Raw genomic sequence first — 72,089 nt, forward strand, 5'->3', positions numbered from 1 at the left:
TTGGGACCCCCCTTTTTTCTCGGCCCCCACTGGACGAACCCCCCCCAAATTTTCAAGGGCTGCTCAGAAACAAAATGTGCCATTTTCCTGAAAATTTCAGCCGATTCCGTCCACAAACGCCAAAGTTATTAGACATAGAATTTTCAAAAAACCCATAGAGAAAAAATCCTAACTATATATACCTACTGGCGACCGCCAGTAGGTAATATATATATATATATATATATATATATATTCCTATATATATATATATATATTCCCCCGTTATAGTTAGTTTAGCTAACTATAACTCGTGCGGCCGCAATCCACTGCTGATGACGTCACATATTACATCACTCATGACATGGTCAGTGACATCACTCATGACATCACTGATGACATCTCAAATGACATCACTGATGAAATCATCCTTGTGAAAGAGTGCCAGACCTCCTTTCACCCTAATATATACTTTGATACAAACATTCAAAAATAGAAAAATACAATTTTCAAAAAAATGGAGAGATACCAATACCAGTTACAACAATCAGTAATTCAAACATCTACATACACATCATTCACCAACATTTCTATACAGTCACTCATACATGTACTCACTCATCATATGTACTCATACACCTATACATCCTGTTGCACACCTACACTCACACATAGAGTTACTCACACACATACTCACATATGCAAATAAACTATCAAACATCCATTTACTTGCATATACAGCTATACACACACCACTACAATTACTTCTACAGAAAAGTACACATACTTACTCTCTTAAACAATCACTTACAGAAACACATACCTATTTATACAGGAACTCTTCCAATCTCTCACTCTTATATATACTCACTTATATACATCAAGACTCACATATACTAGTTTAAAACATATGTACTTACTCATAAAGACACTATTGAGACAGTCATTCACTCACTAACACACCCATACACACACTCATCCACCTATACAATCCTGCACACATGCTGTCTTCAAAACACATACAAACAGTGAGTCACTCATTCATGCATATATGCGCTCAGTAATATCCCCATCAAACGATGCAAACACTCATACTGATACACAAAAAAACAACTAATAACCCATATACACACGCATGTAGCTACTCAGCAACCCATGCAGCCACTTATACACAAAGTGAGACACTGATACAGATACTTACATATTTAAACATTACTCGCTAATACATGTATTCACTAACATACATTTAATAAGTCAGTTATACAAACAATTTTTCAAAAAAACATCAATTTAGACACTTATTTACCCATGTATTCTTCCATCGACCTTTAGATATACATATATAAAAAATATTTATTTTTCAGAAAGACACACATTCACAAGGATGATGTCATCAGTGATGTCATTTGAGATGTCATCAGTGATGTCATGAGTGATGTCACTGACCATGTCATGAGTGATGTAATATGTGACATCATCAGCAGTGGATTGTGGGTGCACAAGTTATAGTTAGCTGAACTAACTATAACGGAGGAATTTCAATGGTTTTGTATGAGTGAAATGTCCAGCTAACTATAACATGTGTGAAACCCATGGTTTTTTCAGCAAATTTCTAAGGTTTTTTAAATGCTAATTCCTAACTATAACATGGCTGAAACCTATGTTTTTTTCACTGAATTTCTAAGGTTTTTTAAATGCTAATTCCTAACTATAACATGGCTGAAACCTATGGTTTTTTCAGTGAATTCAAAGGTTTTGTAAATGAAGATTTTTAAATGTATTAATTGTTATATATTTTTTTATACTGATTTACTACATTGTTTTAAATTATTTATTTTTAGATATTTTATTTTTTAAATTACATTACATATTTTCAATATAAATTGGAAAAAAATGTGTTTAAAAATATTGAAATTGTAATATTTTTATTTTTATTTTACATTTTTTCCAATGTATATATATGTATATATATATAAATTATATCGCAGGCAATGACATCCTATAGAAAGAAAATCAAGTTAGTGGCAAGTACGGCTAAAATTACTTTTCTGGATCAGTACTGGGCTGAAAGATGCAGCACTGAGGTCTCTCCTGATAACAGGTAAGTAAATCGTAATTCGTAATTCGGCTGATTTCAGAGGAATTTTTTAAAGGTCCAAAACTCCACACTTAGAAGAATTTCCAAGTGAAACCAGTCAATGTTAGGCTATGGAAGGAAATTCAAGTTACTGTAAGTATGGTTACAATTTCTTTTCAGGATGAGTAGTGGTCTGAAAGATGCAGCACTGAGGTCTCTCCTGATAACAGGTGAGTAAATCGGAATTCGTAGTTCGGCTGATTTTAGAGGGATTTTTTAAAATTCCAGAACTCCACACTTAGAAGAATTTCGAAGTGAAACCAGTCAATGTTAGCCTATGGAAGGACATTCAAATGACTGTAAGTACAGTTAGAATTACTTTTCAGGATCAGTACTGGGCTCAAAGATGCAGCACTGAGGTCTCTCCTGATAACAGGTGAGTAAATAGGAATTTGTACTACATCCAGTAAACGCCACAGAGCTGCGTAGCAGAGAGATGTAAAAAGGGGCACGGCATGCACCACCTCTCTTGAACGCAGCGCAGTGGCGCTTCCTGGAAGCCCCTGGTGGACTACTTGGCCCCCATGGTCCCTCAGGTTTGAAGTTGAATTTTTTTCCCAACTTAAAACGTGCCACAGGGCGTGTTTGCACACATCACGTCAGGCCCCGTCCCCTCCCTTAACCACTGTGTAAACGCGCCCTGTCACCGTTCTAAGTTGAGAGATTAAGTCCCCTTCAATCCTAAGGATCCCTAGGGTCAAACTAGCCCACTAGGTACCTCCAGTAAGCACCACAGAGCTGCGTTGCAGAGAGGTGTAAAAAGGGGAGTGGCCTCTGAACAACTGTCTGCAACGCAGCTCCCTGGCACATACTGGAGATACCTGTTGGGCTATTTGTCCCTTGGGGACCCTCAGTATTGAAAGATAATTAATTCCCCAACTTAAAACGCACCACGGGGCACGTTTGCACACTGATGAAGGAAGGGGGCGTGGCCTGAGGTGACATGTCTGCAAACAGGCCCAGTGACGTGTTTTAAGTTAGAGAATTAATTTCCTATTCATTCCTGAGGTTCCCTGTGGACCAACTAGCCCACAAGGTACCTCCAGTATGCGCCAGGGAGCTGTGTTGCAGAGAGGTGTTCAGAGGCCATGCCCCTTTTTACAACACTCTGCCCTGGTGGGCTAGTAGACCCCTAGGGGACCTCTGGATTGAAGAGGAATTAATTCCCCAACTTAAAACGTGCTACAGGGCATGTTTGCACACACATCACCTCAAGCCCTGCCCCCTACCTTCACCACTATGCAAACGCACCCTGTGGCGGGTTCTAAGTTGGGGGATTAAGTCCCCTTGAATACTGGGGGTCCCTGGGGGCCAACTAGCCCACCATAGACCTCCACTATGTCCCAGGTGTAAAAAGGGACGTGGCCTCATTACACCTCTCTGCAAGGCAGCCCCATAGCGCATACTGGAAGTTCCTGGTGGGCTAGTTGGCCCCCAGGGACCCCCAGTATTCAAAGGGAATTAGTTGCCCCTCTGCAAATGCACCAGCGGCTGCGTTTGCAGAGTGGTGCAATCCGTCACCTCAAGCCCCGCCCCCTCCCTGCACCACGCTGGAAACATGCCCCCTGGCACGTTTGCAGATAGTGGAAGTAATTCCTGTTGAATACTGGGGGTCCCTGGGGGCCAACTAGCGCACCAGGAACCTCCAGTATGTGCCAGGGGGCAGCGTTGCAGAGAGGTGTAAAAAGGGGTGTGGCCTCTTTACATGTCTCTGCAACGCAGCCCCCTGGCGCGTTTGCGAAGGGGGAACTAATTCTCCTTGAATACTGGGGTCCCTGGGAGCGAACTAGCCCACCAGGAACCTCCAGTATGCGCCAGGGGGCTGCGTTGCAGAGAGGTGTAAAAAGGGGCGTGGCCTCTTTACACGTCTCTGCAAGGCAGCCCCCTGGCGCATACTGGAGGTCCCTGGTGGGCTAGTTGGCCCCCAGGGACCCCAGTATTCAAGGGGAATTAGTTCCCCCTTTGCAAACGCGCCAGGGGGCTGCGTTGCAGAGACATGTTAAGAGGCCACGCCCCTTTTTACACCTCTCTGCAACGCTGCCCCCTGGCACATACTGGAGGTGTTTCTACCCTACCCCCTTTTCGCGTATTTTGCGTTTCTTTTTCTGTTTTCTTGTGCCTCGGTTCTACAGCAATTAGCATGCAGCTCGTGCTCGGGAAGGTACTTGTATAATCCTCGGATGGTACGCGTAAGGTACTTCGTCTATAGATATATCTATGATTTTACCTTTGATTTTCTCAGGAACTACTGAACGGATTTACACCATTTAACAAAAAGCGTAATCTGCGAACCGAACTCTACCTTTTTGCCAATTTTGGTGTAATTATGTTCTGCAGTTTGGGCTGTAGCCTCACTTAAAGGTCCCTATGGAAAATTGCATGGGGAAAAAATGTATTGGAACCCCCCTTTTTTCTCAGCCCCCGCTTCATGAATCACCCCGAAACTTTCAGGGAAGGATCGGAGCTGAGCAGGCCATTTTCTTGGAGAGTTTCGCGTGTTTTCGTCGACCGGCGCAAAAGTTATTCCAAATAGAATGTTGCGGATTTCCTATAGAAACTAGGTCCTAACTATAACTACCTACTGGCGACCGCCAGTACGTAATATATATATGTATATATATATTATAATGAATCTAAATATTCTTTTTTTGTATTATTTACTGATCTGAATTGTATTTCTTAGTCAGAGTTCCATGCAAGCCACATCTCTTTTTTGGCGAATTCCAAGTATTAGTAGGATGTCTTAGGTGCTGGTAGTGGTAATAGTGCAGCCACTCTCATAGTAAGTGTGATGAATATTTGTCATCACTGTTGGACATGTTCAGCTGTGTCACCAGCTTTGCAGAAATGCTCAGGATTGGTGATGCTTTTTGGGAGTGGTTTAACCCTGGGTCCATATGCATCAGCCATCCTGATGAAAATTCTGAGGAAATTGTGTTTTTATTACTATGGTTTAACATCTGGAGGACATTGCGGAAGAAAGAAAAGTGGTGTGATCCTTTAAATCTTCACAGCTATACATTTCCTTGGGCCTTAAGCTTTCAGAAATGTAATGTTTATACGGTTCCACTTAAAATGCAGCAGTCACCATGGATATTATTTTTGGGATTTTTTTGTTGCAATAGTTTGAATTTTGCTGGCCATTATGGGTAGGAGGGAGTGGTGATAGTCATGAATGCAAGACACACCTCCCTTGAATATCTGGATGTTTTATTTTCAGAAATATCAACAGTTAGTAGGGTTTCTTGTGTGCCAATAGTGTCTGTGCCTAAATACTTCTTCTTTGCCCCATGGGAATTCTGTGTATATTTTGTTTTTGTAGCCATTGTCTGATCTTTTCAGGATATTCTCAGTAGTGAGATGCAGTGGAATCCATTCAAGTCACACTTCCCTAGATTACTTTGGCCTCTAGAGTTCAATATTAACACCAAAACAGGGGCAATAGGTCAGATTTAGTAAGGCTGAAATAAATCCTTCCTGTTGCGTTACAAGAGAATACATTAATTAGAGCCTTTTTACTCTTGTTGATAAAGTGAACTAAGCATGCCTAGCATGAATGATGGTATGGCTGCTGCTATGTTACTGCCTATGTATCAGTAAATATCCATCAAAGCCTCAAGCTGAATGCTTTTTGCAGGTGTGGGTCACAATTAATATTCTACCTTTCTGTGCGAATCGCCTTTGAACTAGCCTGACCACCTCTCTACATTAAACTTGTCTGCTTGATTCTGCACATCTATACGCAATACTAAGTTGCTTCCCCAGATCAAACTAAAATTGTGTTAAGTTAGGTAACATATATTGTATTCTCATCTCTCCTTGAAAGATTAAAAGTGACAAGAGTGCTTAATCAGAACCCATCCTTTCTTAATCACCAGCATGCTTTAGGCTGTTCGTGTGCACATATATGACCTGAGGCATTCTTCATGTCATAGGTCATATTAAAATCTGTTAATCTTTAACGGTTAGTGGATTACTGTAACTTTCCTAATACATCTGCGCTAGATGGCCTGATCTATGAATGCATAGCAGAGTTTGTTAAAATTGATACCTCCTGCACACACTGTGTAGCAGATAGATGAAGAACAATTTGTCATTTACATTAACATTCCTTCCTCTAAAAACATTAGCATTTGCATTTTTCTAAATTCTCATATGCTTACAAGATCTCTTATTAAGTGCTTTAAAGAGAACTTTTTAATAGGTCCATAGAAGAGATCTTCCCCTTCTAACACCTCATAATTCAAGCTCATTCAGTTCTAACAAGGATTGGCAAAACCAAATGCCTGGCAATGCCTGTCAAACTTTTGGCTTTGCCAATTACTATTTCACTTGTGAATGATTGTGACAAAAATTGCGTTGTTAGTTGACTAGGGTAGGAGCCCATGTCAAGCAGAAACATCAATCTTAGTCAGGGTAGGGAGAAGGCAAATCCTAAATTAACCTGTTCTCACCTTTTGGTTACTCAGCACGGGAAACAACCTTTACATCGTGGATTTTATACCGCAATACAATCACAACGTGGTTGTTACAAGGACCGTGTTGTTACCACGCAGTGCGATTACTACTCAAGTTATTACATCGACTTGCAGTAGATTGCGCTCTAACATAAGGAATAGTATAATTTACTATTCCAACTCCTTCACTACTGTTACGTAGGCTAGAGTTGGAATAGTAAATTATACATTTCTAATGTTACGGCGTCATCTACTGCAAGCCAAAGTAATGACTTTCATAGTAATGGCATTGCGTGGTAACGACCACGTAGTGAAATACCGCGTCGAAAAAGCACGCATTGTAAAGTGCTATATTCACTCAGCACAGAGCAGTCCAGTTTAGAGGTAATGAGTAAAGTATTTTTGCAACACTTCAAACAGTGAAACTGTGAAAACACCACATTAAAAGGTTCCACACCAGGTTAGAAAAATAGAACTTAATGTATAAATAAATATAATAAAATAATACCAAAATGATAAAAATCTGCGCCTATTTGGGAAATCTGGTTGCGCAGGTCCAGGACAAAATCAAAAGTTCAGGCTGACCACAGGGGAGCACAGGCCAGACGCAGGGACCCATTGAGGCCCATTGAATAAAAATACCTTGATCCGGGTTGCATCGATGTCGAAGAAGATGTGGGCAGCAGTCATTGTTGATCCTCGCAATGGCACTGATGCTCTGTCCTGATGAGCGACACTGCATTGATACGTCATCTCCAATTGGTGCAGGTACTGCGTTGCAGAGTTCTCGGCATTGTCATCAAAGCCACCATCAACACAGTTGTGAAGACAACAGCATTGCGCAGTGCTGGTTCCCAAGGCAGAGAGGAGTCTCTGAGCCACAATGCTTTGGTTCTGATCCCAGCAACAGAGCTCAAAACGCTGGTTCAGGTCACACAATCAGGGATGATGCGCAGGTTCTGATTCCGGCAATGGCACTGATGTGGCAGTTCGAGACCTGATGTGTGGATTTGACTGGAGCAAGCTCCTTAGGCCTCACTTCCAAAGGTCTAGGAATGGGGTTGACATCACTTGACATGGAAGACGCACAGATAGCAGAGTCCAGGTGCAGCAGCAGAAGCTTTGGTAGTCTTTTATGTCTCTTAGACTTCAGATCAAGGGGCAAGCCAGCAAGCCCTTAGCGTCGCTCTCGGTTTGAGTGATGCAGGTCCAGTCCTTATCACCCACGGCAGGGACACAGATGGCAGAAGGGCAGCACATCAAAGCAGAAGTTCAACAAAGCAGAAGCCCAGCAGAGTGGCAGTCCTTCAGCAGCAAAGCAGTGCTTCTTCCTGGCAGAATATTTATAGGTCTAGAAGTATACTGCAGTGGTGGTGTTAGAGGTCCAGTACTTAGACTCAGTTGTGCCTTTGAATTGGGTAGAAATGCACCGAGGGCCTTCCTTCCTACCCTGGCTCCAGACTCACTACAAGTGGGTATGTAGCCTTTTGTGTGTGGACAGGATACAGCCAATTCAGTGTGAGGCTGTGCCAGGCTACTCCCTCCCATCCTCCCAGGATAGACCATCAATCCAGACCTGAGCACCCATTGTGTGTGGCTGTCTAGGGGGAATACACAAATCCCATGCAGCAGGCAGCAGGCAACAAATGTCTAAAGTAAGAAAATGCCAACTTTCTAATAGTATTTACAAAAAATGGGCCAGCAAGGGAATTTGTTTCAAAATTGTCAATTTCGGTCACCATGGGAAATAAATGAATCAGTTACCCACATTAATGTCAATAGGTGACTAGATTTGAATTGTTGTTGCACTAATGTTATTACCACACTAATAACAAAAAGAAATACACAAACCAGGGTTTTTGTCAAAGAGTTATTATTTTCTTTATAGTGAATTAAAAAGGGGTACTAAAGAAATGCATTTGAGATAAATGAAGAGCAGATTATATACTCCTACTATCCATCTCAGACAAAAGTCAAAACTGCTAAACAATGTTGCTATAGTGATTTCAAACCAACAGAGTAAATGAAAATCAATATAATAGATAAAAAACAAGCAGAATTTAGACTTTATAGTCGACGTTTCGGTCTTTTATGTTCGATTTCATAAGACCATCATCAGGACTTCTTTGTTGTGCATTTAGGGCGATGACCCTCGGGAAAGCTGTGAAAGACAATCCATCATTATAACCTGGTTATGTACAGCAAAGAATAAATCAACACAAGTTTACTCAAAACACCTATGGCTGCAGAATGTCATACGTGCATTCATTGCTGATAGTCTATTTACAGTTTTTCGTGCTATTTACAGTTTTTAATGTATCTAGCGCACCAGGAACCTCCAGTATGTGCCAGGGGGCAGCGTTGCAGAGAGGTGTAAAAAGGGGTGTGGCCTCTTTACACGTCTCTGCAACGCAGCCCCCTGGCGCGTTTGCGAAGGGGGAACTAATTCTCCTTGAATACTGGGGTCCCTGGGGGCGAACTAGCCCACCAGGAACCTCCAGTATGCTCAGGGGGCTGCGTTGCAGAGAGGTGTAAAAAGGGGCATGGCCTCTTTACACGTCTCTGCAAGGCAGCCCCCTGGCGCATACTGGAGGTTCCTGGTGGGCTAGTTGGCCCCCAGGGACCCCAGTATTCAAGGGCAATTAGTTCCCCCTTTGCAAACGCGCCAGGGGGCTGCGTTGCAGAGACATGTTAAGAGGCCACGCCCCTTTTTACACCTCTCTGCAACGCTGCCCCCTGGCACATACTGGAGGTGTTTCTACCCTACCCCCTTTTCGCGTATTTTGCGTTTCTTTTTCTGTTTTCTTGTGCCTCGGTTCTACAGCAATTAGCATGCAGCTCGTGCTCGGGAAGGTAGTTGTATAATCCTCGGATGGTACGCGTAAGGTACTTCGTCTATAGATATATTTATGATTTTACCTTTGATTTTCTCAGGAACTACTGAACGGATTTACACCATTTAACAAAAAGCGGAATCTGCGAACCGAACTCTACCTTTTTGCCAATTTTGGTGTAATTATGTTCAGCAGTTTGGGCTGTAGCCTCACTTAAAGGTCCCTATGGAAAATTGCATGGGGAAAATATGTATTGGAACCCCCCTTTTTTCTCAGCCCCCGCTTCATGAATCACCCCGAAACTTTCAGGGAAGGATCGGAGCTGAGCAGGCCATTTTCTTGGAGAGTTTCGCGTGTTTTCGTCGACCGGCGCAAAAGTTATTCCAAATAGAATGTTGCGGATTTCCTATAGAAACTAGGTCCTAACTATAACTACCTACTGGCGACCGCCAGTACGTAATATATATATGTATATATATATTATAATGAATCTAAATATTCTTTTTTTGTATTATTTACTGATCTGAATTGTATTTCTTAGTCAGAGTTCCATGCAAGCCACATCTCTTTTTTGGCGAATTCCAAGTATTAGTAGGATGTCTTAGGTGCTGGTAGTGGTAATAGTGCAGCCACTCTCATAGTAAGTGTGATGAATATTTGTCATCACTGTTGGACATGTTCAGCTGTGTCACCAGCTTTGCAGAAATGCTCAGGATTGGTGATGCTTTTTGGGAGTGGTTTAACCCTGGGTCCATATGCATCAGCCATCCTGATGAAAATTCTGAGGAAATTGTGTTTTTATTACTATGGTTTAACATCTGGAGGACATTGCGGAAGAAAGAAAAGTGGTGTGATCCTTTAAATCTTCACAGCTATACATTTCCTTGGGCCTTAAGCTTTCAGAAATGTAATGTTTATACGGTTCCACTTAAAATGCAGCAGTCACCATGGATATTATTTTTGGGATTTTTTTGTTGCAATAGTTTGAATTTTGCTGGCCATTATGGGTAGGAGGGAGTGGTGATAGTCATGAATGCAAGACACACCTCCCTTGAATATCTGGATGTTTTATTTTCAGAAATATCAACAGTTAGTAGGGTTTCTTGTGTGCCAATAGTGTCTGTGCCTAAATACTTCTTCTTTGCCCCATGGGAATTCTGTGTATATTTTGTTTTTGTAGCCATTGTCTGATCTTTTCAGGATATTCTCAGTAGTGAGATGCAGTGGAATCCATTCAAGTCACACTTCCCTAGATTACTTTGGCCTCTAGAGTTCAATATTAACACCAAAACAGGGGCAATAGGTCAGATTTAGTAAGGCTGAAATAAATCCTTCCTGTTGCGTTAAAAGAGAATACATTAATTAGAGCCTTTTTACTCTTGTTGATAAAGTGAACTAAGCATGCCTAGCATGAATGATGGTATGGCTGCTGCTATGTTACTGCCTATGTATCAGTAAATATCCATCAAAGCCTCAAGCTGAATGCTTTTTGCAGGTGTGGGTCACAATTAATATTCTACCTTTCTGTGCGAATCGCCTTTGAACTAGCCTGACCACCTCTCTACATTAAACTTGTCTGCTTGATTCTGCACATCTATACGCAATACTAAGTTGCTTCCCCAGATCAAACTAAAATTGTGTTAAGTTAGGTAACATATATTGTATTCTCATCTCTCCTTGAAAGATTAAAAGTGACAAGAGTGCTTAATCAGAACCCATCCTTTCTTAATCACCAGCATGCTTTAGGCTGTTCGTGTGCACATATATGACCTGAGGCATTCTTCATGTCATAGGTCATATTAAAATCTGTTAATCTTTAACGGTTAGTGGATTACTGTAACTTTCCTAATACATCTGCGCTAGATGGCCTGATCTATGAATGCATAGCAGAGTTTGTTAAAATTGATACCTCCTGCACACACTGTGTAGCAGATAGATGAAGAACAATTTGTCATTTACATTAACATTCCTTCCTCTAAAAACATTAGCATTTGCATTTTTCTAAATTCTCATATGCTTACAAGATCTCTTATTAAGTGCTTTAAAGAGAACTTTTTAATAGGTACATAGAAGAGATCTTCCCCTTCTAACACCTCATAATTCAAGCTCATTCAGTTCTAACAAGGATTGGCAAAACCAAATGCCTGGCAATGCCTGTCAAACTTTTGGCTTTGCCAATTACTATTTCACTTGTGAATGATTGTGACAAAAATTGCGTTGTTAGTTGACTAGGGTAGGAGCCCATGTCAAGCAGAAACATCAATCTTAGTCAGGGTAGGGAGAAGGCAAATCCTAAATTAACCTGTTCTCACCTTTTGGTTACTCAGCACGGGAAACAACCTTTACATCGTGGATTTTATACCGCAATACAATCACAACGTGGTTGTTACAAGGACCGTGTTGTTACCACGCAGTGCGATTACTACTCAAGTTATTACATCGACTTGCAGTAGATTGCGCTCTAACATAAGGAATAGTATAATTTACTATTCCAACTCCTTCACTACTGTTACGTAGGCTAGAGTTGGAATAGTAAATTATACATTTCTAATGTTACGGCGTCATCTACTGCAAGCCAATGTAATGACTTTCATAGTCATGGCATTGCGTGGTAACGACCACGTAGTGAAATACCGCGTCGAAAAAGCACGCATTGTAAAGTGCTATATTCACTCAGCACAGAGCAGTCCAGTTTAGAGGTAATGAGTAAAGTATTTTTGCAACACTTCAAACAGTGAAACTGTGAAAACACCACATTAAAAGGTTCCACACCAGGTTAGAAAAATAGAACTTAATGTATAAATAAATATAATAAAATAATACCAAAATGATAAAAATCTGCGCCTATTTGGGAAATCTGGTTGCGCAGGTCCAGGACAAAATCAAAAGTTCAGGCTGACCACAGGGGAGCACAGGCCAGACGCAGGGACCCATTGAGGCCCATTGAATAAAAATACCTTGATCCGTGTTGCATCGATGTTGAAGAAGATGTGGGCAGCAGTCATTGTTGATCCTCGCAATGGCACTGATGCTCTGTCCTGATGAGCGACACTGCATTGATACGTCATCTCCAATTGGTGCAGGTACTGCGTTGCAGAGTTCTCGGCATTGTCATCAAAGCCACCATCAACACAGTTGTGAAGACAACAGCATTGCGCAGTGCTGGTTCCCAAGGCAGAGAGGAGTCTCTGAGCCACAATGCTTTGGTTCTGATCCCAGCAACAGAGCTCAAAACGCTGGTTCAGGTCACACAATCAGGGATGATGCGCAGGTTCTGATTCCGGCAATGGCACTGATGTGGCAGTTCGAGACCTGATGTGTGGATTTGACTGGAGCAAGCTCCTTAGGCCTCACTTCCAAAGGTCTAGGAATGGGGTTGACATCACTTGACATGGAAGACGCACAGATAGCAGAGTCCAGGTGCAGCAGCAGAAGCTTTGGTAGTCTTTTATGTCTCTTAGACTTCAGATCAAGGGGCAAGCCAGCAAGCCCTTAGCGTCGCTCTCGGTTTGAGTGATGCAGGTCCAGTCCTTATCACCCACGGCAGGGACACAGCAGGCAGAAGGGCAGCACATCAAAGCAGAAGTTCAACAAAGCAGAAGCCCAGCAGAGTGGCAGTCCTTCAGCAGCAAAGCAGTGCTTCTTCCTGGCAGAATATTTATAGGTCTAGAAGTATACTGCAGTGGTGGTGTTAGAGGTCCAGTACTTAGACTCAGTTGTGCCTTTGAATTGGGTAGAAATGCACCGAGGTCCTTCCTTCCTACTCTGGCTCCAGACTCACTACAAGTGGGTATGTAGCCTTTTGTGTGTGGACAGGATACAGCCAATTCAGTGTGAGGCTGTGCCAGGCTACTCCCTCCCATCCTCCCAGGATAGACCATCAATCCAGACCTGAGCACCCATTGTGTGTGGCTGTCTAGGGGGAATACACAAATCCCATGCAGCAGGCAGCAGGCAACAAATGTCTAAAGTAAGAAAATGCCAACTTTCTAATAGTATTTACAAAAAATGGGCCAGCAAGGGAATTTGTTTCAAAATTGTCAATTTCGGTCACCATGGGAAATAAATGAATCAGTTACCCACATTAATGTCAATAGGTGACTAGATTTGAATTGTTGTTGCACTAATGTTATTACCACACTAATAACAAAAAGAAATACACAAACCAGGGTTTTTGTCAAAGAGTTATTATTTTCTTTATAGTGAATTAAAAAGGGGTACTAAAGAAATGCATTTGAGATAAATGAAGAGCAGATTATATACTCCTACTATCCATCTCAGACAAAAGTCAAAACTGCTAAACAATGTTGCTATAGTGATTTCAAACCAACAGAGTAAATGAAAATCAATATAATAGATAAAAATCAAGCAGAATTTAGACTTTATAGTCGACGTTTCGGTCTTTTATGTTCGATTTCATAAGACCATCATCAGGACTTCTTTGTTGTGCATTTAGGGCGATGACCCTCGGGAAAGCTGTGAAAGACAATCCATCATTATAACCTGGTTATGTACAGCAAAGAATAAATCAACACAAGTTTACTCAAAACACCTATGGCTGCAGAATGTCATACGTGCATTCATTGCTGATAGTCTATTTACAGTTTTTCGTGCTATTTACAGTTTTTAATGTGCAGAATAGAGTTTCAAGGTCGGTGTGGCGACCATATTTTGAGCACAGTTGCGAAAGAATCATGAAAAGCTTACATGCAGAATACACCGCCTAACGGTCAGTGATACTGATCAGGATCTGTCGATGAGAACAGTGGAATCCAGGCCTTCAATATTACGTATAGTCACTGGAAAAGAATTTAGCTACTTTAATTTTTTATAAAAGTCTATTACATTGTGAAAATCACAATTGGGGTAAATGAGACATTTTACCTTGGACGAATGTTATTTAAATTCCAATTGAAAGTTGTGAATTCCAATCCAAACGATGCTTTTAATTTTGACACGATCTATCAAAAGAAAAACATGCATACCATGTTTCACATACGATGAAATCACAACGGATTTATGTGAATAACGTCGTCATACATTTAAGTAGATGAAGCCACATCAAAAGTATTTGGTTAATACACAAGATTTATGTGCCATCTGGTATAGAAGCTGCCATGCGATTGACTGCGCGAAACAGCTTGTTTGTGCCATCTGGTTTACAGGCTGTCATGTGATTGATTGCATGAAATGACTCTAATTTGAAGTCGTGCTAAACAGTCTAGAAGCTGTGAACTGTCGCGGGGTTGTTTGCATAAAATAATTCAACAGTAGTTATACAGGGCACAGATTTCAGAGAGAAACTATTAAAAAGACTATTTAAAACATGCACATGTATTGCAAGCCTTCAAGTGAAATTACTTGAAAACGCTGCAAAAACCAACATGGGAAGATTGGTAGATTAACAAGCTATTACAGAAATTTTTATGAAGTGACTAAATTATTTACACGGGGGTATTCACCAAATATGCTATTTTAAATACGGAGACTATTTAAAAGGCAATCGAGTAAAGTTGCTTCAAAGTGCTGCAAGGAGGGACATTGGTGGATTAAGGTAATGGTGCACCTTTACAAACACATCAAAAAATTTAGTGTAAGTAACCTCACCACGAGGTGTATGCACCGATCAATTGCACAATCACTTACTTGGATGGTTTTTGGAAGCGACACGAGTTACGCCAGCAGCATCAAAGCGACAGCGGTCTGAGAGCAGCTGAGACCTACTCGGTTTGAGATGTCGTCTTTTAAACGAAAGAAGCGCGGGAACTGCCGGCGTTCACCATAGTTGAAACCGAAAAGGGACTGTATTATTTAAAGGAGACCTTTGTTATGGATTTTGGAAACGGCCATATTGTAGTGTTAAATAAAAATCATTGGCACATTTGGGAGAATGAAATGACGTGGGAGCTGTCAGTATTCACCACAGTTGACATAAAGAGGGGACTAGTTATATTTACCAGACCTCGGCTTAGAGTATACACAGCAGCCATAATGGAATGTTTGTTTAATGCAGTAGCGCATTCCGTCTCAGCATTAACCTAATTAAATGGCTTATCTGTTGAAATAAATAAGATAGGCTGAAAATAGTCGAATTTGTAATTATAATCAAATGGGATTTACTTCCAGGATGCCATTGGACCGAATCATTGTATATCTTATGACATGGGAAATTCTATCACCATTATGGTGCTTACACTCTATAGATGGTGTCTTTGTGCAGAGTATATAAACAGCAAATATCAACAGAGATACATTTTTTATGGGTAATAACACAGGGGTACTGTCGTCATAAGTGGACGCGCCCAGTCTTTTGCAATATATACAAATAATTAGTTCAATCATGACATGTATGTGCAAATATTTACAAAATGACAGTACTGTTCCTCGATCTTGGGGAATATCTTTACCTATTTATACAGCAAAAGGTACAGTTAAGGTCTGATTGGGGTCATTTAAGGCAGGCCAGGGTATGCCATTCGGTAAATGAATTCAATCCTTTTTTGAGACTGTCGGCGAATTCAATCCATCGATTTTCTTTGATGGTTAGAATTCTGTCGACATTCTTCTGTCTAATTGTTGGTTTGACCACTTCGATGATCCACCATGCCATTTCCTTATCGGAATGTTTGAATCTGGATTAGTGGTCAACTAAAGGGGCATTTTCAACTTTGCATCGAATACGAGATTGATGCTGTAGAATTCTCTGTTTAGCCATTTGTGTGGTCTTACCAATATATAAGAAGCCACATGGGCAGCTGATGCAATAAATGACATTGGAAGTCCTGCAGTTAGAAAAATGGTTCATGGCGATGTTTTTGCCATTGATCACAAAAGATTTAATATTTTTCTTTGTATTGCAGGCAGTACAATTGTTACATTTGAAATGCCCCTGTACTGGTGTCAACTGTCTCATGTTTTCAACTACATTGAGATCTTCATGATTGTATGCATGTACCAAGCGATCTTGTAGATTAGGGCCACGTTTAAAGGCAAAAAGTGGCCTATCTTTCAATTCTGGTAGATCTTGGAGTAATGGCCAATGTTTGATGACAGTCTTTTTTATTTGTTGGCTGATTGTACCAAACGTGGTTACACAGACAAGTGGTGTTTCTGTTTTGGTGGATTTGGTTTCTAATAAGGACTCACGGTTGTTATACCACGCTCGTTTAAGAGAATTCTTAAGAAGCTTGTTAGGATAGCCTCTGGCAAGTAGTTTCTGTTTGAGAATCTTTGCCTCATGAAAGTAATCCATACGTCTGGTGCAGTTTCTTCGAAGTCGAAGAAACTGCCCGAAAGGGAGCCCATCCCGAAGTGCCTTGGGATGATGGCTGCTGTATTTAAGGAGAGTATTCCTTGCAGTAGGTTTAGTGAAGAGTGTCGTGTAGAGAGTGTTATCTTCATTGACTTTGATTGTGATGTCAAGGAAGTTCATCTCTTCAATGTTGTAATCTAGGCTAAACTGTAAGTTGGGATTTCTGCCATTGAGCCAAACATGGAAGTCTGTTAGGAGGTTTCTCTCACCTTTCCAAATTAGGAAAACATCATCTATATACCTTAGCCAACATGATATGTTGGCTAGGTACGGATTAAGATGGTGATAGATGAATTCATTTTCGAAATTGGAGACATAGATGTTTGCTATATTGGGGGCGTAGACAGCCCCCATCACTACTCCTTTACGTTGTTGGAAGAAGTCTTTTTCAAAAAGAAAAAAGTTTTCACACATTGATAGGCGGATGCATTCAGTTATAAATTCGGTTGGTACAGTATGCGGTCTTGTGCGAGTATCCAAGAGATCTTTGATGATATCTAGTACATCCTGTTGAGGGATGTTTGTATACAGGCTTGAAATGTCCATTGTGACCAACAGTTCCTCTTTTGGGTCAAAAAAGTGATTCTCAACTTTAGTAATCACCGATGTGGTGTCTCTGATGTACCTTTCAGACTCTACAACAAAAGGTCTGATAAAAAAGTCTGAATATTGGGCGAGCGGTTTTAGTATGGAATTACAGCCCGATACAATCGGTCTCCCTGGTGGTACTGTGGCATGTTTATGTATTTTGGGGAGGATATAGATGGCTGGCACAGTGGGTGACTTATTGATTAAGAATTGTGCTTCTTTATCACTCAGCCATCCTCCATCACTCCCCATTTTACTTAGAGCCATTATTTCTGTTTCTAGTCTTTTGGTAGGGTCACATTTCAGAAGTCTATAATTGTCAGTGACTGACAATTGACTAAGCATTTCTTGTCTGTATGCATCACGGTCCCATAAGACTAGGCCACCGCCTTTATCAGCTGGTTTAATCAGTGTGTCAGTTAGGGACTGAAGATTTTTGAGAGCCAAGTGTTCTTCTTTATTGAAGTTGTTTCTACAGAAAGATGTTTGTTGAAAAGGTTTTCTGTTTCAATTAAAACTGCACTCTCAAATGTCAGAATATTTTTGGAAACCATATTGTTTTGAGGGAAGAAGGTAGATGGTGGAACCAATCCTGTGAAATTTCTGTCTCGTGTGTCAGATTTGGATGCAAAAAAATTCTTGAGACGTACTGAACGGAAAAATTTGTACAATTCTAACTTAGTTTGAAATTTACTATTTCTGTAAGTCGGCACAAATGATAGGCCCGATGTTAATACAGAGATTTCGGCTTCAGTTAAGATGTGTTTGGATAGGTTAAAAATTGGGATCGTGGGATGTTTATTCACCATTCGTAATGTTGATTCCGGGTCTGACGTTGACCCGGAGTATATTGATTCCTGTACCATCCGCGTCTTGCTCCCCTCCCTCTCCGAGGTGGACCCGATCCCCTCCTCTCCTGTCCTAAAAAAGGCTGGCGAGAAGTGGACGGTTGTTGATCATATGAGGGTCTATGTTGACCACCAGGTGCCTGTTCACTGTCAGTATCAGACCCAGTGTCAGAAAATGTTGTTCTTTTTTGTTGATGTTGTTGATTATAATTGGAACCTTTTGTGGTATTCTGTGGTTGATAGAAATCTTTGTGTAAATATGGATATGTCCTTTCCTTGTTGTAGCTGCGAATATCTTTTTGCAGCTTATCGGTTTTCTTTTTTGAGTTGAACTCCTCAAAATCCTTGATGGTTTGTGCTACCTTGTCAAGGAGAGTTTTCACATTGGTGATGCTCGAGTCATTGTTAATTTTGGTCTCAAGAGCTTCTATCTCAGTCAGCAGCAGTTTAATTTGTTTAAAAGCTGTTTCTATGCTTAACACCATCCAGGTGCGTGAGCATTTGTTGGCTGCATGGCTGAACCCAATTTTAAAGTCACCGTCGTCAATGAATATGATGGGAATATTGCGTATCTGGAGGCCAGTGGGAATGATGTTGGCGCTAAGACAATCGGTGAGAAATTTGGCATGAAGCTCAGTTCTAACAAGTTTCTTTTTGAGACGTTCTAGTTGATTGAGGTCAGATTCTGCAGGCAGGTTAACCAATGCACTTCTATTGCCTAGAAGGGAGGGACCAGCTGCTATTTTCAGGATGTAGTCATCCGTATATGAAAGAGTCTCAAGCTCAGACATCCAAACTGTGATTGAGTTGTGAATTTCACAGGATTGGTTCCACCATCTACCTTCTTCCCTCAAAACAATATGGTTTCCAAAAATATTCTGACATTTGAGAGTGCAGTTTTAATTGAAACAGAAAACCTTTTCAAACAAACATCTTTCTGTAGAAACAACTTCAATAAAGAAGAACACTTGGCTCTCAAAAATCTTCAGTCCCTAACTGACACACTGATTAAACCAGCTGATAAAGGCGGTGGCCTAGTCTTATGGGACCGTGATGCATACAGACAAGAAATGCTTAGTCAATTGTCAGTCACTGACAATTATAGACTTCTGAAATGTGACCCTACCAAAAGACTAGAAACAGAAATAATGGCTCTAAGTAAAATGGGGAGTGATGGAGGATGGCTGAGTGATAAAGAAGCACAATTCTTAATCAATAAGTCACCCACTGTGCCAGCCATCTATATCCTCCCCAAAATACATAAACATGCCACAGTACCACCAGGGAGACCGATTGTATCGGGCTGTAATTCCATACTAAAACCGCTCGCCCAATATTCAGACTTTTTTATCAGACCTTTTGTTGTAGAGTCTGAAAGGTACATCAGAGACACCACATCGGTGATTACTAAAGTTGAGAATCACTTTTTTGACCCAAAAGAGGAACTGTTGGTCACAATGGACATTTCAAGCCTGTATACAAACATCCCTCAACAGGATGTACTAGATATCATCAAAGATCTCTTGGATACTCGCACAATACCGCATACTGTACCAACCGAATTTATAACTGAATGCATCCGCCTATCAATGTGTGAAAACTTTTTTCTTTTTGAAAAAGACTTCTTCCAACAACGTAAAGGAGTAGCGATGGGGGCTGTCTACGCCCCCAATATAGCAAACATCTATGTCTCCAATTTCGAAAATGAATTCATCTATCACCATCTTAATCCGTACCTAGCCAACATATCATGTTGGCTAAGGTATATAAATGATGTTTTCCTAATTTGGAAAGGTGAGAGAAACCTCCTAACAGACTTCCATGTTTGGCTCAATGGCAGAAATCCCAACTTACAGTTTAGCCTAGATTACAACACTGAAGAGATGAACTTCCTTGACATCACAATCAAAGTCAATGAAGATAACACTCTCTACACGACACTCTTCACTAAACCTACTGCAAGGAATACTCTCCTTAAATACAGCAGCCATCATCCCAAGGCACTTCGGGATGGGCTCCCTTTCGGGCAGTTTCTTCGACTTAGAAGAAACTGCACCAGACGTATGGATTACTTTCATGAGGCAAAGATTCTCAAACAGAAACTACTTGCCAGAGGCTATCCTAACAAGCTTCTTAAGAATTCTCTTAAACGAGCGTGGTATAACAACCGTGAGTCCTTATTAGAAACCAAATCCACTAAAACAGAAACACCACTTGTCTGTGTAACCACGTTTGGTACAATCAGCCAACAAATAAAAAAGACTGTCATCAAACATTGGCCATTACTCCAAGATCTACCAGAATTGAAAGATAGGCCACTTTTTGCCTTTAAACGTGGCCCTAATCTACAAGATCGCTTGGTACATGCATACAATCATGAAGATCTCAATGTAGTTGAAAACATGAGACAGTTGACACCAGTACAGGGGCATTTCAAATGTAACAATTGTACTGCCTGCAATACAACGAAAAATATTAAATCTTTCGTGATCAATGGCAAAAACATCGCCATGAACCATTTTTCTAACTGCAGGACTTCCAATGTCATTTATTGCATCAGCTGCCCATGTGGCTTCTTATATATTGGTAAGACCACACAAATGGCTAAACAGAGAATTCTACAGCATCAATCTTGTATTCGATGCAAAGTTGAAAATGCCCCTTTAGTTGACCACTACTCCAGATTCAAACATTCCGATAAGGAAATGGCATGGTGGATCATCGAAGTGGTCAAACCAACAATTAGACAGAAGAATGTCGACAGAATTCTAACCATCAAAGAAAATCGATGGATTGAATTCGCCGACAGTGTCAAAAAAGGATTGAATTCATTTACCGAATGGCATACCCTGGCCTGCCTTAAATGACCCCAATCAGACCTTAACTGTACCTTTTGCTGTATAAATAGGTAAAGATATTCCCCAAGATCTAGGAACAGTACTGTCATTTTGTAAATATTTGCACATACATGTCATGATTGAACTAATTATTTGTATATATTGCAAAAGACTGGGCGCGTCCACTTATGACGACAGTACCCCTGTGTTATTACCCATAAAAAATGTATCTCTGTTGATATTTGCTGTTTATATACTCTGCACAAAGACACCATCTATAGAGTGTAAGCACCATAATGGTGATAGAATTTCCCATGTCATAAGATATACAATGATTCGGTCCAATGGCATCCTGGAAGTAAATCCCATTTGATTATAATTACAAATTCGACTATTTTCAGCCTATCTTATTTATTTCAACAGATAAGCCATTTAATTAGGTTAATGCTGAGACGGAATGCGCTACTGCATTAAACAAACATTCCATTATGGCTGCTGTGTATACTCTAAGCCGAGGTCTGGTAAATATAACTAGTCCCCTCTTTATGTCAACTGTGGTGAATACTGACAGCTCCCACGTCATTTCATTCTCCCAAATGTGCCAATGATTTTTATTTAACACTACAATATGGCCGTTTCCAAAATCCATAACAAAGGTCTCCTTTAAATAATACAGTCCCTTTTCGGTTTCAACTATGGTGAACGCCGGCAGTTCCCGCGCTTCTTTCGTTTAAAAGACGACATCTCAAACCGAGTAGGTCTCAGCTGCTCTCAGACCGCTGTCGCTTTGATGCTGCTGGCGTAACTCGTGTCGCTTCCAAAAACCATCCAAGTAAGTGATTGTGCAATTGATCGGTGCATACACCTCGTGGTGAGGTTACTTACACTAAATTTTTTGATGTGTTTGTAAAGGTGCACCATTACCTTAATCCACCAATGTCCCTCCTTGCAGCACTTTGAAGCAACTTTACTCGATTGCCTTTTAAATAGTCTCCGTATTTAAAATAGCATATTTGGTGAATACCCCCGTGTAAATAATTTAGTCACTTCATAAAAATTTCTGTAATAGCTTGTTAATCTACCAATCTTCCCATGTTGGTTTTTGCAGCGTTTTCAAGTAATTTCACTTGAAGGCTTGCAATACATGTGCATGTTTTAAATAGTCTTTTTAATAGTTTCTCTCTGAAATCTGTGCCCTGTATAACTACTGTTGAATTATTTTATGCAAACAACCCCGCGACAGTTCACAGCTTCTAGACTGTTTAGCCCGACTTCAAATTAGAGTCATTTCATGCAATCAATCACATGACAGCCTGTAAACCAGATGGCACAAACAAGCTGTTTCGCGCAGTCAATCGCATGGCAGCTTCTATACCAGATGGCACATAAATCTTGTGTATTAACCAAATACTTTTGACGTGGCTTCATCTACTTAAATGTATGACGACGTTATTCACATAAATCCGTTTGGATTTCATCGTATGTGAAACATGGTATGCATGTTTTTCTTTTGATAGATCGTGTCAAAATTAAAAGCATCGTTTGGATTGGAATTCACAACTTTCAATTGGAATTTAAATAACATTCGTCCAAGGTAAAATGTCTCATTTACCCCAATTGTGATATTCACAATGTAATAGACTTTTATAAAAAATTAAAGTAGCTAAATTCTTTTCCAGTGACTATACGTAATATTGAAGGCCTGGATTCCACTGTTCTCATCGACAGATCCTGATCAGTATCACTGACCGTTAGGCGGTGTATTCTGCATGTAAGCTTTTCATGATTCTTTCGCAACTGTGCTCAAAATATGGTCGCCACACCGACCTTGAAACTCTATTCTGCACATTAAAAACTGTAAATAGCACGAAAAACTGTAAATAGACTATCAGCAATGAATGCACGTATGACATTCTGCAGCCATAGGTGTTTTGAGTAAACTTGTGTTGATTTATTCTTTGCTGTACATAACCAGGTTATAATGATGGATTGTCTTTCACAGCTTTCCCGAGGGTCATCGCCCTAAATGCACAACAAAGAAGTCCTGATGATGGTCTTATGAAATCGAACATAAAAGACCGAAACGTCGACTATAAAGTCTAAATTCTGCTTGATTTTTATCTATTATATTGATTTTCATTTACTCTGTTGGTTTGAAATCACTATAGCAACATTGTTTAGCAGTTTTGACTTTTGTCTGAGATGGATAGTAGGAGTATATAATCTGCTCTTCATTTATCTCAAATGCATTTCTTTAGTACCCCTTTTTAATTCACTATAAAGAAAATAAAAACTCTTTGACAAAAACCCTGGTTTGTGTATTTCTTTTTGTTATTAGTGTGGTAATAACATTAGTGCAACAACAATTCAAATCTAGTCACCTATTGACATTAATGTGGGTAACTGATTCATTTATTTCCCATGGTGACTGAAATTGACAATTTTGAAACAAATTCCCTTGCTGGCCCATTTTTTGTAAATATTACTTGCCCAAACCCGCAAGGGTTTATTGGGTTGCTCACCCGCCTTAAACAAACTTTCTAATAGTGGCATTTTCAGAATTGAAAAGAAAAATCCAACTACATTAAAAATTGTGATTCCAGAGACACCAAAATCAAAAAGTCTTCCACTTCTCAATGGGGAAATACGCTTATAAAATGTAATAAGGTAATCCCCATGTCATCCTAAGGGAAAGATAGGCCTTGCCGTAGTGAACAATGAATTAGAGTGTTTTTCACTACCAGGACATTTAAAACTTAAAAGTACATGTCCCTCATTTTAAATACATTGCACCCTGCCTTCTGGGTTGAGCAGGGCCTACCTTAGGAGTGGCTTATATGTACAAAAAGCGAAGGTTTTGCCCTGGCAAGAGGTTTATCTTTCCAGGTCGGGCAGCAGTGTAAACTACACACACAGGCTCTGCAATGGCAGGCCTCAGCCATGGTTTAATTTACAGGCCCTGGGCACAGGTAGTGCATTTACTAGGGATTTATAAGTACATTAAATATGCCAGTTGGGGATTACTCAATATTATCATGTTTAGGGGAAGAGTACAAGCAGTTTAGCACTGGTTAGCCGTGGTAAGGTGCAAAAAATTCCTAAAACCAGCAAATACAAAGTCAGAAAAGAGAGGTGGTAGACAAAAAGTTAGGGGAAACCCAGCAAAAGACTGTCAGGTCTATACAAAATGTTTTCCATGAAGACGCGGAACACACACATGACCAACTCTCAACTGTTTGCAGTGGAGGAGATTTCTGCCAGCCAGGGACTCTGTGTCCCAGAAATTCATGAAGAGGAGGAGGAACCTGCAACCTGCTTCCCTGCGCTGAAAGGCTCTGTTCATCTCCCGCATCACGGGGCACTCTCAGCTGTTTGAAGTGGAGGAGATTTCTGCCAGACAGGGACTCTGTGTCCCAGAAATATGTGAGGAGGAGCTTGCAACCAGCTTCCCTGTGCCGCATGTTGAAAAGCGCTGTTCATCTCCAAAGCCGCAGGACACTCTAAGCTGTTTGTTGTGGATGAGATATCTGCCAGCCAGGGACTCTGTGTACCAGAAATCTGTGAGGAGAAGGAGGAGGCTGCAGCCTGCTTCCCCACGCTGCATGCTGAAAATCGCTGTTCATCTCCCGCATAGCCCGGGCCAAGGACAGGCTTGTCTGCACCCATCAGAGACCAGAGGAGGTTGGCCTGGGCCCCTCTCTTGGTCCCCTGATCTTCAGGAGTTGGGTCAATAGACCCATGGTAGAGGAATCATCCAGAAAACCATAACAGCAAAGACCCCATGGGGGAACTTTTGGACAGTCCAGCAAGGTCAGATAGAAGGCCGCTCTTTTGCCTCCTGTTATTGTTCTTGTTTATCTAACCACTTTGGTGCAAGACTGTTGTCTCCGTAACATCTTCCTCTGACTTGTAAATCCAGTTTACTGGTAGGGTTAGCGGTTCGGTTTACACAGATCATCACTGTAGTTCTTAGCGTCATTGTTGGCCAGCCATGAATAGATGCCAGATGGCTGTGGAAGCTTCCACGGTCCCCGCGGTAACCTCAATGGACTCTTTTTACCAAGAGCAGCGGGGTCTTAGAGAAAAAGATAGAGTTGGTGGCTTGACAGCTCTCTTGCTCCCCTGAATATCACCTATTCCCTAGTTCCCCAAGAGTTCCACCATCTCGGATCCCGAGCATGTTCTTGGATCCTCTGTCTCATCTATTGGGCAAGAAAGGTGGAGAGGGAGGCTAACCTGTTACTTTGGACAGTGCTACCAGCACTCTCTTATGCGGGGAGCAAGGATACCATCAAGACACCGGTCACTCCTCCCCTAACCTCATTTGGGGGCACCTGAGCAGGAGTAGGTAAAGGAACAAAAAGAAAGTGCTCCCTGACTAGGGTAAAGCAAAGCGCTTAAGAGCAGAGGGCACGTTGCACAGTGCACACAGCACACAACATACAAGCCCTGACCGAGGAGGATATGGCGGTCATGATGGAAGCGTTCTTGGGTGCCCTGCTGGCCGGAATGGACTCAAACATGGATCCAATCAAGCAACACCTAGCTTGAACTTCTCAAGCTTATCCAGCATAATCCCTTGGGCAAAATTGTTTCTAATGATGGACTTGTGGCTTCACAAGACTGTATTAGCAAAGAGGGTTGTAGCAGGGTTTGTTCGCGTAGAATGAGTCAGGAGCAGCCATCATCACCAACCTTTATGAAGGAGAATGCAACCAATCCTACCTGGCCCCTATCTAAACTAGTCCATTCAGCAGCAAGGACAAAGGGGGGATCTTCAATGAAGAATTCCAGGTCAAAAGACTGCCCAGGAATTGGCAAGTCCTCCACGTGCAAGCCATTGAAATGAGGGGATGATAGCTCAAGGCATGGGGGAACTTATCACTCTTTATCTTCCACCCGAAGCCACACAGTATGTTGTGGTCTTGGGGAATGTACCTGTGCTCCTGTTGGATGTCTCAGAAGACTTGTGCCAACTGAAGAACAAAGTTCTGTATTGGTCAAACTCCAACACTTTATTGGAAATAAGGGTGGAGAGCTACATCTACATGGTGCATAGAGTTGCTTAGGCAGGTGGGTCTAAGAAGAATTGCGAAGGTGACTGTGTCATTATCAACTTCAATAGACCCCATGTGGCAGAGAGAATCCTTTCCGCTGTCACCTTGAGTACCCCCACAGGCCCCACCATGACCATTGTGGCCCCTCTCCTGGGTTATTTTTATAGACCTTCAAGTAATGTAAAATCTCAAGTCCAGTATGCTTGGCAAATGGCAACTCCCAATATACCCCTTTTCAATGGTTTTGCACCTCTGGTTTCATTGGAAAACTGTGATTGACTCCCGGCGGCAGTACTAGTGGAGTCAATAATTTCCACACACCTGGTTGTCCTTGGATCACCAGGCAGTAGGTCATTGGATGGCAAGGACTGTAAATTCATCTTGTGGAACATAGCTGGGTTGGCCAGCATGTTTTCTGACACAGGATGGACTTCTTTCATTAAAACGTTTGGCGTGATATGCTTACAGGAAATGTGGGCTTTCAAGAACACCTTTTTCATAAATGGGTATAAGTCATTTTTTGTGCCGGCCAACCCCTCAAGAGCAGGTAGACCCAGGGGGGGGTTTGGTTGTTTATGTTTCCTTAGCAGTAAAATGTAGATCAGTTGTGTTGCCCACAGATAATCTATGTTTGCAAGCTTTGTCACTTTCCAGTAGTTCAGGTAAACTGTTGCTCATGAATTTTTACAATGCTGCATCTTCTCTTCCAGAGGTTTGTAACATTTTTCTGTTGGGCTGCTTTCTAAGAAACCTGAATATCTCCACCCCAAACTATAGGAATTTAATGCTGTTCGGACCTTTATAGGGATGGGAAGTGACTCTTTTATCAAGGTAGGTCGCTCCCCCTCCGCACAGCACTGCCTGTGCCCATTCTCTCCTTAGCTGCCCCCATGTCTCTCTGCCCGGTTTCCCTTCTGCTCCCCTCGCTGCCCCGTGTCTCTCTGCACGATTTATCCTTCTGCTCCCCTCGCGGCCCCCGTATCTCTCTGCCCGTTTTTGCCTTATGTTGCTTAACTGCCCCTGCATTTCTGTGACCTTTCTGCCTTCTGTGCCACTCGTTTCCCCCCGTTTTTTGTAATCTTTCTGCCCTTTCTTGTGACCATTTGCCCTCTGTGCCACTCGTTTCCCCCCATTTTCTGTCACCTTTCTGCCCTTGTGACCTTTTTGCCTTCTGTGCCACTCGTTTCCCCCTGTATTCTTGTGACCTTTTTGCCCTTTTTGTGACCTTCTGACCTCTGTGCCACTCGTTTGCCCCTCAATTGTTGTGCCCTTTTGCCTTCTGTTTCCTTTGTCGCCCCTCACGCCCCCGCCGCTGCGTCCCCAGCGGCTCCGCCCCCCTGACTGCCCATTTGCTGCCCCCACCTCCGGCCTCCCAGCTGCTCCTCATTCCCACCTCCCCACACATGCCGGCCGCTGCGCGGTCACGACACTGGAACGCGGGAAGCCGGTGTGCGCCCGCCCATGCCTGGACCGCGCCCAGCCCAGCGCCAGAACCCCTGGCCCCCACACCTGCCACGATGACTGCCCCCACTACGACGCCAGCACTCTGCACGCTCTCAACCCCGAACGGACCCTCAACTGCTTCAAGGCCACCCCGAAACGCACACACAGTCCCTTCACCTGCCGGAACTGCAGCTACACCAGCCACAGAGCTGACGAACCACCCGCCAAGAAAGACCTCAACCACCTCCGATGTATACTACTGAACACCCGCTCTGCACGCAAACACGCCGTCAAGCTCTGGGACCTGCTCAACACAACCTCCCCAGACGTCGCCTTCCTGACAGAGACCTTGTTGAACAACTCCTCCGCACCCAACATCGCCATAGCCATCCCAGACGGCTACAAGATCACCCTCAGAGACCGCACCAACAGAGTCGGAGGAGGAATCGCCATCGTCCACAAGAACAGCATCAGGGTTTTGACTAGCACTGACGACGCGCTCAGCACCGCCGAACACATCCATTTCCAGATCCACACAGACCCCAACTCCACCCTCAGAGGCACCCTCGTCTACCGACCCCCGGACACCGCCTCCAGTTCAGCGACTCCATCGCCGACTTCATCAGCATGCACACCCTGACCTCCACCGACTACATCCTCCTCGGAGACCTGAATTTTCACCTTGAGAACAACACAAAAAACAACTCCACAACCCTGATTGATAACCTCGCCAACCTCAGACTGAGACAACTCGTCACAACGCCCACCACTCCACCGGCCACACGCTCGACCCCATCTTCTCCTCAAGCCCGCACGTCTTCATCAGCCACACCACTAAACTCCTCTGGACCGACCACCGCTGCATCCACTTCACCTTCCAGAAACCCACCACACACCACTGCACCCAACAGATCCCCCGCCGCCGCTGAAGCAAAATCACCGAAGACCAACTACATGCAAACCTTGCTCTCAGCCCACCCACCGAACCTTCCAACACTGACATCGCTGCCCACAACCTCAGATGCTGGATCGAGGACTGCGCCAACACCCTTGCCCCGCTGAAGAAACCCCCCCAAAGAGACACCAGCAAGAGGGCCAGCTGGTTCACATCAGAACTCCTAGATTCCAAGCAAGCCTGCCGGAAACTAGAGAACAAATGGCACAGTGAACAAACTCCGGACAGCCACGCAGCACACAAGGATGCCATCCGCAACCACCACCACCTCATCAGGGCTGCCAAGAAGACCGCCTTCAAAGACCGCCTCGACAACAACGCACACGACAGCAAGGAGCTCTTCAACATCGTGAAGGAACTCTCCAACCCCAGCTCCAACGACATCCCGCCGTCGCAAGCCCTGTGCGACTCCCTCGTCACCTTCTTCCACCGCAAGATAGCACACATCCACAACAGCTTCAACACCCAGACAGCCTCAACAGACAGCAACACAACAGACCCGCTGCACACCATCAACCTCGTCCCCTTGCTAGCCTGGACCAGCGTGAGCGTCGATGACACCATCAAGACCTTGAGCACAATCCACTCCAGCTCTCCGTTAGACCCATTCCCGCAGCACGTCTTCAACAAAGCAAGCAGCTCCATTGCACCCCACCTACGTAACATCATCAATCTCTCCCTTGAGACCGCAACCTTCCCAGAGAGCTGGAAACACGCCGAGATCAACGCCCTACTCAAAAAACCCAAGGCAGACCCAAGAGACCTCAAGAACTTCCGACCAATCTGTCTGCTCCCCTTCCCGGCCAAGGTCATCGAGAAAATCGTTAACAGACAGCTAACCCAATACCTCGAAGAGAACAGAATCCTGGACCCTTCCCAGTCAGGGTTCCGCAGCAACCACAGCACCGAGACCGCCCTCATCGCAGCCACCGACGACATCTGGACCCTGCTAGACAATGGGGAGATTGCAGCACTCATTCTCCTAGACCTCTACGCCACCTTCGACACCGTCTGCCACCGCACACTATGCGCACGCCTCCACGCCGCAGGGATCCGAGACAAGGCTCTGAAAAGGACCACCTCCTTCCTCTCCGGCAGAACCCAGAGCGTCCGCCTCCCCCGTTCCGTTCCGAAGCCTCCGAGATCATCTGCCGCGAACCCCAAGGATCCTCCCTCAGCCCGACACTGTTCAATATTTACATGGCCCCGCTCGCACACGTCGCCCGACAGCATGACCTCAACATAATCTCCTACACCGATGACACTCAACTGATCCTCTCCCTCACCAAGGACCCCATCACTGCCAAAGCCAACCTCCATGAAGGAATGAAGGCCGTTGCCGACTGGATGAAGATCAGCCGTCTGAAGCTGAACTTGGAGAAGATGGAGATCCTCATCCTCGGCTCCAACCCGTCAGCCTGAGACGACTTCTGGTGGTCAACGGCACTGGAGGCAGCCCCGACTGCCACCGACCAAGCACACAACCTGGGAATCATCCTCGACTCAACGCTCTCAATGAACAAGCAAGTCTATTTTAGTTTCAAGCCCTTTCTTTTATCTAACCTCATATTTCTCAATAGAAGCCTGCACCTTCAGTGACCATAACCCTCTGAGTATCGAAACCAGCTGGCCTTTATAAGCTCAAACCAGAGGGGTAGGAGCTGGTGGATCATTTAATGTTATGAATGGGGCAGAAGGCTCAAGTGGGCTCAGATAACTCCTGACTATTTTCAGTAGACCCTATCAGCTAAATGTAACAAGGAGCTAGGGACCTACTCAGCTACACACGCAGAATCAGGTAACACCATCAAGGACTTTACGGGTGTCTCCTGTACATACCAGTCCTACTTGGGGGTCAGGGCCCCAAGATGGTTTAATTCTGATTGCTCTGGTCCATCTAGGAAGCTGAAGGAAGCATTAGGTACCAACCCAAGGGAAACTGGTTTACTAAAAGCTTGAAGAGGTTAAAATAAAGCCATTTTAGTAAGGCGTAAGGCCGCTCCAACACATCCATTTCTAGATCCACACAGACCCCAACTCCACCCTCAGAGGCACCCTCGTCTACCGACCCCCGGACCCCGCCTCCAGTTCAGCGACTCCATCGCCGACTTCATCAGCATGCACGCCCTGACCTCCACCGACTACATCCTCCTCGGAGACCTGAACTTTCACCTTGAGAACAACACCAAAAACAACTCAACAACCCTGATCGATAACCTCGCCAACCTCAGACTGAGACAACTCGTCACAACGCCCACCACTCCACCGGCCACACGCTCGACCCCGTCTTCTCCTCAAGCCCGCACGTCTTCATCAGCCACACCACTGAACTCCTCTGGACCGACCATCGCTGTATCCACTTCACCTTCAAGAAACCCACCACACACCACCGCACCCAACATATCCCCTGCCGCCGCTGGCGCAAAATCACCGAAGACCAACTACATGCAAACCTTGCTCTCAGCCCACCCACCGAACCCTCCAACACCGACATCGCTGCCCACAACCTCAGATGCTGGATCGAGGACTGCGCCAACACCCTTGCCCCGCTGAAGAAACCCCCCCCAAAGAGACACCAGCAAGAGGGCCAGCTGGTTCACATCAGAACTCCTAGATTCCAAGCAAGCCTGCCGGAAACTAGAGAAGAAATGGCACAGTGAACAAACTCCGGACAGCCACGCAGCACACCAGGACGCCATCCGCAACCACCACCACCTCATCACGGCTGCCAAGAAGACCTCCTTCAAAGACCACCTCGACAACAATGCACACGACAGCAAGGAGCTCTTCAACATCGTGAAGGAACTCTCCAACCCCACCTCCAACGACATCCCGCCGTCGCAAGCCCTGTGCGACTCCCTCGTCACCTTCTTCCACCGCAAGATAGCACACATCCACAACAGCTTCAACACCCAGACAGCCTCAACAGACCGCAACACAACAGACCCGCTGCACACCATCGACCTCGTCCCCTTGCTAGCCTGGACCAGCGTGAACGTCGATGACATCATCAAGACCATGAGCACAATCCACTCCAGCTCTCCGTTAGACCCATTCCCGCAGCACGTCTTCAACAAAGCAAGCAGCTCCATCGCACCCCACCTACGCAACATCATCAATCTCTCCCTTGAGACCGCAACCTTCCCAGAGAGCTGGAAACACGACGAGATCAACGCCCTACTCAAAAAACCCAAGGCAGACCCAAGAGACCTCAAGAACTTCCGACCAATCTGTCTGCACCCCTTCCCGGCCAAGGTCATCGAGAAAATCGTTAACAGACAGCTAACCCGATACCTCGAAGAGAACAGAATCCTGGACCCTTCCCAGTCAGGGTTCCGCAGCAACCACAGTACCGAGACCGCCCTCATCGCCGCCACCGACAACATCTGGACCCTGCTAGACAATGGGGAGATTGCAGCACTCATCCTCCTAGACCTCTCCGCCGCCTTTGACACCGTCAGCCACCGCACACTATGCGCACACCTCCACGCCGCAGGGATCCGAGACAAGGCTCTGAAAAGGACCACCTCCTTCCTCTCCGGCAGAACCCAGAGCATCTGCCTCCCCCGTTCCGTTCCGAAGCCTCCGAGATCATGTGCGGCGTACCCCAAGGATCCTCCCTCAGCCCGACACTGTTCAATATTTACATGGCCCCGCTCGCACACGTCGCCCGACTGCATGACCTCAACATAATCTCCTACACCGATGACACTCAACTGATCCTCTCCCTCACCAAGGACCCCATCACCGCCAAAGCTAACCTCCATGAAGGAATGAAGGCCGTTGCTGACTGGATAAAGATCAGCCGTCTGAAGCTGAACTTGGACAAGATGGAGATCCTCATCCTCGGCTCCAACCCGTCAGCCTGAGACAACTCCTGGTGGTCAACTGCACTGGGGGCAGCCCCGACTGCCACCGACCACGCACACAACCTGGGAATCATCCTCGACTCAACGCTCTCAATGAACAAGCAAGTCTATTTTAGTTTCAACCCCTTTCTTTTATCTATCCTCATATTTCTCAATAGAAGCCTGCACCTTCAGTGACCATAACCCTCTGAGTATCAAAACCAGCTGGCCTTTATAAGCTCAAAACAGAGGGATAGGAGCTGGTGGATTATTTAATGTTATGAATGGGGCAGAAGGCTCAAGTGGGCTCAGATAACTCCTGACTATTTTCAGTAGACCCTATCAGCTAAATGTAACAAGGAGCTAGGGACCTCCTCAGCTACACACGCAGAATCAGGTAACACCATCAAGGACTTTACGGGTGTCTCCTGTACATACCAGTCCTACTTGAGGGTCAGGGCCCCAAGTTGGTTTAATTCTGATTGCTCTGGTCCATCTAGAAAGCTGAAGGAAGCATTAGGTACCAACCCAAGGGAAACTGGTTTACTAAAAGCTTGTAGAGGTTAGAATAAAGCCATTTTAGTAAGGCGTAAGTACGCTCTAAAGGAGGAGGCCTGGAGCGAGTTCATTAAGGCCAGCTCTCTAAAGAGTAGCTACAAGTTTTGGAGCATTGTTAATAGCCCTTTCTTAGCAATAGATGCAGTGAATGCCCTTGATGCCCTGATCACTGAGGATGAATGGGTTAGTCACTTGGAGGATATGTTTAATTGTCCACCGGCCGTGAGCGCACCCTGCTGGTGCGTGAAGGGAATTTTGCTCTATTATTCTCACATGAGGAAGTAAGGAAGGGCATCGCGGGGCTCTCCAGAAACAAGGCACCAGGATCCGATGGTATCCCTCCTGACTTCTATATCTCAAACCCAAAGCTGCCGGCTCTCACCTCAAACATCAACACTTCAGTTAGACCCGGCCCCCGTGTACCTGGGCTTAATCCACTATCGTCTCTGTTTTTGAAAAAGGCAAAAACTGTTACAGGCCAATATCCCTACTGGACTCAGTGGTTAAGTTGGTTGGACGTATCGTATTAGACAGGTTAACCAGCTGAGCAGATGATAATAATATTCTAGCAGATGTTCAGTATGGTTTCTGTCCCATTCGGTGAACTGTGGACCAATGTTTGAACCTGTTTATGATTCTTAACAAGTAGGCAGTTGCCCTCCTTGGTACCATCCAACCTCTCCTTTATGGACCTGCCCTCTGCATTCGATCACTTCAACAGAAGTGAGCTCTGGCAGACCTTGTCATCTATCGGGGTGGATAGAGATATCATCCTCTTTTGACAAGATCTCCATTGCGACATGAAGGTGGAGGTTCGATAAACCAAAGATCTCAAGGTCACCCAACTGTTTGCAATACCGAGAGGTGTCCCACAGGGTTGTATATTGGTACTTTTCTGTTTAACCTATACATCAATAACCCGGAGAAGGTATTAGTGGAGTCCAAGGTGGATTACCCCTTGGTGGGACGGCATGGTCTTCCTGTACTACTGTACGCAGACGATGCTGTCCTCATAGTCTGGGCTGTGAGGGGGCTGCAAACGCTGCTTAACTGTTTTAGAGGATAAGGACCTGCTGGTGAACAATTCCAAATCCTGTGTGATGCAGGTGGGATCTTGTTCGAGAAAGTCTTAAACGTTTAAGGTTGGGTCCATTTCAGTTCCCAAGACTGGTGTTTTTTCTTATCTGGGGATTTGGTTGGATGTAAATATAGAATTGGGGGCCCTAAAAAGCCGAAACAAATTGGATTTTATAGGGGCAAATGCTGCTATGTTTAACTTTGATTCCAGATTGGGCAAGAGACCGATTGGTGAGCTCTTGCAAATTTGTGCATTGCTAAGGTGTTGTAGGGCAGTGAAATCTGGGGTTATATCTCTCATGATGATTTACCAATAGCTGAAAACAACTTTCTGAGATGCCTTATAGGTGGACCTCAGGGAACCTCTACCTTTGTCACTCATGAAGGGCTTGGTATGGTGTACCACTCAAATCTGTTGGGCTTTTGCCTCCTTTCACTATAGACAAAATTCTGGCTTGGCAAAAGGACTGCTTTAAACAAATAGATCCTAAAGGATTGCAAGGCTCTTGATCAAGCTTCCCACATCCCTTGGCTCAATTATATTAAGGAGGATCTTACAAGCCTAAGAAGAGTAGACATTTTTTTTAATACAGAATCAGTCAGTATGAAAGACTTGGGTTGGGTAAAGGATGCCTTTTCTAGACAGCAGATATCAGACAGGGAAGTCCTTGTGCTAGGGAAGCCCAGCGAATGCATGTGTATCATACTAAAAACTACGTTATTCTCTTAACCCTAATTACTAGGGCTAACAAGTTCTTATGATAGCTTCCTACTGACCAGGTTCTGGTTAGATCTCTTTCTTCTTCTTCTTGCCCATTCACGGGGCAGAGCCAGAGTCAGAGTTTGTCGCTCTGTGACTGCGACAGAAAGTCCACACAGGACATGCTTAATTTTTTAATGGTCTGTAGTTTATATAAGCTACAGAGGAAGAACTATGTCAACCCTATATTAAAAAAGGCAAACGTTAGTCAGATGCGCCGTGCCTTGATCTTTTTATCAACGCTCTCAGGTAATACTGTATTTATGTTCTTAGTTTTTTAAAGTCCACTGTTAGGCTCAGATCCAGATGTGATTAACAGCAGAGGGTGTATCATGGCTGAATAGCTTGGCATTCCTTTTTTATTCTGTATTTAGTTTCATGTACCTTTGTTATCTTTAAAAACAATTAAATAAGTATAGTGATAATATTTAAATATTTATGCAGCACTAGATGTGGCACATGTTCTATAGACTTGATTTCTTGTATATGTTTGCCAATCTGAGTTTTATGGGTTTTTTACAAAAGCCAAATAAAGTTGTGTTGTTGTTGACACATGGCCCCATAGCAGTATTAGGTGGCCTGCTGCGCCTTCGCCTCAATTAAAAAGTCTTGTATAAAAGCCAAAATATACACATATTTTTAGAATGCATAAGTACTAATTGCATCAGTAGTCCCTGTAACAGAAGGGGAAACCTTATTGTGCAGATGTACACAATGCGCAAGATCAGAATGCCATCACTCACAGTCAGGAAAGACAGTAACTAAAGTGGACTTGTGCCCCATACTTCATACTGTGGTGGGTGGAAACAACATTTTAATGACACTGCAGCAGAACAATGGATGAAGAGGGCTTGCCGTTAAGTATATATATTTTTTACAAAAAAAATATCTTGGCTAACACCAGACATAAAGATGCATCTGTCTAACATGATTTTGCAACTAAATGCTAATGTAAACATAGCCTTTGCCGCTCACCAAATTCTTGGTGATTTTCCTCACTCTGGTGACCATACACTGATTCTTCAGTCATGACTGATCGAGGTAGGAGCACAGTGTCTTCAAAAAGAGATATGAGCTTTAGCTTAGATGTCATGCTGTTTTCACACCAAATGTATTCATCTCATTGTGAGTGACTATAGGCAAAGTGGATATATTACAGAAGTGGACCAATACATGTAGCATGAGAGAGGAATATGTTAAAATGTATGTGATCATGTTTGCCAAAATAGATGTCCCTGAACATAGTGTGGCTAGAAGAGAAATATTGTACATTCTTAGTAGTCTGGAGGCAGGAATGCACATAAATGTTGTAGAGCAGGGGTTTCTCACCTTTTATGTTCTTTCAAAATAATCCAGAGCGACTAATAATATTATTGTTCTAAAGTGCCCATTGTAAACAAGGAGTCAGCAGTAATGCGAAAAAGGCTGTATCAACATTGAATGCCTCTGCTTGGGTAATGCATAAAAAGCCATAGCTGCAATGCCATTGGCACCCAGTTAATAGTATTAGAAATTTCTCCCCAATGTGCATAATCTATTACTTAAATATCAGCCCTAAAACTATTAAAATGCAACCATTCTTCTCCAATCAATCAGCATATGAATTTTGAAAGTACACACCTTTTCTTCTCGAATGCACACTTTTGAATTTTGGTTTATGTATGTTAAATAAGCCATGAAAAAGCTCCTAATTGATAGCATGGGCAGCACACAGGAGAACTATTTACATGAAACTGGAGCTACTCTTTGAAGAAACCTGTTATAGACCATGTGTTGTTGCCTGTTCTTATCATAACTGTCTAGAGAAGTGAACTGAATGTCAAAAATAAAGTGAAGAGGGAGGCATACTCATGGACAGGAAGCTCCTACTGGGGAGATGGTATGCAGCACCCTGCACTACTATAGCAGGTTTATTTCACAATAATTGGGGTCAGAAATATTGGTGAGATCTATTGAGTGTTTGGTTCCTTATTGAAGATAATATGGAAAAATATTCTAAAATCACTGACACCTACTGAAATAATTTCTTGAACTCATGAGACAGTTTACCAATGTTGTGTCTGGACACGCAGTAATGGAGATGTATCAGTAATAAGAAAGAAGCAACGATGTGAATTAATTCATTTTAATAAAAGTTCTCGGAAACTGATTTAAATGTTAGTAACTTTAGTGGAATTCCATTTTTCTAAGGGAGCCAACTTTGCTGCTCATGGATCCCCAGTCTAAGTATCTTCTGTACTCCCCGGGTCTAAGGAAGTACTGTCGCCCCCTGAAGTTTGGCTGTTCATAAAAGATCCAGTATCCCTCATGCACAGTGCAGGAGTGGATTTCATGGTATTTGAATTCTTCATGTAGATCAGGACAATCCTCAGTAAACTCCATCATCTGCCCTCTGAAGTCCTCTCTCTCGTAGATCTGGATTCTGAACGTGCCTCGATACTGTGAGATGAAACAGGAAGAAACAGTGTTATGTTAAGTTATGGTATGTTATAGAAGCTGGCCTGAATAGCACGTAAAAACACAGTGCATGGAGTGCATATTTGACCCCCAGCTGCTAGTTATAATTGCTTTAATATACATTTTGTCAGGAAAATTACCCAAGGTTCTGTTCTCTGAGAAACACAATCCGAACTATGGATAATTGATTGTAAATACATTCAGTTAAAACAAAACAAAGACAGAAACAATTGAGAACGGTACAGAGAAATTGATTATTTGGCTCAAGAGTGAATGAATCAGATGAGAGTGAACACTCTAGAACTGCCATTACATTTGTTTGTTTCCACTGTTTATATTGCCTTTTTTTCTAAATAGATGCTTCACCCAATTTATTGATCGTATGTAAAGTTAGACAGCAAAATAACTGTCATGATTTAATCTACAGAGGAATCTAAGGAAAATCAGCACGAAAGAGTTATTTTAAATTAGTTTGAATTGATTTTATTTATGCAAGAAATGCAATTCATAAGCAGAGTTGTAAAAATCATTGACAATTGCACAATTCCCCAAATGAAAAACGATAACGCAGGCAAAAGTTGTGGAAAAATTGTGTGTAGTACAGGTACATTGGTAATAACAGACAGCCTTTAACAATATTAGCTTTTGGCGATCACAGTAACGTTAATGAAGGTGCACATAGTGTTATTTAAAACAAATGGTTTGTCTGCGCAGATGCCAACAGCGTTTCAACCCTGTGGCAGTATAACAGAGTCTCATCAGGACTGGGGATGACCGGGGGATTTGTGAAGCTGATGATGGCCAGGGAGATGAGTCCCTGCGTAAAATGAATCTGTCCCTCCATAAAAGTGCGGGGCAAAATAAAGTAATACAGGGCAGTTCCTGGTGGGTAATTCAAGCATTCTCAAAGAGCAACACACTCAAATGTAGGATTTGGAGGATTTCCGCGAGTGAATCACAATGCCACCAGAGGTGTGTAATAATATGAATGCACTCACGGGTCGGCGGTCCGATAGACCATCAGTGTCTCAGGGTTTTGAGACACCGACGGTCTATTGGACCCATTGATGGTCTATCGGACCGCTGTGAGCGAATCTGTGATTGAGGAGTTTGCATCCTGATCCCACATCCGGCACCAGGCTGACTATAGAACAAGGTTTTGGACTGTTTCTGTGGTTAAAAACACAAACGAACAGATCCCCATCTGCGCACTGAAAGGCATCATCATGATATGGTATGTATTTAGATTTCTTTTGCCAAACATCCTACTTCTTGCCTCTGCATGATGACTACAAAGTGACCTAATTCACAGGTTTAGGGGTATACTTAGGGCCTTATTTATGAAGGCCTTGCGCCGCCAGTGCGTCACTTTTTCCCATTGTTAAAAGTGACACACCGGCGGCGCAAGGCCTTCATAAATAAGGCCCTTAGTGTTTTGGCAGTGGGAAAATCATTAAGCTCATATGATTATGCATTGTTTTTCCGTGTAAGTACCAAGGGGATGATTACAACTGCTACTGTTTAGATGATTCAAGTTAGGGTAAATCTGCCCCATTTGTAGTTGGGCTGGCAGAAGACATCCTTTGTCCAACCAACACTGTTCAGATGGCAGTACAAGTGGCAGTACAATTGCTGTCATCTGTCGTACATGCGCATCAGTTGTCTGTGTTACTACCAACGTGGACTAGGAACCAAAAGCAACCCTGGCAAAATGTTCAAAACAGCCCACTAACATTCCTCAATTGTCTCTGCCAAAATCCCTTTTCCATTCAACCACACTCTGTCTCTCAATCTATTTCTCTTCTCTTCTCTATCCCGTCTCTCTACCCTTCTGTTCTCTATGCCTCATCTCTATTACTATGACCCATCTTTCTTTTTCTAACTCTGTCTCTATGTCTCTTTTTCTCTCCCTTGTACATCTGATATGGTTGAGAATGAACCCTGGAGAGCTGTGGAACATGACAGTGGCTCCAGCCGTAGCAGTGAGTCTTCAAAAACTGTTCTCCAATGGCTCCAGCCCCCTGTGAAATGCCTTATGAGATAAATGGTTAGTCCAGCTCTAGTTCTACAGAAGAAGAACTTACTGGTAAAATATATCGGCAGGAACGAATGGTGTCGTTGTAACCCATCCACCGCTGGAAGTCAGGGTATTCTCCCCGTCTTAGAATGTACTGGTAGCCCATATAATTGGTCCGCTCATATAAAACCCATGGTCCACTTTCCACACGGATTGAGTTGCACCGGCTGAAGTAGGAGGAAAGGTCTGAAGAGTCGGTGCTGCACTCATAAGAACGTCCCTGAAAGTTTCGATCCTCATAAAAGATAATCTGCAGTATAGAAAAGAAATGTGTAAGTGAGCTCATTGAGTTTACAGACCTATTGGCAAGATATAAATGTCTACGCTATGGCCTTTATTCAAAGACTGTATTTTGTACTACTACTTACTTATTACAACATGCAATTCACAAATGGGTGTAAGGAGAGGTTTAGAGAGAGATAAGGAAGGGTTTCGGGATGGACAGACACCCACCTACCAAAGAGTAAACCCATTGCTATTCACAAACATTACTTCTAAAGTTATTACAGTCAAAAAGGACTCACATCAGTGGTAAGTATATTCTAACTCAGACCTGAAGAAAGGCCAGCACTATACAACAGTTCTCATATTCCCGTAGCCCTGCAGCAACGGTATGCATCTGGGTGAGGAGCCCGCCGATCTCCAACTCACCTCTCTGAACACCCAGTTAAGAAAGACACCCTCTCAGCTGAATTAATGCTGCATTTAATTCATATTTCATGTGGAAAGCACCATGCTCTACAAACCACCCAACACATTTGGGCATCACTAACTGCTTGGTCACAGGTAAAAATTGCTTCCCAGAAAACGCATAAATACACTTCAATGTGAATAACATCAAAGAAGGACAAAAAGTACCAACATTGATCAGCTCATATGTCAGCCATCTTAGATTGCAACACAGTTATTATGTGTGTAATGTTGAATAGCTTTTTAATCTTGCATAAATATAAATGGGCATGGCAAATCCTCATCCAATGGCCTTATACTTGTAAGTAATGATTCATGACTCATGCGAAATGCAATTTTGTGAATGGCCAATATGCAAGAAAAATATAATCAATACATGATAAGTACATGATCCTTTTATACCTCCCATTCACAAAAAAGCAAAAGCAAAAAAAGGGCAAATTAAACTTACTTCAAATAACATAAAGCCCAAGTGGACTTGCCCATATTAGAATACGTAATGCTATGTGTTCTCAAATAACATTTGACATTATACCTTCTTAATTATATAGTACAAACAAAATGATCCACATAACACAATAACATAATAAAAAATGTTATAAGCAGTGCCCCAGTCCATATTGAGTACATCATTAATTGAGCAACAACTGACTCTTGACTGGATGCTAAGAGAATTGAATCTATATATATATATATATATCCCACAGCACACTTCTTCAAAGAAGCACTTGCACTCGGAACAAACCAAGATTGTGTATGTATTAAAAATTACAAAAAGTTATTTATATAATTCATTTATTCATTGTCATTGTTAGCAATTTGTGGCAGTAATTATTTTTAATTTAAAGTGTTATTAAAATATTTTATCATACACTATTTATCTTTTATCAATGTATTTTGAAACGTAATTATTTATATATATATATATATATATATAAGATAAATAGTTTATGATAATATATTTTAATACATTTTTAAATTAAAAATAATTACAGCTTCAAATTGCTAATAATGACAATAATCCAAATGAATTATATACATAACTTTTTGTAATTCTTAATACATACAAAATAAATATAAAGGAGTCTTTTGACAACTGGTAAATTGATATATGAATAGATCTACACAAGTCCATGAGAGTTTGGGTGTCAGCGAAGCTAAAATAGCCTTATCAATGAATTGAGTTGGGTAAAGAAGAAAAAGAGCCAGCTGTGGGATATGGTAAATATATTACAAATTATTAACTACAATGTTAAATACCCCCATATCCCCCTGAAAAAGGTAATTGTCTGAATGGAGTTTGATGATTGTGTGGTATCTGGTTTCCAGTGCAATGCATCTTTCCTGCTTCCTTTCCCTTGCTGCTCAGCCAGTGAATAAGCACTTTGGAATGTTGGTGTACATGGTGAGGTAATGGAATGTTGGGATGCCTGGTTGTGGATTGTCAGTAGAGAGTATGGGCTGAGCAACAAGGAAGCTGCTCCTGGTGGGGCTCAATCCTTTTTTGGGCTCACTTAATGATCTATATATATCTGCTATACCTTTTAAGAACTGTAACAATAAACCTTCTTCATTGATCTACATCTCGGCTACTGGACTAATTTACCTTTATTACAGATTGGGAGGGAAAGAAATATCTGATACCTGAGGCAAAAGCTGGCAACAGCAGATCTTGGTGAATCATTCTTCCTTGCAGCATTTATATGCCCTTTCTAATAATGTAATGCGCAACACAAACATAATGTTTAGAATAGGACTCGATCCTCTCTATGTTCACCCCTCTGGGGTATCTGCCTCTAGGAAGTGAGATGGGCTGTGTGGATGTGGATTGAAGATACAGTGTACAATGGTTCATATTGTAATTGATTGTTTTAATTTTTTTAACTTGTGCTGCAAAATCCAAAAGCTACTTATAAAAAAGTTTAATATAAGGATCTGTGACAATTAAATTCCTATTTATTTATGCAATATATGAATGTAACCTGTGCAATGGCAAGATCTTTATTGGTTTTCAATTATTTTGTACTCCCATCGTGTATATTTTAAGTGTTTTAGTTATCTATTATTTTAGTCTATTGTACATTTTATTTTATTTATTTTTAGAATTGATATTGTAGTGTTCAAGAGCCTCATTTCTCAAACAAATTTTACCTTTTGTATTTAAACGGATGTAAATTTACTCTTACACTTAGGGGCTGATTACGATGTCGAGCGGACAACACCGTTTCGTAAACTGTATCCAACGCCTTTCAGTCGGCTGCCCCGTTTGCCTGATTTGGATGCGACCGAAAACTGTTCGGTCGCATTCCCACATTTCCCTATGGGAGCATGTGTTCTGGCCATAAACCGGCCGTAGTGCATGCTCCCATAAGGAAAAGGGAGGTGGTGTTAATCCCTGCACCCCATGGCAGGCACCTCAAGGTGTCTGTCACATGTGCAAGGATTTGGACTCCAACCGGAGGCTGTGCACACAAAGGGGCCCTGCTTAGGGCCCCCAAACATTCTTTCTGACAGGGTTTGCATGTCGGAAAGGCCGGCATGCAAACCCTTCCGGAAATCATGCATCGCAATACTAAGGGCGAAATGACCACCCTTTAGGATTAAAGGCTGGCCCGTTGAAAGCCAGCCGAAATGACCAGCCGGTATCGATTCTGATCTAATGATTCATATTCAGCCGGTTGGAATTAAAACTGACTGTGGCGGTTGGATTCCGACCCCCATTGTAATATGCCTCTTTGTAGTAAATGTACATCTTTTGTCTGTTCATCATTTCGGAATATAAATTTACTACGAAGTGCCGACTTATATGTCTCTTTCCCATGCATGTATGCTTTAAGCAATTTGAGCCAGTAAAGTCAGGTTAAAGTTGATATTCCCTATTAAAAATATCTGATGTCAGTGCTCTGCCCCCATGTACTTGAGGTCTATACTATAGCCTTATAGCCCGCCGTAGCGGGCTATACCGGCTAATAAAGACCCGCTGAATCGTTAAAGGCCCGAGCCGAAGGCGAGGGACTTTAACAAAACAGAGGGACTTTGATAGCCGGTATAGCCCTGCTACGAAGGGCTATAAGGCTATTAGAACATTCTTTCACTAGAAGGCAGAATGTTCTAACAAATTAAACAAAGGGTTCTCGAAGCTCGAGGGGATATAAATACCCTCGAACTTCGGGAAGCCTTTGTAGAACATTGGAATGTTGCTCTGCGGGCCTTTACCGGCCCGTAGTAGCAGGGAGCACTCCATTGTCTGCAATGGAGCTCCCAACATTCCAATGTTTTAATATTTGACGGTTACTTCATTTCTATTGTTAACTTGCTTCGGAATATAGAGGGCAAGTTAGTGTCTTTGTCTTCAATTTATTTTCTAGGAGCTATGGCGTGTTAGTTTTTATACTATGGAATGCTACTGTTAAATGTGTGTTCTTCATATGTGAACTGGGGAATAGTGTACCAATCATGATGGGACTCCAAAATATGGGTGTAATTTATGCACCTGGCACTTTACATGGTGCACAAAATAAAAGGTGCTTAATTTGCTCCTGATTCCAAGTTTCACTCATCGGAATGAGGAAAGAGCACATATGGATCATGTTATTTCATATTCTGGGGTGCACAAACCATACAATTGTCATATTTACACTTGTGAAGGATTTGCATCAGATTTAATCATCTGCAAACTGCAAGTGCAAACACATTGTGATGACTTTCTGGGGCAAACAAAGTTTGTTCTTAAAACAGGGTTACCAGCCCCAACATAATCGGTGACAAAATATTTGATGAAACAGGTTGAATTATTAGCAAGTGGATCTATTTCTTGTGACAAGTATAGGCATTATGGTACCGATTGCGACACAAAGCCGTTGTTGTCCAGTATGTACCAAATCTGCCCTCCAGTGATGGGTTAATTCAAAATATGTAGTCACACAGCCCTGGGCCTCTCCCTCGAAACAGCTTATAAGGGCTGAAATCAGGTTGAAATCTGTGTTAGCTGTGGCAGTGTTGTGCACGTCTTTGTGCAAGTAGCCAGAACAAACTGGTCTCAGACCCCAGCTTTTTAGGTCTCACCTAGCATTGTAGCGCGCATGCGCTACGCGCTCGGTGAGCCATATTGTTAATGAGGAAATTTCAGAAGGGGACTTGAAGCCCCGCCCCTCTTTTTCATTGGCCGGCTTCACCATGTCTGCTAAACAGGGGCCTGTTATTGGAAATTAGTTTTTTTTCTTGCCGTCCTTTCCCCCTTTCGCCTGGCCCATCCGGACAGGATCGGCTGCTTTGTGGCTGTCGCCAAGCAAATTCTTATCTTTGGGGGGGGCCTCTGTTTCTAATTAGCAGTATCAGGTTACTTGTCTTGGTTTAGTTCCGAGTCTGTGCGCGCAGGGTGTTTTTTCACAGTTAGTCTTTTTTTTTTTTTTTTTTCTCATTAGTGCAATATTATTAGTAAGGAGTTATCGGGGCCCCAATCTCTCTTTAGTTCTTTGACTTCACTGTCATATAACGAGATGTTTGTGTCTAGACAGTACCCCTGTAACATTTAGAAGAGAGGAGGGTCCTCTTGTTTCATTACTTTGGAGAAGGATTTAATGCGGGAGGGGGGGAGCTAGCCATTATGGCTACTCAGGCAGGCCTTCTCCTGACTTTACATTGCTCACACATAATCATTGGACTATTACATGCGTGGGTCTGATCCGTACCAACCAATGGGACAACATCCCTCCAAGTTATCCTCCAAACAATTTAGCTAGGTCCTTGTTGGTAGTTTTCCCAGATGTCCCAGAACTTAAGTTTTTTACTAGGTGCTTTCCTTTTATGAAGTTTATATATTCTTAATATTGATGTAAGCCATTCACTGTGAGTTGGTGGGACCGGACTTACCCATTTCACACAGATTTCTCTCCTAGCCAGCAATATTAACAGGAAAAGGAGATTTTCCTGTACTTTAGAAAATTTTTCTGGTACATTTGGATTCCTTACCCCAAAGATAATTAAGTCAATACATACATTTAGATGTCTTTCTAGAACCCCATCAAGAGTCTTACCCACATCATTCCAGAAGCCGTCAAGAAGGGGACACTGCCGAAACATGTGTAGGCCGTCGGCCCTTTCCAGTCCGCATTTTGGGCAGGCTTTCACTGTCATCCCAGAGAATTTCGACAGCTTTTTTGGGGTCCAGTAAGCTCTATGAGATGTGAACATTGGATCGCACAATCCTCCTAGACTCTCAGATTATTGACCAGCTAAAAGTACGGACCAAGCTCTTCTTTGAGGACAATAAGGAAGGCACCTCAATACAGACAACCTCGGACGCTTATAAAGCAGTGATCAGGGGACATATCCTCAGCCTAGCGGCCCATAAATCAAAGGGTATAAAACAATCGATCCTAACTCTGGAAGATAAGATCAAAAACTTGGATCTACAAATAGCCGCAGCAACTTCTCCCTCTTATAAAGAGCAACTGGAGGCGGACAGATCGAGTCTAAAAGAAAGTCTAGCAGAAATCTTGGAAAACAAAGTTAGAGAAAAATGGGAAGCCAGCAAACTCGCCCACTATGAATATAGGGAGGGATGTGGCAAGATGCTCGCTTGGAAAACCAAGACAGAACAAGCCAGGAATAAAGTTGTCTCTATTGATCCTAGAAACCCAGCAGAGTACGGATCAGAAGAAGTTGTAATAAAAGAAGAAATCCAATTTATACAGATCTGTACAACAAAGATTGTAAACCCAAAATGGAAGAAATAAAATACTTCTTAGACCCCCTAAATCTCCCAACCTTACCACCGGAATTGAGAGAAGAACTAAACGCGGAAATCTCGACTCAGGAAGTAGAAGAGTTATTAAAAAACCTCAAGAAAGGCAAAGCAGCTGGTCCAGATGCTCTACCTAACGAATTTTATACAAAATTGAAAGAGGCATTGCTTCCACCCTTAACAACACTGCTGAATAAAATATTCTTGGAAAATGCGATCTCCCAGATTCCTGGAATGAAGCCCCTATTACCATCCTTCTAAAACAGGGTAAAAGCCCCAAAAAATGCGAATCATACCGCCCAATCTCGATCCTGAACTGTGATTATAAGATATTCACACAGATTATGGCGAGGAGACTGGGGAAAACAGAGGGGCTATTAATAAATAACAACCAGAAGGGCTTCATACCCGGAAGACAATTACAAGACCTAACGCAAGAACTGTTTGCCGCCATAGACATTGCCTCTAACAAGAAACTTCCTCTATCAATAATCACTATCGACGCCGCAAAAGCGTTCGATAGAGTCAATTGGGTATATTTACGCGAAGTTCTGAAAAAATTCAATCTGGGGACAAATATTCTAAATATGGTGGCAAAAATATATACTTCTCCTAGAGCTCAAATCTTGATTAACGGCAGCCTCACTACTAATATACAGATAAAGAGAGGAACAAGGCAGGGATGCCCCCTCTCCCCCTTGCTCTTCAACTTCTATATAGAACCAATGGCGGAGCATATTAGAATAAATCCTTCAATATCTCCCTTTTCCTTCCAAGACTGGTCTAAAAAGATCGCCCTCTATGCAGACGATCTGATGATTTTCACGGACAACCTTAGTGGATCGCTAACAATAATTGAAGAGGCCTTAACCAGTTTTGAAAGTATTTCTGGCTACCAAATTAACCAAGACAAGACGGAAACAATGAGCTGGAATGATAATTCCATCAGCCCACATAACAAGGATAAAATCAGATACCCTGGCATAGACCTAGTCAAAGACCTAGATAAAGTAACACACATCAACATTCAAAGAATATAAAAGGAAGTCAAAAGGTTATTGAAAGTGTGGGGGGGACTCCCCCTGACTTTCTAGGCAAATCAAACATAATAAAAATGTCTATTCTACCGAAATTTACTTTAGCCTTTGGTGCCAGCCCTCTCGAATTCAAAAAAGAATCAATAAAAAAAATCCAGAGTGAAATCTCAAGCTTTATCTGGTCTTCAAAAACCCCTAGAATCGCCTGGAGTAAGCTAAGAAGGAAAAAAGGCCAGGGGGGAATTGCAAGCCCCGATCTCTTTGAGTACTGCAGAGCATTTCAATTTAAATCAAGCAGAAAGCTCCTAAACACATTTGAAAACTATCAGCCGTACTTCCAAACAATGACCAATAAAACCAGCCATTTCTTATACAAATTTGGACACCCCAAATAAAAAAAAAAAAATCAAACTTAAGATGCTGAAGTCTGCGGCCAAATCTTGGTTTGGCATAAGATGTACTTTAAATATTCCCTACTTCAGCGATCTGGACCCCATATGGGACTCCCCTGGCACCCCAGAGTGTCGTAAAGACAATCTAGCACTCCCTATAAAATCAGCAGGAATAACCAAGTGGGGACATCTGATCCCTCAAAATATCCTTCTGGATTGGGATACTCTATTTTCAAAAACTAATGGCGCAGTAGCTAAATTCAAGTACTATCAGCTATCTAGCTGGGCTAAATCCCTAAAAGTAGTAAGAGCGGGAAACTTAACCCTGGAAAGAGATATGCTGAAAAAAGATACTAAACATAAAGAAATCTCGTATTGGTACTGGGCCTTGATCCTTGCAGGGAAGAAGAATTTCGGATACCGGAGAGAGTTTGGGGGAAAGTTCTGCCGACGCTGGAGTTAAACAATCAATGGCAAGTATCTATGAGCAAATGCTGCCCTAAAGAGTTTGCAGTTAGTCTTACAGGTTGGCATATTTTTGTTAGTATTGCGTGGATGTGCTTTTAATTATATATTACCAGATTTTTGCTATTGCGTGGATGTGCTTTTCAATTATATGTTACAGGCTTTCAAATGTGTATTGTTTTTTTTTTGTCTGTAGGGCACATAAAGGTTCTATTTTTATATTCAATTTTCAGACTGCCAATGAGGGTAGAGGCGGGGGCTAGTTGGTTAGAGGAGCTATATTCCTCATCATTTCTTGTAGCCATAAAGGGCCTGATTCTGTAACTGGGGCAACGCTGTGGGGACGGCAGGGGTCTGAGGTTAGATCAAAAGTGACTTTAACAGAAATCACTTGCTGCCTGCCAGACCCATCCCATCAGCACTCTGTATGCTGATGGCTGTGAAGGGGAGGGGTCCGTCTTCGCTGGGGGTGGCCTTAACAAGATGGGCTGTCTCACTGCCGCCTCGGCCCCCACTGTCTCACGATGATCCGTGTCCGCCCCCCTCGGAGACTCTGCTGATGCAGGAGGGAGTCTGTGAGGGCCATAGCGGAGGGGTAGGATGGAAGGTGACTGGCGTTGGATATGCGTTATGTTATAATGCTACCATACTGTGCGATATTAGACATGCTTATGGACTCACAGCGCTATTACTTCTTGTTTTCAAGGAGTCTGCCACAGACCAGTCTTGGTTAGGGCTACAGTCAGCACGGAGGAAAACATTTTGGGAAAGGTGAAATACGCCCATTAATTAAACAATTTCGCTCACAAAATAATATTGTGTAATTTTTCCTCTAGAGCCTTTCCTGTGAAATAGTGAAACATCATGAAATACTATGAAACATCGCAAATCGGGTAAACCCTGTGGATTTTCAAGCACGTCAAAATCAGGATGAATTTCACCCACCCCAAAAAAATACCACTGACCCCAGGCTATATAGTCGGTAGATGTTTAGGGTTCAAGTATGACATGCCACGGGTGTTTTTAGTAATTTTTATGTGAATGAGTCGTGAAGTTTAGTGTGCGTCTCGCACTGTCACCACAGCAGATGGGCGCTATGTTGGTCATTAGGCTTGCCATCGCCCACCATGTTTTCATGTCAGCGCCTTAACTGGAGATAGCAGTAGTTTTGCTGAGTCTTGATCACTTCATATCTTGGTGAATACCACCCTAGCTAAGCACATTGTTCACCAGTACGATGGAGACATTTGCTCTCTCGGACCTTAACTGTGCAAATGCCTGCCGAGTAAATGTTTGGGGTTGAATATAGCACCCAGAAGTTATTGGCTTAAAAATGGTTCATGCTGAACACCAGAAAGAAAATATGATGTTGCTTTTGTACTTAGTATCAAACATTGATTTGAAACGATGTGCTAATATTATGAGAATATAACATTTATTTTACAATTTAATTTAGAACTGCGGTGAAACTATAGAATTGTTGCAAAATGTTTACGATGCGATTGTCAGATTTCCTTTGTATGACGGGCACATGCTGATGAACTATGCGGGGGTCAACAAGGGGTAAAAGACATTGTCATATACAACACCATTACTTGATTAATGCTTCACGAAGGGAAAGAAAAGACAATAACATTTTCAATGCCAATAGCTCAAAACAATGTCATTGCGAGACCTATTGCATTGTAAATGCTTGTTCATTTTTGGATGCGTCCAACTCCCAATCAAAGATGCCTGACATCTGTATGTCAACAAGCAGTTTTTTTTATTTCCCTTTGCTTGAATACTTTCTATCCTACTCCTGTTACCAAGACTATTTTATTTAGATATATATATTCTTGGATTTGAGGACAGGTAGTTCAAGATTAAGGGATAAACTGCATATCTTCAAACAAATAACATATAAATATTTATTTCAACATCAGTACAGTGCTCCATAACAAAAAAGGGAAACAGTCACCCAAAATGCGAAAGACTAGTTCATGAAACCCAAGTTTCAAAACCTCTAACTGCGACAAACATTCTGCAATTCAGGTCTTTAATTAAAAAAAAAGGTGGCAAATTTCAGTTTGAGATTATATTCACTGGGCAGCATTGGTTTGTTCTTGCCTTGTATTAAAAGTACGACCCTCTGTCAGCACAATATCTGAGGAAAGAAAAGCACTTCAGTTTGACAAAAACTGTATGTGACGCAGATAACAAGCCTTACCTTCCCCATGGTGGCTTGTGTTACGTACGCAGTCGATGTATTTGCTTGTGCTCTCTGGCAGCAACCCATGTAGCTCTTATATACGTTCACCCGTGAAAACAGTTCAGGAACCCAAACAAAGGAACTCTTTGTGTGGAATCACAAAAGAATGTATAGCTCTTTCACTCTCCATTTAGCTGCCCTTTTCATTGTAATTGTTTTCCTTTGTGGAACTAGATTGTTAGATTTGCTTACTGGAGGTAAATTTGCAGGGTAGCAGAAACTACTGATCTGCATGCACTGCTCTTCTGCACGTTTGTGTCCGTGCATCATAGGTTATGTGAGAATGTTTACTGCACTCTACACGTTTGAGGTATGTCACTGAAAGCATCCAAACACGTCTTAGTGTAAACTATCAAATTGTGTGCGGTTATAGCTGCAACCGCACAAAGAACCTTAACCTCAATACCTCCTATTTATATGGTGAATGCCAGAACTAGTTATTTTTGCCCATTTTAGTTGAAAAAGTTTTTCCACCACATGTGCGCAGTTTGTAGGACAGCAACTAAGAGCTAAAGTAATGCCTTAATGATCTCATTAAACCTTACTTCCTCTTGATTAAGACCTCTGAATCCCATCAAAACAGAAACATCAGTTTTTTGGATCTAGACTGTTGGCCGAGCGTGGTGGCGGGAAATGTACGTCCAACACCACTATATAATCTGACTATCAAGATAAAAGCACTCCACTATGAGAATGATTTTCATTTAAATCTATTTCATTTAAATTAACCATATTTGCATATCTGAAAATCTCACATGAATCTGGGCCCCTGATCTTATGCTGGACACACCTCCCCTAGACCAACTGCTGGTCTCTAATCTAAATATATACATATTATTAGACCCATCAGCATTAGAGTGGTCTTTACCCAAACGTTTTAACTACTTCCTTTCAATTTGCTGAAATACGCATTTGTTGGCTTAAGGACCCTTTGAACTTTACCACTGTTGACAAGTGCTAAAGTGGCTTTGCTAGTCGAGACCGGGAGGAGTGTTATGTTTCTAGGGATCCTCACCAATTGTAGTAAGTACTTTAATATTTTCACTCCTCGATTTTCAATCATCTATAGGGGCAAAAAAAAATTCTGCATAATGTATCATCTCAATAAAGAAGAGTGTTATTTGGACCTATTGCGGGAATGTCTCGCCGAATGCGTGCAACCGTTTACGGGAACAGGGCACTGCCCAAAAACTTTTGACCCATATTTTAGCACAAACATACCCCTTTTTTTAAATATGATTTCCTATCCGCTGTTCCAATTTCAGACGTCCAACTAATGTACTTTACTCTGATTGTGAAGGTGGTACCCATTTGCGTGTATTCATTTATGGGAGCCGGGCTCCTCCTCTCTGGGATATATATTTCAATATGAACAGGACCATTTAAAACTTTTTCAAATATTGCTTCTCGCCAATCGGTCACTACCCATTGGCTTTGTGTTTTCGCCTGTTTTTGTGACACTTGTCTAGAGAGTAATGATTTACACCCTGGCAAAAATAAACAAAAAACAGCTAGAGTCCCAGTCCGTTGTGACATGATGAGGTCGAGCCCTAACACATATTTAAGCAGGACTGCCAGCACACCATAAATAGTTCTCTGCAAGGAAAATCTGTACCTGGCTGTCTTGGAAGAGAAAGGTTTGATTCACCAAAATAGGGAGTACAATTAACAGCTACCACTCTGGGTGTAGACTACACAGGGGCGCACTGAATAAGCATGCACTTGTGTTGCTGCCCAGGGCACTGCACTTTTAGTATGCCAATCTGGTTCAATTTCATGGTGCCATAGCGAAAATAATCGTGGCCAAGTGCATTGTGAAAAGTATGTAATACCTGCCACGATTCACAGACAATCAAACATTAATTCTGACAAATCCAAAAGTAAACTACCAAAATTATTGTTTGCTTTACAGAAGGCCTAAATACTCAGTAGAAAGAAATACTCCGAAGGAAAGCTGGAAGAAACACTCTTTCCTAAATGTAATAATCACAATTCACAAGCAGCTATCAACTAACCGGAGGGTTCTAGAAATCATGTTTGAATAAGATGATATTTTATAGGGCAGCTGGTTTTGAAGATGATATAGGCTGAAAGTGACATTCCATGAGGGCATAGTAGACCAGTTTAATATCTCATTAAATGACTGCACAGCTCCCAAAAAGTACTATTCCTCTGCAGCTTTTCATAGTCTGAGAATCTCTACTCCTTTGAACCATTTTTGCTGGTAGGCTTGGAAGGACCCTGAAGGAGTTCAATTGTAAAGTTAGTAAGTATTTTGAGATTCAATGTAGCATGTTCATGAAACAACCACCCCAATGATGGGGTGGTTATACAATAGGTACATTCATTTTAAAAACTAACCTAAACACGGACGATCATTGCGTGTAATTTTCTGCCATCAAATTTGGATTTGTTGTTATTGTGGCAGTTTTTTCTTAGCTGATGCAAAGGTGTCCAATGATTAGAACATGGTAAAATGTGGTCTGCACCTGCATGGCACATTTTCCTGTGCTTATAAATCCCAAAAAAGGTGGTAAAGCATGTACTCAGGGCATGCAAATTAAATGATATTAGTGGGCCTGTTCGTTGCACTGCTTATATTTCTAAGGACCTGACCAAGCCAACCTGAAGGACATTTCAGAGCCATCTATGGGGGGTGGTGGGGGGACTCTTCCACTTCAACACCAGCACCAAATACAAATAGTACCCGCAGACCCACTCCTTTGATCACTCCTGGACCTGCTGAGGACACTCAGAAGGCATGTGCTGTACTTATTTATTTATTTATTTATTTTCAACATTTATAAAGCACACTGTTACCAAATGGTGTCCTGGCGCTGGTTGACCACTCCCGAAGCACTAGCCTGCTTATTGCCTGAATAGCCAAGTTTTCAGGGCCTTCAGAAAGGACATCAGATGTGGTATCTGTCTGATGTCCGCTGGCAGGGCGTTCCAAGCTTTTGCTGCTCCCAGGGAGAAATTTCTGCCTCCCCAACAGGCTTTTTTAATTCTTGGGATCGCTATCAGCCCTTGATTGGTTGATCTCAGTGATCTTACAGGTTTGTACCATTGGAAGTACTGGGTCATGCACTGCGGACCCAGCTCTTTCAGGGCTTTAAAGACTAGACATAGTGCCTTAAATGCAATACGTTTGCGAACAGGCAGCCACTGCAGTTTCACCAGCTCGTGGGCGACTGAGGCAAATTTGGGAGTGCCCGTGATCAAGCGAGCTGCTGCATTTTGCAGCGTTTGTAATTTATTTAAAAGACCCTGTTGAGCATTAAGCAGTAATCCGTTGCAGTGATCCAGTCGAGACAGGATTAATCCTGATACTGCCATTTTCCTATGTTCGTCTAGAAGGAAAGGCAGGATCTTGCGAAGAGTCTTTAAAACAAAGTAAGTAGCTGAGGACAGTGCATTTACTTGAGGCCTAAAGGATATTTCTTCATCCATTAGGACCCCGAGGTTTCTAACCTTGGCGGCAGGTGCGGAAGGGGTGCCTAGTTCTTCCGGCCACCATCTTGGAGACCAAAAGTTTTCCTTGGCCCCAAAAAGGAGAACTTCGGTCTTAGCCGAGTTGATTTTTAGGCAATTCCCTGCCATCCAATCACTGACCGCAAGCATGCAGTCTTTAAATCTGCTGGCCGTGCTTTCCTCACCTCCTGGTAGCAGCGACACCACAATCTGTGTGTCGTCTGCGTATGAGGTTAGGTTAAAACCAAAGGCTCTGATCACGGGTGCTAAAGTGGAGACATAAACGTTAAAAAGCGTAGGGCTCAATGAAGAGCCCTGGGGCAGGCCACAAGGAAGTATGAACGGGCAGGATTCTTGGTCATCCAGTGTCACTAACTGAGTTCTGTTGGAGAGGAAGGCCTTCAAGATCTTAAGTGCTTTGCCCTGGATCACTGCGGCCCTCAACCGGTCCACCAGTATCTCATGGTGGACCGTATCAAAGGCCGCAGACAGGTCCAGGAGAATCAGCGCGGCTCTTCCTCCAGCGTCCATCACTTTCATAATATCTTCTACAGATTTAATTAAGGCCGACTCCGTGCTGTGCCCCGCTCTGAATCCATGCTGAGATGGATCCAGAGCCTGGGCAGTGGCCAGATATGTGCTTAGCTGAGAGTTCATTATTCCCTCTATAATCTTAGCCGGTAGTGGCAACCTGGCAATGGGTCGATAGCTGGCTAAATCGTCAATGTCCAGGTTTGGTTTTTTTAGGAGGGGAAGGATGGATGCCTGTTTCCAGCGGGATGGAAATTCCCCGCTTTCCAGCATTTTATTAAATAATGATGTAAGCACAAAGGTTATAGGAGTCACAGCTAACTTTATTATGGTAGGCGGGCAGGGATCATGGGGTGATCCGCTTCCTTACCTCCTCATCGGCAGGGGCGAAAGAACAGAAGTTTACCTTCCTGTGACTTGTTCTCTATTTGTTCGGGGTTGTCCTCTGTGGGATTGCTCTTTGTTTGACCATCCAGAGAGTTAAAGATAGTCTCCACTTTGTTTTGGAAGAATTTTGCCAGGGCTTCACATAGTTCCTGAGTGGGAGGGACAGCTGCTGGTTTAGGGGCTGCAAGAGTAAGGATGGTTTGATAGAGTTCTTTTGGGGAGTTGCTCGCCTCCCTGATACGTTTAGAGAAAAAGATCCTCTTTGCTTTCCCTATTAGGTCTTTGTAGATGGCTAATTCCAATTTGTATCTTTTTTAGTCGGCCTCACAGTAGTTTTTCCTCCATGTCCTTTCTAGTTTTTTACAGATGATTTTATGCTCCCTGATCTCATCTGAGAACCAAGGGGCCGATGGAGACGTGCAAATGGAATGGCAGAGTTTGGGAGGTGCTAGCTGCCTACGGGCCGTATCCACCCAGTTAGTTTATGTGGCGGCCGCCTCATCTGCATCTCCTAGAAGAGGTACCATCGTAGATGTCAAAAGTTCGTCTAATGGCTTGCTTTCTATACTTTTCCAGTTCCTGATGGCCCTTGCTGGTTTTTTGGCCTGTCTCAATCTGAGTGGTGTGGCTAATGCAATGCTAAAATAGATAGCGTCATGATCGGACCAGGGAACCGGGCGCGTGGCTGTAACACCTAGATCGGGGTGGTTAGAAAAGACTCCGTCCAAGGTGTGTCCTGCCCTATGGGTAGGACCCGCCACCATTTGCTTTAGATCTATGCCATCCATTAGCTCCACCAATTCCCTGGTATCGGGGTCTAAGCTGCAGTCCAGGTGAAAATTAAAATCCCCTAAAATTGTGAATGTCTTGGCACAGGCTGCTTCCTCTAGAAGGCTTCCAAGTGCTGCCAAGAATGGGGCTTTGGTCCCAGGGGGTCTATAAAGTAGACAACCTCTAAGGGATTGAGGATGGGACAGTAGGAAATTAAACCCGAGTGCCTCGCCCGCAGCAACAGTTACTGGCTGAAAACTGGCTTTTACTGAATCATGGTAGATGATCGCCAGGCCGCCACCTCTCTTTCTTGGTCTGTTCTGAATATGACAGACATAGTTAGGAGGAGTGGCTTTGACAATGTCAGGGCCCGAGGCATCATCAGTCCAAGATTCAGTAATAAATGCTATCTTTACATCAATTTCTTGTATTAAGTCCGCCAGATCAATACTGTGTTTGACAAGGGATCTGGCATTCAGCAGCATACATTTAACATCAGCACATTCGCCCTTCGCCATCTCACTGTTGGTATTAGTGGTGGCATTAATAGGCATCCAGGAAATCGTGGGGAGGATTGCATGACAGCTCGGGCAACTAAGCCGAGTCTGCTGCGAGTCTTTCCGAAGTTCCAAATGTACACAGCCCGGCGTTCTGGTTTCAGCTCCTAATGCCCACAGTGTATCTCGACTGTATGTAATGTGACCTGCCATGTCAATGGTACTGTGACCAGGGGGTATGGCGCTAGGCGCGGAGCTGGCGCGGACGGGCGCAGACGGGCTTGCCTTTGGCGCGTTGCCGGCCCGCCCGCTGCGCGCGTCCGCTGCGTGCGTCCGCTGCGCGTTTGTGCCAGCCCGCCTTTTGAAGGTCCCGGGAAGGAGAAAGACTGGACCGCTCAGAGGACTGCCCTGTTGTTTGAGGCCTGATTTGTATCTCAGTGGAGTGTCCTGCTGCTCCCAAAGAACCAACCTGCTGCTTGAATCCTGAGCGGACCACCCTGATGCTTGAGGACTGCCTTGCTGCTGGGACCCAGGACAATCAGTGTGACTCTAAGGACTAGTTGGCTCGGGCTAAGGGCAAAGGACACTCAAAGCTGCAATTTGAACCTTGCACTTGGACCCTGCCTGAAGTGAGTCCTTCCCTCCAACTGGTACTCACCCAGTCCTGGACCTTGAAAGTGGTGCTTGAAGTACCCAAACAGCCAAAACCCAAAACTTGGAACTTACCTGTTCTCGGTTCTGCCCAGGTGCATCGCCGATCAGCCTCACTTCACAGTAACTTCCACTAAGTTCTATTCTGCAGCAGAAAATCTTGTTCAGGAGCTTGTTGTAGAAGGGGTTTCCACCTCATAGACCCCTCATCAGCTAAAGCCTGCAGTTTCATCTCGCTTAAGATTTTTGACTTCCAAAAAAGTGGTAATGTCCAAACATAGAAATCTTTACCACAACCTCATCCAGAGGGTCCCTGACAAGGGAGCCTCTTCCTTGGACACCCCCAGATGCTTTGCCCACTGAACTTTACCTTCTCAGACATTTTTCTTAAAAAAATGTCTAGGCCCAAAGGTAATCAACTCTGTGCATCTGAACTGCCCTCCATTAAGGTTGGCCATAATGCCATAGCTTTCAACTTTGTCCCAGTCTTGCACATCTAGATGCTTGCGTTTGGCGCTTTGATTTTTAGGGGAGAGTTTTTACTAAAACAATTAAATATTCATAACTCTGGTTCTACTAGTTAGATTTTTGTCATTTTGGTGTCAACTAATGTATTAAAAGTTCCACTATTTTTCTAAATGGGTGTGGGATTTTTCTTGTGTTGTGTATTCACTTTTCTTACCACTTATGCCCTGGATAAATACTTTACACATTGCCCCTAAATTAAGTCTGACTGCTTCTGTGCAATGCTACCAGAAGGTTAAGCCCAGGTTAATTTAGTGCCTTTTGTGGATTAGCCTAACGAGGATTGTAGTTTACTAAAATCTGACCCAATTAAACACCTGCAGCCCAGAATGTTCTCATTAAAAGAAAAATAGACTGTTAGGTTTCCTTGACTTCATAAGTGTTCTACATAGTGCCCCACCACCATCTAAAAGGTCAGTCTGCAAAAGTGGTGAAGGGAATCACTCATCTTTTGGGGACAGACGTCGATCTCTAACATGTATCTAATCAGGGCTGCTGGCACACCATAAATAGTTCTCTATTAGGAAGATCTGTTCCTCACTGTCTAGGAAGAGCTAGGCTTGATTCGCCAAAACAGGGAGCACAATTAACAGCTGGGCGTGGAGAACTACACAGGGCCACACTCAATATGCATGCACTTGTGTTGCTGCCCGGGACACTGCATTTTTAATATGCCAATACTGTTCAATTTATTGCCCCCATGGCGAAAATGATCGTAGCCAACTGCATTGTCATAAGCATGTAATACCTGCTACGATTCACAGACAATCAAACATTAATGCTTACAAATCCAAATGTAAACCACTAAAATCATTGCACACTTTACAGAAGGCCTAAATACTCAGTAGAAAGAAATGCTCTGAAGGAAAGCTGGGGGAAACACTATTTCCTAAATGTAATAATAACAATTCACAAGCAGCTATCATCTAACCAGTGAGTTCTAGAAAGCATGTTTGAATAAGATGATATTTTGATAAGGCAAAGCTAGACAAAAGAGAGCCAAGGGCAGTATGGGATCAAGGGTAAATATTCCACCAATGAATGCCTGAAGGTGGGGTCATGATGACTGTTTAGATGATACAGCTGGTTTTGAAGATGGTATATGCTGAAAGTGACATTCCATGAGGGCTTAGTAGACCAGTTTAATATCTCATTAAAATGACTGTACATCTCCCAAAAAGCACTATTCCTCTGCAGCTTTTCAATACCTTCACCTTTAAAGCAATTTTGCTGGTAGGCATGGAAGGACCCTGATGGAGTTCAAGAGTAAAGTTAATAAGTATTTTCAGGTTCACTGTAGGAAGTTCATGAACAAACCACCCCAATGATGGAGTGGTTATAAAATAGTTACATTAATGAAAAAAACTAAGCTAAACACGGAAGATCATTGCTTATAAGCAAAGGTAGACTACATGGACATCTTTTCTGCCATCAAATTCGGATTTGTTGTCATTGTGGCAGAACTTTTTTTTTTACCTAATGCAAAGGTGTTCAATTATTACAACAGAGTGTACGTTTAGAACAGGGCCCTTGCTACTGATGAGGAGTTCCTCTAGGCAGGCAAATAATACATAATGTAAATTCATAGGGCAACTCCAGATTATTAACCTTTAATACAATCCACATTCTCTAACACAAGGAGAGACGAGTTTATGACAACATTTTTACAAAAGTACAAAAGTAATTGTTATTGAAATCTTAGAAACAAATTTAAAACTGTCCACATGCACACTCTATTCATGTCATCATTCATACTAGTCATTCATGGTTTATACATTAAAGAGACAGTAGACACATGTTAACATATATTTCATGTTCATATTTTAACAAGAAATCTCAAAAATGATTAATACAATTTAAATATTCATTGATCACAAGCAATAGATTCAGGCTACAGTGCATTCATGCAAGCATTATGCAGAATGTATTCATGCACACATGACAAATAATAATACTTCCCAGTAAGCAAAACCACAAAGAGAATCACACACAAGTAGGAACATTCCATACAGTGTCAACAAGTCCGCTTGTAAAGTTACATTCATGTTTTTCGATAATGCGAGAAGCAGTTAGAAGCCCTTTCCATTGTAACCGAGCATTGTCCAGCACAGTGGCGATCTGTGTACAAAGACTGTGGTCTCTGAGTACAGAGGCATCAACATCTCTCATAACAAACAGTCAGCATGGGAAACGTTTGTTTTTGTTTCTCATGTATTTTAGAGAATGTAATTTAATATTGTGCGCCTGCTTCTTTACAGTCTAGGGCAGACGCATCATGTGTGTAAACGTATTACTGTATGCCATTGATGTATTTAATGATAACTATATCGTCACGTATAAAAAGTGTTTATGTGCTTTAATTCATAATGCTGTCTAATGACATCACCAAGGCCCTCATTATGAGTGTCGGGGCCTTAGGTTAACGAATTGCCCACGCGACCGAAATACAATGAAATCCACGCTGCATTTTATGTTGTTTTGTAGATTTTATGGGGATATCCGAAAAAATATTTTAAAGTCCCTTTTTTATCGAATGGACTTTTTACTTATAAAGAAGCTTTTAATTTTATTTGTAGTCTGGGAAATTTGAAAATCATAAACTCTCTGATTAGATATGTGCAACTCGTTGTTAGGAAAAGAAAGGATTATACACATTTAGATGCACTATTGTATGAAATAATGGATGAAAATTATTAGACACTCCCATCCTAGTATTTAAATAGAATTGAAAACGTATTTGTATTTTATGTAACTTCGTGTCTGCATTTTCCCCTATATTGTTTAGCTAATGTTCACAAGATAAGACTAGACACTTCGCACTTTATATATGCACTTTCATCAACATATGCATTAATATTATAAATTTGAGCCCTTTGTTTACATTGCTTTGTATGAGCTGACTAGACCCTAAAGATTGTTTTACAATAGCTTGATGCCTCCTTTTGCATGAATATTAGTATTAAATGTTATGAAATGTCTCTTTTTAATTTGCATAAATATAATCTGATATTTGTATGATCTTAATTGTGATGTAATATGCTTTTTTGCACTGAATATAGCTAATTTTGACTTTGACTTTGAGTGTCCTGGCGATTACAAGATTTCAGTAACTCTAGGTGTTGGAACCTGGGATGTCAGGTCACCTAGGGTAGCCTGGCCTAGGGTAAGACACAAATACTAGAGGCACACGTGCGAAGGTTGCAAACCACCCAGCAGTAAATCAACGCAATAACACCTAAAAATGACACAACACCATTGTTGGAACAATACGTGCTTGTTTATAAAAATAATATACTCTGCTTTATACCTTTGGAAATTACAACTCAGCACATACAGTTGTCATGAAATTTAGTGATAGCACTTTCAGAAGTATCAACTTATCTAATTAATCAGCATCAACAGTACGTTTCATTTAGTCAGGAATATTAAAAGACTTTCTCAAGTTCACAGCACAATCCCCTACTGCTCCATTTTCAGATGCAGAATTACACTTCCCACCAACTCCACTCCTTCTGAGGACAAGCTGCCACAAACTGTCAAGCACCAGAGGCTAGAAGAGAATGTCACAGAAGACTAAATAAGCCTCAGTCTCCTTCTGCCCCTCATGAATATCTTAAGTTTCCTGAGACTGTAGTCTTGGCAGATGTGCGGTTATACCAGTTCCTCTACCCCTTTCCAAGCGCAGGAATCAGTTAGCGCTGCACCACCTTAGTTAGTAGGGCGTTGAACGACCCAGGGCACAGTCAGCTCTCCTATGCCACCCCCTTGGGCTTCCCCGCTTACTTGTCAGTGGGCCAGAAGGTGCGTTCCACGGTAACACCCCCTCGAGGTAGGGTTATTTCTGGACAGAAATCGGGCCTCTTCGCTCCCTCACGGAGGAGCGGAGGCCCTTGTCAGGGAAACTTGAGGCACTTCATCAAACACCAGCCGCTCGGCGGAGCCGCTCCTTCCTTGGCGCTCTCTCGCAGGGCCTGCCGACTGTTCTCCCACCAGGGCGCAATCGCGCATGCGCGGAAGAGAGGCGTCTCGGCCTCAGAGACTGCTCCGGCGTCCTGCCACCAAGTAGCGTCTTCACCGCGGGCCTGCTCGACCCTTGGCCCCTCCTGTGCTAACCACTGGCTCAGCTGAAATCATGCGCAGTAGCGCTATAGAGAGTTGGTCAGCTTGCTAGCTTTTCTCTCTCCTTTGGAGGCGCTGACACGGAGCGCGATCGATGCCCCAGGGGTCCCGCTCTCAGTTTAAACAAAGAGAACTAGATCCTAACTCCTCACTCTTCTACCTCATAGAATGAGAGGCTTGCCACACGCCACAGGACCAGTCACTAGTAAGGAAACCTCAATGTCATTTAGAGGAGGTGCTTCCTTCTCACACTAGAGAGAGGAGGGGGGTAAAAGGGGGGCTCCTCCAGGATAGAGCCACAGAGCTCTTCTATAGCACTAATCCTCTAACCCTCCTTACTGGACAGACTTAGGGGCACAAGGGATCTCTTAGTTCAGTTCCCAGTGCAGGGTCCTTCTCAGCTCCACAGACTACTGGAATTAACCCCCTCACCTAACTGTCCAGGATCAGCAGGATGAACTAACTTGGCTAGGACAACAGGAATGGGAGGTAGAAAAGCCTTGACAGAGGGCTACCCTTGTAGAGTAATCCACCCTTCAGGATCCTACCCCTACCAGTCCTCAGCCTTCACTCTAGCTGCTCCTCACTGACAGACAAAATGGCTGTCCAGCATTCCGCCTTTTATAGGCTGACCCTCAGAGGTCCAGAAGGGACCAGAAGGTTCTGGAACGCCCTATTCTACTCTATGGGACAGGTTCTTTGGCAGTTAGGACAGTTGGTAGCCACCATTTTGTGACTCCAACTATTTCCCTGTCAGAAAAGGCCTCTAGGCCTGAGGTGAAAAACTATGAGAGGGGGATGAACACCTATCCCCTTGACCAACACCTTGAAAAAGCTAGTGGACACAAAAATTAATAAAGGCTTGAGGGGCAAAAAGGGGACAAAATAAATAATAGATTGGATGGACTACGCAAAAAGCCAGACAAGTCTAACACGCCTCCCCCCCAGCTGAAAGTGGGGAGAGCTACCCAACCCCTTGGGAGTCCTCATCACTAAGGCGGAAATACCTGGAGAGACCGTCTGCGTTGGCGTGGTCCACTCCAGGCCGATGTTCCACCCGGAAGTCCATTCCCTGTAGGGAGATGGACCACCTCAACAGCTTGGGATTCTCCCCCTTCATCTGCATTAGCCAACGAAGGGGGCGATGGTCAGTCTGAACCAGGAAGTGCGAGCCAAACAGGTATGGCCGCAGCTTCTTCAGAGCCCACACCACTGCAAAAGCTTCCCTCTCAATTGCACTCCACTTCTGTTCCCGGGGAAGCAGTCTCCTGGATAAGAAGACCACAGGCTGATCCAGGCCCTCTTCATTTAGTTGCGATAACACTGCCCCAATGCCATGTTCTGATGCATCTGTCTGGACAATGAACTCCTTGGAGAAGTCTGGGGCCCTCAGGACCGGTGCTGCACACATTGCCTGCTTCAGTTTCTCAAAAGCTTGCTGACAAGCTTTCGTCCAAACTACCCGTCGAGGTTGTTTCTTTGAGGTGAGCTCTGTGAGGGGCGCTACAATAGTGCCATATCCCTTCACAAAGCGACGGTAGTAGCCTGTGAGGCCCAGGAAAGCTCGGACCTCAGTCTGTGTCTTGGGGGTTCCCAGGCCATGATTGCCTCAATCTTTGCCTGCAGGGGCTGCACTGACCCCCTACCCACCAAGTGTCCAAGGTACACAACCGACCCCTGCCCAATCTGGCATTTGCTGGCTTTGATGGTCAATCCAGCTTGTTTCAGGGCCTGGAGAACTGCTTGCAAATGTTGCAAATGGTCCTCCCAACTGCTACTGAAGACAGCAATGTCATCCAGGTAAGCAGCAGAGAAACTCTCCATTCCAGAGAGGACCTGGTTCACCAGCCGCTGAAATGTGGCAGGGGCATTTTTGAGCCCAAAGGGCATCACGCAAAATTGGAAGTGTCCCTCAGGCGTGGAGAAGGCTGACCTTTCCTTTGCTCCATCTGTCAAGGAGATCTGCCAGTACCCTGAAGTGAGGTCAAAGGTACTTAGATATTGGGCAGCTCCTAGCCGGTCAATTAATTCATCCGCCCTAGGGATCGGATGAGCATCAGTCTTTGTAACTGAGTTCAGTCCCCGGTAATCCACACAGAACCTCAGTTCTGGTGTGGTGCCTGGTGGAGCGGCTTTTGGCACTAGCACCACTGGACTAGACCAGGGGCTGTTGGAAGGTTCTATGACTCCCAGCTCTAGCATCTTGGCAACCTCTCCATGGATGCTAGCCTTCACCTTGTCGGACAGCCGGTAGGTCTTCGACTTCACTGGGGGGCTGTCCCCTGTGTCCACATCATGGGTACACAGGTGAGTCCTTCCCGGGACAAGGGAGAACAACATAGAGTACTGCTCCAGTATCTGGTGGCAGTCCTCCCGCTGCTCAGGAGTTAGAGTGGGAGAGAGAATTACTCCCTCCACTGACCCATCCTTCTCTTGAGACGAGAACAAGTCTGGGAGAGGTTCGCTTTCCGCTTCCTCTTCCCCATCAGTCACCATCATCAGGATGACCTCTGGCCTCTCATGGTGGGGTTTGAGGCGATTGGCATGCAGCACCCGTAGGGGCTGTCGAGGGGTCTTAAGATCCACCAAGTAAGTGGCCTTACCCTTCTTTTCCAACACCTCAAATGGGCCTGTCCAACGATCTTGAAGGGCACTTAGCTCTCCAGGTTCCATCACCCACACTTTCTGGCCAGGCTCCAACTCCACCGGGTGAGCATTGTGGTCGTACCATTCCTTCATTACTGCCTGGCTGGCCTCCAAGTTGTCAGAAGCTTGCTTCCACAACTTTGCCATTTGGCTCCGGAAGGCCAGCATGTAGCTCACCACATCCTGAGGAGGCTTTCTGGGAGACTTTTCCCATCCATCCTTCACCAGGCTAAGAGGTCCACGCACAGGGTGCCCGTACAACAGTTCAAAAGGGCTGAAGCCCACTCCCTTCTGCGGCACTTCTCGGTAGGAGAACAGCAAACAGGGCAGGAGGACGTCCCATTTCCTCCGTAGGCTCTCAGGCAGACTTCTTATCATGCCCTTCAGGGTCTTATTGAACCTCTCTACCAGTCCATTGGACTGTGGGTGATAAGGAGTGGTGAACCGGTAAGTCACTCCACACTCCTTCCACATCGCCCGCATGTAAGCTGACATAAAGTTGGTCCCCCTGTCGGACACAACTTCCTTGGGGAATCCAACTCGGGTAAAGATCCCCATCAGGGCCCTAGCCACCACAGGTGCAGTGACAGTCCTCAGAGGAATGGCCTCTGGATACCGTGTGGCATGATCCACCAGAACCAGGATAAACCTGTGACCAGCTGTTGTTTGTGGATCCAATGGCCCTACAATGTCGATGCCCACCCTTTCAAAGGGGGTGCTAACGACTGGAAGTGGTTCCAGGAGAGCTTTCAGCTTCACCCCTGTTTTCCCACTGGCCTGGCAGGATACACATGTCCGACAGTAAGTGTTGGACGCCACTTTCATTTGAGGCCAATAAAAGTGGAGGACAAGCCTAGCAAAGGTCTTGTCCTGACCTAAGGGTCCTGCCAAGGGTATAGCATGAGCCAATTCCAGCAGAAAGGCTCGGTATTGTTGCGGGACTACCAAGGCCCTTGATGAGCCAGGTAAGGGTACCTTGGGTTCACTGTAGAGGAGTCCATCCTCCCAGTAAATATGGTAGTATCCCGTAACATCACCTGCTGCCTGGGCTTCAGCCTGACGCCTCAGTCCCTCAAGGGTAGGGCACTCCCTCTGCCCCTTACAGAATTCCTCTCTGGTAGGTCCTCCCTCCACATGCCACTCAGCAGGGATGGGTAAATCCTCCAGAGAGTCTACTTCCCCCTCCACAGACTCCTGGTCCACCACTGCAGGTGGCCGATCCGTCACATGGGGTGCGGAAGCCGAAGCAGGCTCTTCCTGTCTTCGGATCTGTCCCTTTTTGGCAGCGGGTTGGGCCATTGTTCTAGGCTCCAACCCAGGTGAACTCCCTCTCCGGGCAGTCGCAGACCTTGTGCTCACACAGGCCCAGTCAGGTGTACCCAGCATCGCAGAGTGCGTCCGGTATTCCACCTCTCTCCAAGTGTTGTGCTCCATGTCATTCCCCAGCAGACAATCAACTGGCACGGCAGTGCTTACGGCAACTCGAAGTGAACCTGCAACCCCTTCCCACTAAAAGGGAACCTCAGCCACTGGATAGTGGCCCATTCTGCCGTCAGCCATCGCGGCGGGGTAGAGTACATGGGGAACCACCTGCTCTGGAGATACCAGTTGACTTCTCACCATATTCATACCGGCTCCTGTATCTCTCAGAGCCTCCCCTCTCTGGCCATTGATGGTGACCCATTGCCCATACTTTGCAGTATTTGGGGGCACCTGGATCTTAGGAACCATCTCCCGTTCTCCCAGGGACACTAAGGTGACACCCGCCCACTCACCCCCCTTATCTAAGGGCAACTCCTCCCCGAGCGCTACACTAGCTACTCCCGATGGTTTTCCTCCGGTGGGAGGGGGTGGTCTCTTTGGGCATCTGACATCTCCCTTATAATGTCCAACACCACCACACTCAAAACAGTGGAGAACCCTTGGCTGCTGGCTTTGGCCAGGATTAGGGTTTCTGGGCGGGTTTACCTTAGGGGTGAAACCTGTTCCCTTTCCTTGGAAATTGTTTTGGGGACCTTTAGAGAACTCCCTCTTTTTGTGTCCCCCCTCCTTCTTCTGGGGGGCGCCCTGTCCGGCCTTTTGGGAATCCCCTCCAGTCCCCTTTGAGGACACCCGGGTACTTGCCCAGATGTCAGCCTCCTCTGCAAGCTTCTGGGGATTGGTCAGCTTGCTGTCCACCAGGTGTTGGCGCAGCTCGGGAAAACATTTCTCGAGGAGGTGCTCTTTCAAAAATAGATCATACAACCCCTCATAATCCTTCACCTCACTGCCCTTGAGCCAGCCCTCCAATGCCTTACGTGCGTAATCAAGGAAGTCCACCCAGTTCTGGGTGCTTAACTTGTGGCTCCCCCTGAACTTCTGGCGATACCTTTCTGGGGTAAGCCCAAACTTCCTTACTAATGCTAGCTTCATGGTGGGGTAGTTGGTTTGCTCCCCTGGTTCCAGGGCCAGCAAGGTGTCCCGACCAGTAGGAGGCATGTACTTATACAAACCACCCCCCCAGTGCTTCTCCTGCACCCCATGGGCTCTTAAGGAGACCTCATAGGCAGCCAACCACTTTGCTATGTCATCTCCCTGACTAAAGCTAGCAATAAGGTCTTTTGGCAAATAGGGTCTGGACTCCCTGGCTGTTTCTTTGGATTCGCTGCCACCATTCATTACAGGAGAGGGCCCCCGTTGTAGGGCCTGGAGTTCCAACTCTTTCAACCTGAACTCATAAGCCATCCTCCTCTCTTCCTTCTCCTGCTCCAGCTTAGCCAACTCCCATTTTAATTGCCTCTTTTCCCTCCTGTCAGCGAGCTCTGCTTCAGTTAAGCTTCCCCCAGAGGAACTACTGCCCTTCCTGGAGTAGGACACTGGTCCTGGGATTAGGTTTTCCCCCTCAGAGTGGAATAATCCTTCTATCTCCACAACCGTGTCCCCGTGTCCCGGTCTGTCCCTTCATCCTCCTCCTTCCCTTCTTTGTGTGCCTCCACCCAAGCCCTTAAACTGGTCTGGAGTTCCCCCTTCTTGGCACCATGCTTAAAAAATACCCCCATTTTATGGCAGAAATCTTTCAGCTGAGCCACAGAATAGGTGTCTAGGTTTTCTAGTGCAAACTCCATTTTACAATAGACAATACCAAGTTATACACACAAGGAAATTTGAGTTGCAAGGGCAACCTGAAGCTACCTCCACCCCACCACCAGGAACAAATTTGGAAAAACAAAAGCACAAATTAGGAGGGCCGCTAGGAGAAAACTCCTGGTGTAGTCTAGTGAATTACGCTCAATTACTACTGAGTAGTTGCAACCACAGTCAGGATCCCACCGCTGCACACCAACTTGTTGGAACCTGGGATGTCAGGTCTCCCAGGGTAGCCTGGCCTAGGGTAAGACACAAATACTAGAGGCACATGTGCAAAGGTTGCAAACCACCCAGCAGTAAATCAACGCAATAACACCTAAAAATGACACAACACCATTGTTGGAAAAATACGTGCTTGTTTATAAAAATAATATACTCTGCTTTATACCTTTGGAAATTACAACTCAGCACATACAGTTGTCATGAAATTTAGTGATAGCACTTTCAGAAGTATCAACTTATCTCATTAATCAGCATCAATAGTACGTTTCATTTAGTCAGGAATATTAAAAGACTTTCTCAAGTTCACAGCACAATCCCCTTACTGCTCCATTTTCAGATGCAGAATTACACTTCCCACCAACTCCACTCCTTCTGAGGACAAGCTGCCACAAATTGTCAAGCACCAGAGGCTAGAAGAGAATGTCACAGAAGACTAAATAAGCCTCAGTCTCCTTCTGCCCCTCATGAATATCTTAAGTTTCCTGAGACTGTAGTCTTGGCAGATGTGCGGTTATACCAGTTCCTCTACCCCTTTCCAAGCGCAGGAATCAGTTAGCGCTGCACCACCTTAGTTAGTAGGGAGTTGAACGACCCAGGGCACAGTCAGCTCTCCTATGCCACCCCCTTGGGCTTCCCCGCTTACTTGTCAGTGGGCCGGAAGGTGCGTTCCACGGTAACACCCCCTCGAGGTAGGGTTATTTCTGGGCAGAAATCGGGCCTCTTCGCTCCCTCACGGAGGAGCGGAGGCCCTTGTCAGGGAAACTTGAGGCACTTCGTCAAACACCAGCCGCTCGGCGGAGCCGCTCCTTCCTTGGCGCTCTCTCGCAGGGCCTGCCGACAGTTCTCCCACCAGGGCGCAATCGCGCATGCGCGGAAGAGAGGCGTCTCGGCCTCAGAGACTGCTCCGGCGTCCTGCCACCAAGTAGCGTCTTCACTGCGGGCCTGCTCGACCCTAGGCCCCTCCTGTGCTAACCACTGGCTCAGCTGAAATCATGCGCAGTAGCGCTAGAGAGAGTTGGTCAGCTTGCTAGCTTTTCTCTCTCCTTTGGAGGCGCTGACACGGAGCGCGATCGATGCCCCAGGGGTCCCGCTCTCAGTTTAAACAAAGAGAACTATATCCTAACTCCTCACTCTTCTACCTCATAGGATGAGAGGCTTGCCACACGCCACAGGACCAGTCACTAGTAAGGAAACCTCAATGTCATTTAGAGGAGGTGCTTCCTTCTCACACTAGAGAGAGGAGGGGGGTAAAAGGGGGGCTCCTCCAGGATAGAGCCACAGAGCTCTTCTATAGCACTAATCCTCTAACCCTCCTTACTGGACAGACTTAGGGGCACAAGGGATCTCTTAGTTCAGTTCCCAGTGCAGGGTCCTTCTCAGCTCCACAGACTACTGGAATTAACCCCCTCACCTAACTGTCCAGGATCAGCAGGATGAACTAACTTGGCTAGGACAACAGGAATGGGAGGTAGAAAAGCCTTGACAGAGGGCTACCCTTGTAGAGCAATCCACCCTTCAGGATCCTACCCCTACCAGTCCTCAGCCTTCACTCTAGCTGCTCCTCACTGACAGACAAAATGGCTGTCCAGCATTCCGCCTTTTATAGGCTGACCCTCAGAGGTCCAGAAGGGACCAGAAGGTTCTGGAACGCCCTATTCTACTCTATGGGACAGGTTCTAGGTTTGGCAGTTAGGACAGTTGGTAGCCACCATTTTGTGACTCCAACTATTTCCCTGTCAGAAAAGGCCTCTAGGCCTGAGGTGAAAAACTATGAGAGGGGGAAGAACACCTATCCCCTTGACCAACACCTTGAAAAAGCTAGTGGACACAAAAATTAATAAAGGCTTGAGGGGCAAAAAGGGGACAAAATAAATAATAAATTGGAGGGACTACGCAAAAAGCCAGACAAGTCTAACACTAGGTATCCATAGTATTTAGCCGCGATCTCAGTGCAAAATACTGGGCTAACATTTAGATGGGGGTCGCTAGGTATACTAGGCAGAAATCAGCTTTCTGACCTGTAATTCCTCTTAGTGGATATATTTCATGGGGAAATACAAAGATGTGCTAGCCTGGGTTCGTTCGGTTTCATACCTGTGTTTCTGATTTACAAAGATTGCACTGACGTGTATCAGTATTCGGAGTGCATAATTGCATTAGCCTAAATAAAATTTGTGTTAGTCCGAAATATTGCACCGCTGAATTGTTTGTAATCTGTCCTGTTATGGTAATGTAAACGTACTTTATAATATTATTCAGAGATGGAGGTCAGCTGAGTATACATGTATAAGTTTGCTGATTCCTGTATGTTGCTGGTTTCATACAAGCTCCCTCCTCTTCAATGGACTATGTCAATGGCTGATGATGCTACAATGACATTTTAGACAACTGCCTACGAATTAAGGAACTGATTTGCACTGAGAAGTATGAAATATGGGCCAGCTGCCTAGGCTGGGGCAGCACATAGGGCCAGATGTACATGCAATACGTTCAATAAAAATGATTGCAATTGGCTCACTGACTTTTACCATATGCATTATTTTGGGAACAGACCTGAGTACTAATAAATAATTAAACAAATGCTAAACTGCATTGGGTCTCAGTTACATTTACTTCATTAATATTAATGAGGTAGGTTGCAAATTGCGACCTACTACGATTTGTTTCCATTACAGGGATAGTTGCCTGCGTAGGCCAGCTGACCATGTTGTATGAGATTGCTTTTGTTTAAAACAATCATATTTTTATTTAAAATGCAACTTGTTTTCATTACAGAAAAACCAAATAACTTTTTTTTTAAAAACTTTTTTTAGGAGTAAGCAGTGGCAGTGGTCCCATAGACCACTGCCCATTCTTTTTAACTTTTTTTTTGCAACATTCACAAATTTGAAGGGGTCTCTTCTTATGGTACCCCTTCTTGTTTCGAATGGGGTACCACCTCTTTTGCAGGTTCAGCAAAATATTAAGATTTTGTTCACCGAATTACGGTAACAAAACATAAGTAAATACCATAAAGAATCGATATTTGGAAGGGACACGCTACAGCTGTCTCTTACAAATCTCATTCAGTACGGTTTCCTATGCAAATTTTAAATTCAGAAACGTTTTTCTGAGTCGTTAAATGGGCTTAGCTCATTTGATAAAGGGCTTTAGCGTTCACAAACTCTGATTTATCAAATCAGAGGGTTTGCAAATGATAAAACCCGTTGTACATCTAGCCCATTGTTCTACACCCCGAAGCCGACTTGCATCAGTCCTACAGTAGCTTATTGACACATCAGAGCATGAGGCAGTTATGAATGCCTTTAAGGAGAGCGCGCAAAAGAGAGCCAGCATGCACAAATACAGTTGTCATAGTTATGAGCAGCACAGTTTTTCTAACAGCAATGTCAAAATGATGACAGCCATTCTTCACAAGATATGCACAGCGAATGCCTACCACAAACCAGTGCAGTGACTGAAAAGTTGAATAAAATGCTGTTTTGTGATGAGCAAGACAATGAAACACCAAAAGAAAAAGAAATGTGTCCTTCTATTAGGCAGTGGCAGAACTCTTGAAAAGATCTCGCAACCGACCCATCAGGCGTAAACTAATACAGGTGACAATGGCGGAGTTGTATTTGTCAGACGGGGTTCCTCTGTCCAACGCAGGGATGGAGATCTTTATCCATACCATTTTAGACGCTTTGGCGGTGGAGCTACAAGGTCCAGCGGGGGGAGGTTGAGGTTGCCAGTGAGCTCCTCACCCTGTGGCAGGGTCCTGGGCAAGAGAAATGGTAGGGACTCAGTTTGGCGGCGGCTGCCAGGGCCGGACTGGCTGTAGCGGGCACCGGGCAATCCACCGGTGCAGAGCACGGATGGGGGCCGGTTTTGGGCCCCTGGGGGCCGTTTATGTTACAGGGCCGTTTTGCAGCATCGCTGCAAAATCGGCCCTACAACAAAATCGGCCGAAAACCGGCCCTGGCAAAGAGCTCGACCGCACCCCCAAACCCCGGCGGGGGAGCTGGACGAGCACTTTGCTGGGGCTGGTTTTGGTTCCCAGTCCGGCCCTGGGGGCTGCTTGGTCCCAGAACAGGGCGTGCAGTCAATTGGGGGCTCTGGGATGACGGGAGAGGGGGCTGACCTGCTGGTGGTCCTGGACTCTCTGGCCCTACCCGAGAAGCCGGCGCTTGTAATAAGCAGTTTGTGAATCTACCTGCTGCTCTGGTGGCCAGTTGGCGGTCATCACAGAAGGGAGCAGGGTATTTTGGATGTGGCCTGCTGGCACAACCCACGGCAAGATGCCTCTGGAGATCCAGGAATTGAAATACAAATATGCAACCCATGGCTCAAGAATGTATATTTCATAAGCCTTCTGTTTTACAATGCATGTGTTTGGTGTGTAATAAATGATAAAGTTGGCCAAGAGTTGCCAGTGAATCTATGAATAAAGTTGCGTTACCTTAAATTAATAAAGACTACGCTGTGAAGACCAACTACTGACTTAGTATGTTTACTGGGAACCAGCCTCCATGGCAAGGGGAGGAGGGGCGATTCGCACGTTGTATGCCACCTATTAGTACCGTTTACTATGCAAATTTTAAATTTAGAAACGTTTTTCTGAGTCGTTAAATGGGCCTAGCTCATTTGATGAAGGGTTTTAGCGTTCAAAAACTCTGATTTATCAAATCAGAGGGTTTGCAAATGATAAAACCCGTTGTACATCTAGCCCACTATTCTACACCTCGAAGCCGACTTGCATCAGTCCTACTGTATCATATTGACACATCAGAGCACCAGGCAGTTATGAATGCCTTTGGTGCGATAGTAAGGATAGACCGCAAAAGAGAGCCAGCATGCACAAATACAGTTGTAATAGTTATGAGCAGCAGAGTTTTTCTAACAGCAATGTCAAAATGATGACAGCCATTCTTCGCAAGATATGCACAGAGGATGCCTAACAGAAACCAGTGCGGTGACTGAAAAGTTGAATAAAATGCTGTTTTGTGATGACCAAGACAATGAAACACCAAAAGAAAACAAAATGTGTCCTTCTGTGTCCTAAATATCGCCTACAAGAATATAATTCTATTGGAGTTAATAGCAGAAAATGTGTATCCTTTGTGAAGACCATTTTGAAAAAGATATTCGGAACACAATATTTATATCGGACAATATTTCTTTATGAAACATTCTGACATGCAACCGTTTGTGAATGTGAATTTAATTTGCGATGCAACCTTCACACTAATAAGTGGCACCAGAAATTGCACATTCTTAGTGGGTTGCAAATTGACGACTAATTAATATTAGTTATGAAGGTTGAAATTTGTGAGCCCATGTAAAGGTCTGTGAA

General features: G+C 43.8%; 1 protein-coding gene across 1 annotated transcript; it reads right to left on the reverse strand.

Annotated features, from left to right (window-relative positions):
- Nucleotides 1–36,799: 36,799 nt before the first annotated feature.
- LOC144824602 (gamma-crystallin M2-like) lies at nucleotides 36,800–49,803 on the reverse strand. Its single transcript, XM_078683655.1, has 3 exons — nucleotides 49,764–49,803; nucleotides 39,232–39,474; nucleotides 36,800–37,129 (listed from the first exon to the last, which is right to left on the reverse strand). Exons 1-3 carry the CDS (start codon nucleotides 49,770–49,772, stop codon nucleotides 36,857–36,859), a joined length of 525 nt encoding a protein of 174 aa, XP_078539781.1. The 5' UTR covers nucleotides 49,773–49,803; the 3' UTR covers nucleotides 36,800–36,856.
- Nucleotides 49,804–72,089: the final 22,286 nt, after the last annotated feature.

Source organism: Lissotriton helveticus, chromosome 3_1 (genome assembly GCF_964261635.1).
Source record: "Lissotriton helveticus chromosome 3_1, aLisHel1.1, whole genome shotgun sequence".
Classification (NCBI taxonomy): Eukaryota; Metazoa; Chordata; class Amphibia; order Caudata; family Salamandridae; genus Lissotriton; species Lissotriton helveticus.

Bases quoted from the DNA above. Each gene is read 5' to 3' on its own strand.
- LOC144824602 (XM_078683655.1), bottom strand. The intron at 37,130-39,231 runs GTAAGTTCTTCT...TTCATCTCACAG, and splicing joins CCTGCCGATATATTTTACCA to TATCGAGGCACGTTCAGAAT.